Below are 52,341 nucleotides of genomic sequence, written 5' to 3' on the forward strand. Positions count from 1 at the left end.
GCTCCCTAATTAAATCTGGTTCATTGCACACCACCAAATCCAGAATTGCCTTTTTCATTGTGGTTTCCACCACAAGCTTCTCTGAAAAGCCTTCTGCAAATTTCTGCTCTTGGGATCTTGTTTTCCCCAGCTAACATGCATATTGAAGTCCCCCAGGACCACCATGTGCATCTCTCCTATGCCTTTACTATCTCCTGTAGTAATGTCGATGTCAAAGTCATCATGTTGGAGATGACCAAAGCAGAATATAAGGTGTTGTTTCTCTAATTTGTGTCTTGCCTCAAATTGGCAGTAGAGGAGGCCGTGGACAAACATGTCAGTATGGGAATGGGAACTGTAATTAATATGGCTGGCTAACATTGCAGCATCAACATCTATCTCCCTCACCAACCCCCACACATCCTTTTGTTTTCCTTTATCCTTCTGGCCCCTTCATCCTTTCTTTGCTCCTCCCTGCCTTCACACACATTCCTCCCTCTGTTTCCCCACCTCCTTCCCTTTATTCCAGGCTCTCATGTCCTCTCTCACCAGAGTCTGTCTTCTTCAGCCCTTTGCCTCTTCCACCTATCACCTTCCAGTTTTTAACATTATTCCCACTTTCAACCACACCTTCCCTCCCCATCTGGACTCACCTATTACTTGCCAGCTCACCCCCCCCCCCCAGATGCTCCATACCCCACCCTTTATTCTTGTCTCTGCTCTCATTCTTTCCAGTCCTGAAAAGAAACGTTTATTGTTTATTTCCCCTCCATAGATGCTGCCTGACCTGCTGAATTCCTCCAGCACTTTTGTGTATTGCTGTATGTTTGTTTTATTAGAATTTTGGATTTACTGTTAACCTCTTATACTTTTAAAATCAGTTTTACAAATAATATCTAAATACATCGTCGCAGATAAGTACGGGTGTGTGCCCATTTCTAAATTCATTATCTCAATTCATAGACTAGGAAAATCAAAATTATGACCAGAGCAGGTTTTGAAATTGAGATTTTCGCTCCGCTGAGGTTTGGCCTGAACCATTTGCCGTGGCCGTGGCTCGAACGCATGCGCATAATCGCGGCCGGAGATTCGGCCTCCTCGTTGAGAGGCTGGTGTGTATTTTTTTAAAGTAGCTATTTTTGTATAATTACGTTCTTTTACTTAATATTCGTTATTTTTTCTCGGAATTCTTGAAGATATGAATAACAAATTCCAAGCGTAAGTTATCGATATTTTGACAATCTGTTTCCTAAACAAAAAAACTTTCTAGAGGTGGTTGACAGCTCGAGCCGGGTGGAAGTCCCGCTCCGAGCAGCGTCCCTGATTAGGGACGGGACATGTCCTACCCAGAACCGTTTGATTGGTCAGGATGCGGGTCCTGGAACTACTTGATTGGCCATTGTTGGGGGTTGGGACCATTTGATTGGTTATCGATGCGGGAACCGGGTTACTTGATTGGTCGTTGGCGCGGAGTTTGAGACATTTTGATTCGCCATTGGTGCAGAAGCCGGGACCACCTGATTGGCTGCGGGTGCGCCGCGTAAAAAACGTTGCCTTTTGGCCCCATGCCATGCCAATAAAGCTACTTTACTTCCTGTCCTCTTTCAGTCTCTCACGTTGCCTCAAAAAGGCAGCATTCACTGTTAAGTCAGCGTCTCCACCCAAAAGTCGACTGTTTATTTTTTCCATAGATGCTGCCTGACACGGCGAATTCCTCCAACGCCTTTGTGTAGTGATCGTCGATCCCCACCATCCAGGCCATGCCAGTTTCTCGCAACTACTGTTGGGCAGGGGGTACAACAGGGGTTCCCAACCTGGGGTTCGTGGACCCCTCGGTTAATGGTCCGTGGCACTAAAAGAGGTTGTGAACCCTTGGGGTACAAGAAGGCTGAAATCCTACTTGAACAGGTTCAAGAATAGCTACTTAGACCATAAAACATAGGAGCAGAATTAGGCCATTTGGCCCATTGAGTCTGCTCCGCCATTCAATCGTGGCTGATCCTTTTTTTTCCCTCCTCCTCAACCCCAGTTCCCGGCCTTCACTCTGTAATCTTTGAGGCTATGTCCAATCAAGAACCTTTTATCAATCTGCCTTAAATACACCCAATGACCTGGCCTCCACAGCTGCATGTGGCAACAAATTCCACAAATTCACCACCCTTTGGCTAAAGAAATTTCACCGCATCTTTGTTTTGAAAGGGTGCCCCTCTATCCTGAGGCTGTGTTCTCTTGTCCTAGGCACTCCCACCATGGGAAACATCCTCCACATCTACTCTGTTTAGGCCTTTCAACATTTGAAAGGTTTCAATGTGATTTCCCCCCCCCACCCAATCCTTCTGAATTCCAGTGAGTACAGGCCCAGAGCCATCAAACATTCCTCGTATCATAACCATTTCATTCCTGGAATCACTTCCTTTTAATTATTTGGTTCTTGAACATACTGGCAAAGCCCTGATCATAAACTCAAGAGATTCTGTAAATACTGGAAATTCACACACACACAACTGAGGAACTCAGCAGGTCATGCAGCATCTATGGAAATGAATAAACAGTCATTGTTTTGGGCTGAGACCCTTCTTCAGGACCTTGATTATTATAGTTTAGTAACATTATGGTTACTTTATCCTAAAATGGTTCTAATTGTATTATTTACTTCTAAAAATTGTGTAATATTTATTAACTATCTTTTTTGTGAATGCAGCTTGTATGTTGATATGTATATGCCTGTGGTGCTACCGCAAGTAAGTTTTTGCTGCACCTGTGCATACTTGTACTTGTGCAGGTGACAGTAAACTCAACTTCGACTTTCTTATCAGTTCCTCTTTTTGTACGCAAAGAGGCAATTTACAGTATCAAATGAGCTTACTGGCACATTTTTACTGTCTGGGAGGAAACCTATGCGATCATAGGGAAACCATGTAAACTCCACATGGGCAACACCCCTACACTCCCCTTACCATTATCTAGGCCCTTAATCAACTCCTCCAGGTGAGGCAGTGTTCTACATGAATTCTCGTGTGTTCTTTATTTCACCTGGTGCTCCTGTTGCTGCCTCCTCTGTGATGGTGAGACTGGGCCCAGATTGAGTGACCACTCCGCTGAGCTCCATCTTGCCCCATCCCCCGGGCTAGCCAGGATCTCCCAGTGCTCAGGTGTTTTAATTCCATTTCCCTTTCTCACCCTGGCAGTGACATATCTGTCCACAGTCTCCTCCACTGCCAGGTCTAGGTGACGTACAAATATGAAGAACAGCACATCATAATCTGCCTGGGCATCCTCCAACCTAGCGGCATGAACATCAAATTCTTTAACTTCTGTTATCCACTGCCCTCTGTCCCTTTTCTCCTTGTTACTTCTTTCTCTCATCCTGATCCAATTGCCTCCCCTTCATCCTATTTCTTTCTTTTCCCCTACCCTCCCCATCTGCCCATCTGGATGCACTTATCACATGTCAGCTTTTGCTCTGCCCCTTTCCTCCATATTTTAATATTCAAAGTTCAAAATTTCAAAGTAAATTTATTATCAAAGTAGAACATATGTCACCATGTGTAGCCCTGAGACTCATTTTCCCCAGGGCATAATCAACAAATCCGTAATGGAATAGCAACCATGAAAGATCACACAAAGATGTTCAGCCAAGTGCAGAAGAGAACAAACTGTGCAAATGCAAAAAGAAGAAACAATGATAAGAAATAAATCAGCAATAACTATCAGGAACATGAAATGAAGAGTCCTTGAATGTGAGTCTATAGGTTGTGGGAGCAGTTCAGTGAAGAGGCAAGTGAAATTGAGTGAAGTTATCCCCTTTGGTTCAAGAGCCTGATGGTTGAGGGGTAGTAACTGTTCCTGAGCCTGGTTGTGTGAGTCCTGAGGCTCCTGTACCTTCTTTCCAGTGGCAGCAGCGAGAAGGGAGCATGTCATGTGCGGTAGGGGTCCCTGATGATGGATGCTGCTTTCCTGTAACAACGCCTCATGTCGATGTGCTCAGTGGTGGGGAAGTCTTTTCTGTGATGAACTGGGCCGTATCCACTACTTTTTGTAGGATTTTTTGTTCAAGTGCATTGGTGTTTCCCTACCAGGAAACACCAGTTAATATACTGTCCACCACATAGAAGTTTGTCAAAGTTTTAGCCTTTGCAAACTCCTAAGGAATTGGAGGCTCTGCTCTGCTTTGTAATTTTACTTGTGTGCTGGGCCCAGGACAGGTCCTCTAAGACAATAACACCGAGGAATTTAAAGCTGTTGACCTCAGATTTTCATTCACTCTTCCTATATGTCAAGCTGTAGTCAATAAAGAACATCCTAATATATTCATCTTTGAAGACTAGATGTTCCAGGGTTGAGTGATGAGTCAATGAGTTGGCATCTGTTGTAGACCTGTTGCGGCAGTCGGCAAATTGGAGTGGACCCAAGTTGCTTCTGAGACAGGAGTTGATATGTTTCACCGCCAACCTCTCAAAACCGTTCCACACAGGCTGTTTGACCTAACTCGTCACTGGCCTCTGTGTGGCGCAGTGAGCTGGTCCCATCTGGCCCATAGCTGTCTAAACCTCTCCTTAACTAGGTGCAAACAACAAACAACAGGAATTCTGCAGATGCTGGAAATTCAAGCAACACACATAAAAGTTGCTGGTGAACGCAGCAGGCCAGGCAGCATCTCTAGGAAGAGGTGCAGTCGACATTTCAGGCCGAGACCCTGACGAAGGGTCTCGGCCTGAAACGTCGACTGTACCTCTTCCTAGAGATGCTGCCTGGCCTGCTGCGTCCTTTTATGTGTGTTCCTTAACTAGATGGTTGCTTATCTGCCTGCCTCAAATATATTTTTTATGTAACACTGGCTTCGCCTAGCAGCTTAATACAGTGGACTGTATTAATACAGTGGACTGTGGATAACCCCCTGCCCGGCCAAACTTAAGACATCTCGTTTGGGTGGATACTGTCCCCTGTTACAAATCAGTACCCCGAAATAACAAACAGTACACAATATGCGATTAAATGATTAAGCTTTATAATTCTTACTTTGAATATATGGTTAGTAGAGAAACAAAATATAAAAGAAAAAGGGCCCAAATCTTATTAAACAGTGTGTGCACAAAGTTGGAGCTCACTCAGTAGTCCTTCCACCGTCAGTCTCCTCCGAGCTTCGCCGACCTTCGGACCCCCACTCCAAGTCCACCCCGTCCGGCAGTCTACCAGATCTCTCCATTTGTGTCTTCTCTCCTCACCTCTCCCTCTCCCTCTGGCAAAAGCCCACAAAATCAACTGCTTTCAGAATCACAAAACAGGGCAACAAACTCCTGATTGGCTAACATGCAACCATAGTCCTGTTATCTCCAGCCATAACCCAAACATTGCTGCTACAGAGAAACCGTTACTTCAGCAGTGAATTACAAAAAACTAAGACATTAGCAGTGAACCCTTCGAGCGTTACATTTATTTAAAGATGCAGCACAGTAACAGGCCCTTCTGGCCCAATGAGTCCATGCTGCCCAATGAACCCACTCACCGGTACATCTTTGGACTGTGGCAGAGACCCACAAGAAACCCATGCATTCATGGGGAGAGTGTACAAACTCCCTTACAGGCAGTGGTGGAATTGGACCCGGGTCATTTCATATTCTCAATATTTATTGCTTAATTATTTTTTATTATTATTTTGCTTCAGTTTTTGCTGTTTCTTTGTACACAAGAAAATGAATCAGGATTTTACATGGTGACGTATATGTACTTTGATAATAAATTTACTTTGAACTGTGAACCTAAGAGAAATACCTCACCGGCTTGTAATTACCTGTCTAATCCCCACTACTCTTAGCCAAGGTATCTTGGTTAAACTAAACTTGGAATATTATGTTCAGTTCTGGTCGCCTCATTTTAGGAAGGATGTGGAATCTTTAGAGGGAGTGCAGAGAAGGTTTTACCAGAATGCTGCCTGGACTAGAGAGCATGTCTTATGGAGATAAGTTGAGTGAGTTAATGTTTTCCTCTTTGGAGAGAAGGAGGATGAGAGGTGACTTGATAGAGGTGTACAAGATGATAAATATTGAGGGAATAGCCAGAAACTTTTCCCCCAGGGCAGAAATGGCTAATATAAGGGGGCAGAATTTTAAGATGTTTTTGAGGAAAGTATATTAAGTTATTTTACACAGATAGTGGTGGGTGTGTGGAACACCCTGCCAGGGAGGTCATGGAGGCAGATATATTAGGGGCATTTACGATGCTCTTAGCACATGAATGATAGAAAAATAGAGGGTTATGTAGAAGGGAAGGGTTAGATTGATCCTGGAGTAAGTTAGAAGGTCGGCACAGCACTGTGGACTGAAAGGCCTGTATACCATGCTGTAATAATATTGTGTGTGTGTGTGTGGGAGTGAGATTGTGTTTCTGTTTCCCCCTCTCACATTATGTCTTTACCTGCCCCCCCTTCCCTTTCTTCCATGCCTTTGGTCCTCTCCTATCAGATTCCCCCTTCTCCAGCCCTTTATCTCTTTCATCAATTAACTTCCCAGCTCTTTACTTCATCCCCTCTCTCTCCCAGTTTAACCTATCACCTACTACCTTGTACTTCTTCCTCTACTGCCCCCACCTTCTTGCTCTAACTTCTCATCTTTTCTCATCCAGTCCTGATGAGGGGTCTTGGCCTGAAATGTCGACTGTTTACCCTTTTCCATAGATGCTGCCTGGCCTGCTGAGTTCCTCCAGCATTCTGTGTGTGTTGCAAGAGATTTGTCTAGTGGTTGGCCTTATCCTTTCCTCATCTTAAAAATTTCCCCAGTCACAAACACAAAAATTGTGCACTAAAATGTTTCTCCTGGAGAAATAGTGTTTAGTTAATCATGTTTTAAAATTTAAAAAATATGATTTTTTGTAGCCTGAAAGATGATGACAGTGGGGACCATGAACACAATGAAGAGAATGAGTCACTGAAGGAGAAAGAAGCAGAATTATGTGAACAGGAAAAGACACAAAGCACTGCTAAGAGAAAGGTACTAATTAACATTTCCTTAAAGCCATGAGAAGAAGGGCATTAAGAGGGCCAGGAGGGGTCATGAAAAGTTCTTGGCAAGTAGGATTAAAGAGAATTCCAAGGCATCCAATGCATACGAGTTCATGGCGCTAGCCAGGTGTCAGAGAACATTTCGGGAGTGCAGTGTTATGTGTTATACTGGAACGGGGCTGCACGAGGACATACCCGATCAAACTTTTCCATGAACAGCTGCCAGACCATTTGGGCTGACCGGAAGTGCACTGAGAGCAGTAAGCGTAAGGGAGTTGGGTGCTTACTGTTCTGGTTAACAACGGATGGTGCAATCCGGGTCATATTACGATCGAGGAACATGTTGTAGACCGGATATTGAACTTTTTGCTGTTGGACTCCAGCCATATTCCACTGAGATACAACACTGGACGTCACGGGAGGTTGTTCCTGCTGGTGGCCATCGAACTTTGCAGTTCCTCCCATGGAGGGTCAGACACCCTGAGCCAATAGGCTGGTCCTGGACTTATTTCCATCTGGCATAGTTTGCATATTGTTGTTTGATTGTTTGTGGTTTTTGTATTGCTATATTTATGCTCTATTCTTGGTTGGTGCAGTTGTAATGAAACCTAATTTCCCTCAGGATCAATAATGTATATCTATCTATCTACATCAAGAGCCTATGGCAGAACCAAAACCATTGTTGATTGCAGAATGCTTTAGGTTTCATAAGTACACATAAAGGAAGGAGGGTTTTATCAGCATATGTGGCTGAACTGAAGGGGTTGTCTAAACGTTGTCAGTTTGGTAATGGGCTTAATAATGTACTGAGAAATTGGTTATTTTGTGGAATCTTACAAGAAGCATTCAAAAATGGCTCCTAATTGAAGCACAATTCACATTTCAAAGTACAGCTGAAGTAGCTGTATCAATGGAAACGGCAGACAGACACAATTGACTTGTAGTCAGGAATGAAAGTGAGTGTGACCAAAATGGCAGTGTCTAGACGGAGGTCTGTCTAGTCGAGCAATTGTGTTACTGCTGTAGCAAGGACTCACATACACCAGACCAATGCAGATTTAAAGGCAAAACAAAGAGCATGTTGGACAGACAAAAATAAATAGACTACACAGGGAAGAGAAAAAGATAAAAAAGATAGTCTTGCTGTTTCTGCAATACTGTCACAATATCAGCAAAGCTCATGTCAGCTGGTTTGGTTGGAACAGTCAAACTTCGAAGCAAACAGTATGTCTTTAAACCCAATGCACTTGGTACTCATTTCTCATTGGCTATTTTATTTGCTTCAAAATACTGTTCAATTTGCTCAGTATACATGAGCTAGTTACCCCTTGAGCTATTGACTGCGTCTATCTTTCCAATGTAGTCAGCCGTTTCTACTCTCTGTTTAATGATTATTATGAACCAGTATTCTCTTTTTATGAACCTGTGAATTCTTCCATTTACTGCCCTTTTTTTAAAAAAACTTGATTGTGTCTTCCCTTCTGAAGAACACGTGCTGCGCTGTATTTTTAACTTGAACGTCACACTACGCTTCCACAGGTAGGTAGTCGTCTTGGGTTTATTTTAAAAATACCTTGTCGCCACTGTTATGTTTTGTAACTCCAAAATTTAAAACTAATTAAAAGCAAGAACACAAAGCCAGAACGTAGGTCTAACTTTGTAAGTTTTGGGCCCCATATCTCAGAAAGGATGTGTTGTCATTGGAGAGAGTCCAGAGGAGGTTCACAATGATGATTCTGGGAATGAAGGGGTTAACATATGACGAGCATTTGGCAATGTAGTCATTGGAATTTAGAATACGTGGGGATCTCATTGAAACCTATTGAATGTTGAAAGGACTAGATAGGATGGATGTGGAGAGGATGTTTCCTATGGTGGGAGTATCCAGAACTAGAGGGCACAGCCTCAGAATTGAGGGGTGACCTTTTAGAACAGAGTTAAGGAGGAATTTTTTTAGCCAGAGAGTAGTAAATCTGTGGGATGCTGTGCCACAGACTGTGGTGGAGGCCAAGTCCGTGCATGTATTCAAGGGAGAAGTTGATCGTTTTCCTGATCGGTCAGGGCATCAAAGAATATGGAGAGAAGGCGGGTGTATGGGGTTGAGTGGGATCTGGAATCAGCCATGATAGAATGATGGAGCAGACTCGATGGACTGAATGGCCTAATTCTGCTCCCAAGTTTTATGGTCTTATGTATTTTACTTTAAGCGAAGTGAGCACATATCATGTAGTGGTGTCATGGCATATGCAATTTTGTACATATAACCATAATGAATTATATAAACAAAATAGAATGCCTAATCAAACAACATATTTACTGTATTACTCAAATATTACTGATACAGTGACTGTATATACTATCTGTGCTATTGCAGTGTGCTATGTATTGTTGGTAAACCTTGGGCCCGGAGCAAACTATATTCATGTATGGTTGAATGATAATTAAACTTAAACTTGTACAGAGAGTTGTACAGAAATTGTTACATTTCACGTGCCCTTGTCAGTTCTGATCTCGTGTGTTCAGAGCACAAATTAAAATATTATCTTTCAATATTAAAATCGATGGATGAAGGGACAACCTACTCACCACCACCTCCACTCAAACAACTGCTCTCATTTAATTTTGCAGCCAGTGGCAGATGACGAAAGCAGCACCTCAAGGATTTCCAGGGAGATTTCAGACCAGTGAAGTGCAATAACTCAAGTTAATGGAAGATTTTACTTGAGATCAATGTATGGTTGAAAACCCATTGTATTAACGCCAAACAGTTGGTTTTGGTTTACTAATGTCACATGTACCAAAACACAGTGAAAAGATTGCCTTGCATACTGTTCATTCAGGTCAAATCATTACATTGCACAGTACATTGAGTGCATTAAAACAATAACAATGCAGAGTAAAGTGTAAAAGCTACTGAAAGAGTGCAGTGAAGGTAAACGATAAAAATGCAAGATCATAATAAGGTAGATTGTGAGGCAAAGGGTCCATCTTATCATTCAAGAGGTCTGTTCAAGAGTCTGATAAGCTGTCATTGAGCCTGGTGGTATGTGCTTTAAGACTTTTGTATCTTCTGCTTGATAGGAGAGGGGGGGAAGAGAGAATGTCCGGGGGGGGGGGGTGTCTTTGATTATGCTGGCTGCTTTACTGAGATATTGAGAGGCGTAGACGGATTCCATGAGGGGATGCTTGTTCCTATGATGAGCTGGTCTATGTCCACACTTTGTGTTATTTCTTGCAGTAATGTGTAGAACAGTTGTCATACCAAGCTGTGTTGCATCCAGATAGGATGTTTTCTATGGTAATTGTGACGGGGTCCTGAATTACCCCTATGAACTGTGCTTTTGAAAAGAGAGAGAGAGAGTTATTTAACACCGACATGTTGTTTTGAAAGAGAGAGAGAGAGAGAGACGAAGACTAACTGTTGGACTGTCACTTTAAGGAACGAGAAAGAACTGAGTAACTTTTGGATTTCTGCTGAGTTGGAGTTGGAGGTGGCACTGAGCAGCTCGTAAGTTGCTATGGTGACCGATGGCATTATTTAATGGACACTCAAAGTTATGATTTCTGGCAGTGTGTTGCTACTTTCTTCAAGGACAGATCGCCTGCTTGCATTTCTTAAGCAGAGAGAGGAAGGAGGAGTTATTTGAGTGACAGTTGATGCTCAGCACGGGAAGATAAAATAGGAGGTCAGATGATACAGACCTCAGACACATGTTTGGACACTGAATGAGCATTGTTGTGCCCACAGAAAAAGTGGGTTTTGGAGGATCAATAAGGCGGACCGATCCATCGCTCTTGCAGTGGAAAGAAGGAAAAGGGGTTGACTGGTGGGGAGTTGTCCATGTGTCCACCCTCGCCTGGGGGATAGCTCCACCACAGAAAACCAGTCCCCTTTGTTAAAGTCACAGTCGGTGACTTTTAAAGGATTTCGAAGGACAATGAGAAAATCGACGGCGTCAGCTCACCTGAAGACTCAAATCTCTCCCTCTCCCTCTCTCCTTCACTACTCAACTCAATACCATGAACTGAACTGAACTGAACTTTACTCATCGTCGTAAGGCTGTATCTTTTTACCCCTAGACTTAAAGAAGCTTAGTTTTTCATACATATATTTCCACACTTACTGATTTACTTACTTATATATATAATCATTGCTAACCTGTTTGATTTATTTACATTTATGTTACTGTATTCTGTAGTTACTAATAAATATTATTAGTTAATAGCAATACTGGACTCCAAAGTGTTTTCCATCTCTGCTAGTTCTTTATTCCCATCACGGGGTACGTGACATAATCATAAAAATTGTTAAGAATCAGTGTGGACATGTCAATAAATAAATGAACAAATATAATGTTTTTGTATTATTTATTTAATTGGGTTCTCTTTATCTAGTTTTAGGACTTGCATGAAGATCTGATCACATTTTAGGTCATGTTTATGCAGAAATAGAGGAAATTCTACAGGGTTCACAAACTTTCTAGCACCACTGTAGCACAGCATGTCAATGTCAGTGAGCCTCTGCTGTTCCATTCATGCAATCTGATTGGGTGAGTGAGCTAAGCGCGAGATTTAAAACGCGAGCGGGGTCTTCTGGAAACTTTTGGCAAGCTTGAGATATCACAGTTTTCTAGGTACTTGGCCTACAAGAAAAACTGAAGCTTAACTGGAGCAACCATTGTTAGATTGGGACATTGTTAGAGCTTGAGGCTTTGGCTCAAGAGGCTTAGGAAAGACAAAGATGAAGGTATGTTTCTGGTAATTTTCTTTCCTTCTCTGATCCACTTTTAAGGTCTTTGATAAGTTCCAATTACAAAGAATAAAATCTGTGAATACTTGGTGCTGAAGATTTACGGAAATTACACTGTAAATAGTCCAATGAAGTCATGTAATGAACACCCAAAAAACCAAATATAAAGAAGGCCAGTTAAGGCAATGGAGAATGGAGTAGTTGATTGTTTTGATTATGTTTTTGTTTACACAGGCAGTGACACCTGGAGCTGGTGAGCACCCTCTACAATATAACTACACCTTCTGGTACTCCAGGCGTACACCAAGCAGACCAGCTAACACCCAGAGCTATGAACAGAATATTAAACAGATTGGAACAGTTGCCTCAGTAAGTTGGTCATAGCTTTTTATTTTTATGTAAATAAGATGCAGCATTGGCAGTGGATAACATTAACAATTACTGAACTTTGTCACAAAAGCTGGGCCTAATCAGGTTGTATTGGGTTAAATTGGGAAATATGATAGCACAATGGTTAAGTCGTTGGAGTAGCAATCAGAGTTCTGATCCTTGATCCCAGTAAATGGGTTCAAATTCCACCACAGCAACGGGAATTTATTTAAAGTATTTTAATATTTAAGAGCGTGCGCGGTCACTTCGGTGGTGATGTCATATCTGTCAAGTAGGGGACCGTGCACAATTCTGATTTGATGGAGACGGACGTGAGAGTACGGAGGAACATCTGGAAAACTTCTGAAATGCCTGCTTCGCTTCCGCTGCTACTATTGTAACTGGAATCTCCGGAGCAGAAGCCCCGAAATCCTCGGCTTTGCGTATTTCAGCAGCCGGGGTGAGGTCAAAGGCGCTCGGCAGAGGATGGCACTCGGGAGGCTGTATCGGAGAGGATGGTCGGAAGCTCGAAGTTTTTGGACAGATGGACTCAGTGTCGGCTGTGGTTGGCTGCTTCCAAGGCATTGGCAAGTTGACGGTGCCTGGAGGTTTATGGCAGGGAGTTTCTCCCTTTTGCCGCCTGCTATCGGGGACTCGGGAGTCGATCGACTCAGGAACTTTTGAGACTTTATTTACCGTGCCCATGGTTTGTTCTTCATCAAATTATGGTATTACTTTGCACTGCTGTAACTATATGTTATAATTATGTGGTTCTGTCAGTGTTAGTCTTTGATTTGTCCTGTTTTCTGTGATATCACTCCAGAGAAACATTGTATCATTTCTTAATGCATGTATGCATTTCTAAATGACAATAAAAGAGGACTGAGTGTTCTTATAATCTAAAAAAAATAAATGGGAAGTTATTACAGCGCCTGTGTCCCAGGTTCAATTCCCGCTGCTGTCTATAAGGAGTTTGTACGTTTTTGCCGTGACTGCTTAGGTTTCCACCTGGCACTTCAGTTTCCTCCCACATTTGAAAGATGTATGATTAGTAGATTACTTGGTCACATGGGTGTAATTGGACAGCATAGGGTCATTAGACAGGAAGGGTGAGATACCGTGCTGTATCACTAGATAGAAATGTAAGTTAGTGATGTTATTTTAATAAATATGATCATGTATGTCAAAGTTCAGAAAAGGGCACTACAGGGCTTAGTTGTACTTGGCCTGCTGAGTTCCTCCTGCATCTTGTGTGTGTTGCTTTGGATTTTCAGCATCAGCAGAATTTCTCGTGTTTTCTGTGGAGACGTACAGTTTGTGCACAAAGGATCCAGGCAGAAGAGAATAGGTGAGACAGGAGTAAGTAGCAGTAGAGGAGTCTGTGGACCAACAAGTTGGAATGGAAATGGGAAATGGTATTAAAATAGACGGCCACTGGGAAATCCCACCTTTTGCAGATAGAGCACTAACAGCATTCTTGATGAGAAAGCAGCTGATGAAAAGTATTATATCTGCTGATGTGCATGTTTCCATTCTGACTGCGCTATGTCCATAATGGCAAACATGTCTTCAGGTATCTAACCCCTAAACCGCAGAATTTTCTCCTCATCCTTTTAGTCTCCTTTTGCTCTTCTCTCTTCTCCCTCTCCCTCTCTCCTCTCTTCTCCCTCTCCCTCTCTCCTCTCTTCTCCCTCTCCCTCTCTTCTCCCTCTCCCTCTCTCCTCTTTTCTTCCTCTCCCTCTCTCCTCTCTTCTCCCTCTCCCTCTCTTCTCCCTCTCCCTCTCTCCTCTTTTCTTCCTCTCCCTCTCTCCTCTCTTCTCCCTCTCCCACTCTCTTTTCTTCCTCTCCCTCTCTCCTCCCTCTCCCTGTCCCTCTCCCTCTCTCTTCTCTCTCTCCCTCTCTCCTCTCCACCTTCTTCCTCTCTCTCTCTCCCTCTCTCTTCTCTTCTCCCTCTCTCCTCTCTTCTCCCTCTCCCTCTCTCCTCCCTTCTCTCTCTCTCCTCTCCCTCTCTCTCTCCTCTCTTCTCCCTCGCTCTCTCCTCTCTTCTCCCTCTCCCTCTCTCTCCCTCTCTCTTCTCTCTATCATTATTTGTGATATTCTTTGAAACCTAAATCTTTGCAAAAAATGAAATCACCTTCACAGGATTCAGTCTCAAATTTATTTGCTGGCACTTCACTGACATGCCTCAATGTTTTATCATCTTAAAGATGTTGTATTAATACATATTACTCTGTTGATCAAAATCAGCTGGAGGTGCTGGTGTGGTAACGCAATTCATATAATTATGTTGCTGTTGATTGCTGGCTTCCGTCTTCCTCCACCAGGTGGAGCAGTTCTGGAGGTTCTACAGCCATTTGGTGCGACCAGGTGACTTGACAGGTCATAGTGATTTCCACCTCTTCAAGGAGGGTATCAAACCTATGTGGGAGGTGAGTAGTGGGCTAAGCGTTTGTTTTGTCTTTGGGTACTGGTATATGTATTGGAATCAGAATCAGGTTTATTATCACTGAATTTTATGATGTGAAATTTGTTTTGTGGCAGCAGTACAGTTCAAAGTCATAAATTACTATAAATTACAAAATAAATAAAGTTTGCAATAAAAAAGAACAACGAGCTAGTGTTCTCGGGTTCATAGGCTGTTTAGAAATCTAATGAAGGGGAAGATGCTGTTCCTAAAATGTTGATTGTGGGTCTTCAGGTTCCTGTACCTCCTCACTGAAGTAGTAATGAGAAGAGGCATGTCCTGGATGGTGAGAGCCCTTAATGATGGAAACTGCCTTCTTGGGTTGCCACATTTTGAAGATGTCCTCAGTGGGAGGGAGGATTGTGTCCACGATGGAACTGGCTGAGTCTACAACCCCCTACAGCCTCTTGCGATCCTGTGCATTGGAGCCTCCATACCAGATGGTGATACACCGGTCAGACTGCTCTCCATCTTTGGTAACATATCAAATCTCAAACACCTAATGAAATATAGCCGCTGGTGTGTCTCTTTTGTGAAACCCCCTTTAACTGGGCATCTCTGGAAATGTTGCTCATTAGCCCCTCACTAACAGCCACTGGATTCTGCGACGAGAACCCACCTTTCTCAAGCTTGGTACATCTGGGGTGTATATGACTTTGGTCCCACCAAATCCGTGGGGTTGGGATGACTCACCCATCCCAACCCTGGTTTGTGTGAATGACGTGTGATTTACTGCCTTGCAGTAGCTCATTGGCATAAAATAATAGATCACACACTGCATACAATATTAAAGAAGTATATTTGTGAACGTTAACTTAATCAAAGAGTGAGTAAAGAAAAGAGAGAAATAAATAAGAAGGGCCCATTGTAATGAAACAGTCAAATATGCACAGATTGGAGCTCAAATTTTCCAAACGCCGTATTCGGCATGTCAACAAATACACTCAAAAACTTCTATAGTTGCACCGTGGAGAGCATTCTGACAGGCTGCATCACTGTCTGGTATGGAGGGGCTACTGCACAGGACTGAAAGAAGCTGTAGAAGGTTGTAAACCTAGTCAGCTCCATCTTGGGCACTAGCCTACAAAATACCCAGGACATCTTTAGGGAGCGGTGTCTCAGAAAGGCAGCTTCCATTATTAAGGATCTCCAGCACCCAGGTCATGCCCTTTTCTCACTGTTACCATCAGGTAGGAGGTACAGAAGCCTGAAGGCACACACTCAGTGATTCAGGAACAGCTTCTTCCCCTCTGCCATCTGAGTGCCAAATGGATATTGAAGCTTTGGACACTACCTCACTTTTTTTTAATATACAGTATTTCTGTTTTTGCACATTCTTTTAAATCTGTTCAATATACATAATTGACAAAGGGGGTGCTGTTGTAGTCTGGCGTACTGACCTCTACCTTGCCGAGGCACAGCGACAACTCGCGGATACCTCCTCTTATTTACCCCTCGATCGTGACCCCACTAAGGAGCACCAGGCCATTGTCTCCCACACCATCACCGACTTTATCCGCTCAGGGGATCTCCCATCCACTGCTACCAACCTTATTGTTCCCACACCCCGCACTTCCCGTTTCTACCTCCTACCCAAGATCCACAAACCTGCCTGTCCTGGCCGACCTATTGTCTCAGCTTGCTCCTGCCCCACCGAACTCATCTCTGCATACCTCGACACTGTTTTATCACCCCTGTTCAATCCCTTCCGACCTATGTTCGTGACACTTCTCATGCTCTTAAACTTTTCGATGATTTTAAGTTCCCTGGCCCTCACCGCTTTATTTTCACCATGGATGTCCAGTCCTTATATACTTCCATCCCCCATCAGGAAGGTCTTAAAGCTCTACGCTTCTTTTTGGATTCCAGACCTAATCAGTTCCCCTCTACCACCACTCCGCTCCGTCTAGCGGAATTAGTCCTTACTCTTAATAATTTCTCCTTTGGCTCCTCCCACTTCCTCCAAACTAAAGGTGTAGCTATGGGCACCTGTACGGGTCCTAGCTATGCCTGCCTTTTTGTTGGGTTTGTGGAACAATCTATGTTCCGTGCCTATTCTGGTATCTGTCCCCCACTTTTCCTTCGCTACATCGATGACTGCATTGGCGCTGCTTCCTGCACGCATGCAGAACTCGTTGACTTTATTAACTTTGCCTCCGACTTTCACCCTGCCCTCAAGTTTACCTGGTCCATTTCCGACACCTCCCTCCCCTTTCTAGATCTTTCTGTCTCTGTCTCTGTCTCTGGAGACAGCTTATCCACTGATGTCTACTATAAGCCTACTGACTCTCACAGCTATCTGGACTATTCCTCTTCTCACCCTGTCTCTTGCAAAAACGCCATCCCCTTCTCGCAATTCCTCTGTCTCCGCCGCATCTGCTCTCAGGATGAGGCTTTTCATTCTAGGATGAGGGAGATGTCTTCCTTTTTTAAAGAAAGGGGCTTCCCTTCCTCCACTATCAACTCTGCTCTTAAACGCATCTCCCCCATTTCATGTACATCTGCTCTCACTCCATCCTCTCGCCACCCCACTAGGAATAGGGTTCCCCTGGTCCTCACCTACCACCCCACCAGCCTCCGGGTCCAACATATTATTCTCCGTAACTTCCGCCACCTCCAACGGGATCCCACCACTAAGCACACCTTTCCCTCCCCCCCTCTCTCTGCATTCCGCAGGGATCGCTCCCTACACAACTCCCTTGTCCATTCGTCCTCCCCATCCCTCCCCACTGATCTCCCTCTTGGCACTTATCCGTGTAAGCGGAACAAGTGCTACACATGCCCTTACACTTCCTCCCTTACCACCATTCAGGGCCCCAAACAGTCCTTCCAGGTGAGGCAACACTTCACCTGTGAGTCGACTGGGGTGATATACTGCGTCCGGTGCTCCCGATGTGGCCTTTTATATATTGGCGAGACCCGACGCAGACTGGGAGACCGCTTTGCTGAACATCTACGCTCTGTCCGCCAGAGAAAGCAGGATCTCCCAGTGGCCACACATTTTAATTCCACATCCCATTCGCATTCTGACATGTCCATCCAAGGCCTCCTCTACTGTAAAGATGAAGCCACACTCAGGTTGGAGGAACAACACCTTATATTCCGTCTGGGTAGCCTCCATCCTGATGGCATGAACATCGACTTCTCTAACTTCCGCTAAGGCCCCACCTCCCCCTCGTATCCCATCTGTTACTCATTTTTATGCACACATTCTTTCTCTCACTCTCCTTTTTCTCCCTCTGTCCCTCTGAATATACCTCTTGCCCATCCTCTGGGTCCCCCCCCTTGTCTTTCTTTCCGGACCTCCTGTCCCATGATCCTCTTGTATCCCCTTTTGCCAATCACCTGTCCAGCTCTTGGCTCCATCCCTCCCCCTCCTGTCTTCTCCTATCATTTTGGATCTCCCCCTCCCCCTCCAACTTTCAAATCCCTTACTCACTCTTCCTTCAGTTAGTCCTGACGAAGGGTCTCGGCCTGAAACGTCGACTGCAACTCTTCCTCGAGATGCTGCCTGGCCTGCTGCGTTCACCAGCAACTTTGATGTGTGTTAATTGATTTACTTGTTTATTTTGTTGTTATGTTTTTTTGTTTTTTTTTCTGTCTTTCTGCTAGATTATGTATTGCATTGAACTGCTGCTGCTAAGTTAGCAAATTTCACGTCACATGCTGGTGATAATAAACCTGATTCTGATTCTCATTCACTGATCCTTGGTAGACCTCCTGCCGGGGCTCCAACGAATTGTGTTTACCCACTGGATCGAATCGTTGGACCATTTTTCTCTAGCGTCTTCTCTCTTCATTTCTTGCTGAACAAAGACCAAGACCTACTTTTATGTCCCTCAGAAAACCTCTCCCCTCAGCATTCTCTGGAAACGTTTCCTAGTTCCACCATCCCAAGTGGATGATACACATTCCAAAGCATCCCTTATTTTCAACAGTAACCCAAACAGGCTGAAAGCAGAACAGACTGCTCTTACAAAACTGCTAAATGAAATACCTACAGCATAACAGTAAAGATGAGAACCATGACATTACACTTGTTACGGCATCAATGTGGGACGGGAGATGTTGCCCCCAGGAACTTGAAGTTGCTCACTCTTTCCACTGCTGATCTGATCTCTCAATGAGATTGGTGCTTGTTCTCCTGACTTCCTCTTCTTGAAGTTCAGAATCAAATCCTTTTCTTGCTGATACCGAGTGCAAGTGCAACACCACTGATCTGTGTCTCCCTTGTACACCTCCTCATTGTCACCTAAGAATTTATCAACCACACTAGCGTCATCTGTGAATTTCTAGATGGAATTTGAGCTGTTTTTAGCCACTCAGTTATGAGTGTAGAGACAGTAGAGCGGTAATGGAAGCACTCATCCTTAAAGTGTGCTTGTCTTGATTGTCAATGAGGAGCAGCTTTTATCAGTGATCCTTATTGACTGTGAATGTCTGCTACGGAAGTCGAGAGTCCATTTAAAGAGTGAGGTACAGAGTCTCAGGCCCAGTATGATTGCTGCTGTTTAGAAGCCTGTGAGGAACTTGGGCCCTAGCAGTAAGAGATTGAACATATCCTTGAAGACTCCAGCCAGTTGGTCAGCTCAGTGTTTTTAGTACTGTCCAGGTACACTGTCAGGGCCCGACATCTTGTGAGGATTCACCCTCTTGAAGGATATTCTGACATTTGCCTGTGAGACAGAGATCACAGGGACACTTGATGGTGTGAGGATTTGACAGGTTCAAGTTCAAGTTTAATTGTCATTCAGCCACACATGAATACAGCCAAACGAGACAGCGTTACTCCGGGGCCAGGGTGCAGACAGTACCAATAGGAATACAACGCACATGTAAGATAGCAGTAAAATGAGACACACAAGATAAAATAGTCTAATTCCCCGACTCCTTGAATGTTGCAGAAGTCTGCAGTTGAACCCAATACAGCTTGTCTTCTGCTGAGTGTGCACTGGGGGCAGCACTGACTCCAGCACCACGTTGCTTCTGACACTCCGGTGGAGCACTCGACTCCGATGCCTCCCTCTGGGGACTGCAAACTTGGGTTTGAGGTCTAGTCCTCACTACGATCAAGGCCACGCAGCTAGCCCGCCATCTACCCCCGCTGTTTGCCAATAAACAAATGATTTGGACTTCCAGCATTCCACAACACCAGTATCCAATGGGGCCTTGCAATCGCAAGAAACACAACTAAGTCGATCTCTTGTTATTCAACTGCACATCTCTGCATATTGACACTTCTCTATCGCAGGCGGCATCACAGTCTGCACCGACCAGCTCCTTCAGTTCCTCTGCCAGTAAACAACTCACTCATGGGGCAGAGCTTCAGTTCTTAAATTCAGCAGGGTCTTGCGATCATAAAAAATGCTTAAAAAAGACAATAATACCTTTGGTTTATCCTGTAGAAGTCGCTGTGTCTGAATGTGTTGCCATTTTACTGGAAGATACAGGAAGGTATAGAGTTGTTCTCAAAGTGTGCATAAAAGGCGTTGAGCTCATCACTGTCATTTAAAGGAAGTAATGATATGCAAGCCCTGCCACGGCTGGTGGGCTTTCAGTTGAATCTCTAACTTCACATGAAATTACCTCTTTACTCTCATGATTGTGTTATGTAGGTCATACCTGGACTATTGTGTGATTCTGGATTGTCGGTCTTGAACACCAAAGAACAACACCCAGCAGAATGTGGATCTCCTGATTCATCCAGGGCTTCCGGTTTGGGAAAATTTGTGATGTTTTCGAAATCACAATTCGTACATGCAGCTCTTGATTAAATCAGTGAAAGCCTTAGTATATTAATTCAGATTCAAAGATGAATCTCTGGATATGGTCGAATCCACCAATTCAAAGCTCCCAGTCCTCCATTGACCATACCTTCATGGTCCTCACCACTGGTGCTGCAGTTTTTAGTCTCTGCCATATGTGCTACGTGTAGAATTTAGAGCTAGGTGATCAGACTTGCCAAAGTGTGGGCATGGGATGGCATGGTAATCTTTCTTGATAGTGGTGTAACAGATGACATATTGGTGGTCAGAAACTTCTTCAAGCTGGCCTAGTTGAAGTCCCTGCCATGATCAGGGGCATCAGAATGTGCATATGCGTGACTGTTGATCTCGGTGCTCAGCTCTTCCAGTGCCTGCTTGACATTTAACAGGAATGGCATGTATACTGCAACCAGAATGATGGTGGAGAACCTCCTTGGCACTTGACTGCCATCTTATACTTTAGCAAAAGTGGTTGTCGAAGGAAATACCAGACCAAGCCATCGAACCCATCGGATTCTCTGTGTTCTAAGCAGACATGTCTAAAGACCTCTCTGGGAAATGTAAAGGCCGGGGAGTATGTTTCATGGTGAACAATGGTTGATGAGACTCAGGTAGCTGCACACCCTCAAATCCTTTTGCTCCCTGGATATGGAATACCTTATGCTGCTATGTCGACCTTTCTGGCTGCCCAGAGAATTCACGTCAGTTATTATTACATCCCACCACGGGCCGATACCAACCTGGCTCTCATGAACTATGCAAGACTATCAAAATCCATGGCTGCTTTCATCATCGCTGGAGACTTTAACCAAGCGTGGCTGACCAGAGCTTACCTGAAGTTCTATCAATACATCGAGGTGACACACGGGGAGGAAACATACCCGACCACTGCTACTCTCCCTTCCACAACGCCTACAAAGCTCTTCTCCCCCTCTGTTTGGAGAGTCTGACCTTTCCTCCATCTTGCTTCTGCCCACCAGGCGGAAACCGAAACGGGAAGCAACTGTAGTGAAAACTATCCACTGCTGCTCCAACCAATCAGACTCAGTGTTACAAGACTGCTTTGATAGCATCGCCTGGGAGGTATTTCGAGCAGAGAACATCTCCAAATACACAGAGGTGGTCACAAGATTCATTTGGAAGTGCATTGAAGACATTTCGGTCCGGGTCAACCCAAACCAGACGTCTTGGATAAATAGTTCAGTGCATGTTGCTCTCAGTGCAGGGATAAAGCCTTTGCCTCTGGAGACCAACAGGAGCATAAGAGATGCCACTGTGGTTTTGTAGAGTCATCAAGATGGCAAAACGGCAACACAAGGACATAATCCAGTCACAGCTCTGTGACAATGACACATGCAGTGTGTGGCAAGGACTGCACACCATCGCGGACTTCAAGAGGAAACGCAGCAATACAGCCAACATTGCCACTTCGCTCCTGGATGAGCTAAGTGATTTTTACGCTCGATTTGAGGTTGAACCCCTGAGGAGATCTGCTCTTTGGTCATCTCCGAGGCTGAGGTACATAGAACATTCTGACGTGTCAACAGCTACAGGGCAGCGGGGCCGGGCGGCATCCCAGAGGGCATCCTCAGCGTGTGTGCTGAACAGCTGGCTAGTGTCTTTACATAGAAACATAGAAAACCTACAGCACATATTTATGAACATTTTTAACCTCTCCCTCTCCCAGTATGTAGTGCCCTCCTGTTTCAAATCATCCATCATCGTCCCTGTATCTAAGAAAACCAAGGTAGCATGCCTGAATGATTGGCGCCCTGTTACACTCACCTCAATAATAAGCAAATACTTTGAGAGGCTGGTTAAGGACTACATCTGCAGCATGCTACCACCCACACTGGACACATACAATTCACCTACCAATGGAACTGGTCCACCTATAACTGCCATAGCCACAGCACTACACACCGTCCTCACTCACCTGGAGAAGAGGGATGCATACGTTAGAATGCTGTACCTGGACTACAGTTCAGCATTCAACAGCATAATTCCCTCCAGACTTGACAGGAAGCTCAGAGACCTCGGCCTGCACCCTGCCTTGTGCAGATGGATCCTAGACTTCCTATCAGATCGCCGACAGGTGGTAAGTATGGGCTGTTCTTACCTCTGTCCCTCTGACCCTCAACACAGGAGCCCCCCCCCCCTCAGGTTGTGTCCTGAGTTCCCTCTACTCCCATGACTGTACTGCCATACACAGCTCCAATCTGCTGATCAAATTTGCAGATGACACAACATTGATTGGCCTTATTTCTAGTGGTGATGAGACAGCCTACAGAGGAGAGGTTAACACCCTGACACAATGGTGCCAGGATAACAACCTTTCCCATAATGTTCAAAAAAACAAAAGAGTTGATCGTGGATTACAGGAGGAACAGAGACAGGCTCGCCCTGATAACATCAATGGGACTGCAGCTCTTCGGTATACACATCACCGAAGATCTCACCTGGACTGTAAACACCGGCTATGTGGCAACAAAAAGCACAACTGTGTCTGTTCCACCTCAGGCGACTGAAGAAGTTCAGCATGAGTTCCCAAATCCTCAAGATCTTCTACAGGGGCACCATTGGGAGCATGCTGACTGGCTATATATTGTACATTTATAACAGCAGGTGCAGAAAGAAGGCCTGGAAGCTTATTGGGGACACAGGTCACCCCAACCATAACTGCTTCAGCTGCTTCCATCTGGCAAACAGTACCGCAGCATTAAAGCCAGGACCAACAGGCTACGGGACTGCTTCTTTATACAAGCCATTAGACATAAATTCTCATGTCTGTACATCACAACGGAATCATAACGCAAAAGTTTTTACTCCCTCACGTTATGGGATGGATGTAAGATTTAAATAAATTCAGATTGGGGGACCAGGAATGAGACAGAACCACAACATCCATGCACCATTATGAGTTAATCATGATGCAAATGCCATCACCTCTGCCTTACCTAATGCCACCATCTGGTCCATGGGGTGGATAGTGAAAGCCTTGGGGTGGAGTGCTTTGTCTGTTGTGCTGGGGGTGAGCCATGTCCCTGTGAAGCAGAGTACGCTGGAGACCCAGCGTTCCTCTGGTACTGCAGTCTTGCTCTGAGGTTCCAGAAACTGTGCATTCGCCCAACACCAAAGATGTTCAACAGAAACTAATTAGTTTATCTCATTGCAGGATGAAGCCAACAAGAATGGCGGCAAATGGATAATACGCTTGCGCAAAGGCCTGGCATCCAGATTTTGGGAAAACATCATCCTAGCCATGCTGGGAGAGCAGTTTATGGTTGGAGAGGAAATCTGTGGAGTTGTGGTATCAATCAGATTTCAAGTACGTAAATTGTTAAAGATAATACTGTACGGGTCTTTGCCCCACTGACCCCCTGTTGCCTAGGGTGAATAGCTGTCAACCTTACCAAACAGTGCAATTGCTTTGGTGTGGATAAGGTGTGAGTCGCCCAATGATCAGCCACGACACAAATATCAAACAATGTACAAAGTGCGAGTAAAGAATTATACTTCATAGCAAATTTTTGGTGCTGGGTTAGTAGAAATAACTACAAGGAAAGGTGCCACATAAGTAACTTATCAGTCTTTAGCACATAATATTTTAATACGTTGGAGCTCATGCCTCCGATCCCATCCACAACATCCTTCCGAGACTCCGGCCACCCTCCAAACCCCTGAGGTCCGGTGTCTGCCGCCCTGGAATCGCTGTCCATTCCTCACACGTCCGTCCTCTCTGCTTGCCTCACAAAAAAGCCCGCACTCCTCAACTCAGCACATATATACAAGATAACAGAACATGACTTCCATTGGCTAACAAATGAATACAATTTCCATTATCTCCCTGTGTAACCCAAACATTACAGTTACAGAGAACTCCTTGCTCAGCAGTTAACATTACGAGAAGCCATTTTAATATAACACTTCAGAGAAGCCATTTTGGTAATAAGCGATCAACAGTTAACAGTCCACCTAGTATACTGAGAGCCCTACCATAAAGATTGTTTTTTTGTCACGTATATCAAAACATACAGTGAAATACAGGTTTCCCCCGCCATCCGAAGGTAGAGCGTTCCTATGAAACGGTTCGTAAGCCGAAATGTCGTAAAGCGAAGAAGCAATTACCATTTATTCATATGGGAAAATTTTGTGAGCGTTTGCAGACCCAAAAATAACCTACCAAATCATGCCAAACAACACATAAAACCTAAAATAACAGTAACATACAGTAAAAGCAGGAATGATATGATAAATACACAGCCTATATAAAGTAGAAATACTTTTCCACAATCATTACTGCACTGCTCTTCGTAGCGAAAATCTCACGCAAGCGCCGTCGGCAGAAAATCTCACGCAAATGCCATCGGCAGAAACGCGCAAGCGCTCTCCAGTAACCTTTAAGCTATGAAGCTGCCAAATCATACTAAATAACACGTAAAATTACACAGCTGATATAAAGTAGAAATAATGTATGTACAGTGTAGTATCACTTACAGGAATCGGGAAGACAGCGCCGAGCACACTGATGATGGTGTGTTAGACTTGTCGGAGTTTGGCTGGTGCAGTGGCCCCCACCCTCCGGGCCGCTGAGCGATACATTGTCACGAAGAACGCAGGGGGTCCAGCAGTAGCCGGGAGGTACACAGCACATCTTTAAGAAAAAAGCTGAAACAAACATGCTAATTAATTAGGTGCCGCCCGTAATTGTCAGCCCAGATCAGTGCCGGTTTCCGATTGCGCCGTCACTGATCTGGGCCGACAATTACATGTCGGCGGCACCTAATTAATTAGCATTTTTATTTCGGCTTTTTTCTTAAAAATGTGCTGTGTGCCTCCCGGCTACCTTTGCATTCCCCACGAATCGGTATCTGTCCATGGCCTGGGGGTTGGGGTGGTGGGACACTGGGGTGTCATCTCGTCGCCTGTTTCCATTAGAGCAGGCAGCTCATCTTCTATCTCTGCCCGCCTCGATGTCGAAGGTCGAGGTTCGTCATCTGCTGTGGCTGATGTGGAAGGCTTGCTTGACTGCTGAGCCTCGCGCATTTTTCTATCACACAGTTCTTTAATAAGGACTCAAACCATCCTGCAAATATCCCCTAAACCGACGTACCCTTTCAAAATTAAAGTCGTACTTTATCATTACTCATTCGGTTTCCATTGTTATCCTGTTTTCTTCCAATTGCATCAGCTCTTCATCTGTCAGTTCTTGGTGATGGGATGCCAAAACTTCTTCAACATCATGTTCATCAGCTTCCACAAGCCAAACTCACCTTGTCCTTACTTCGTTCACCACGATCAAAACGCTTAATTACGTCTAGTTTTACCGTAAGTGAACACCCTTACGAGCTCTTTCAGGCTTTTCCGATACCATAGAACTCATCTTGCAAACGGCTGCTCACAGGCATGCTGCCGTTTATTGCACGCTGAATTTTTTTTTTCGTAACAGTGAAAACATCTTCTGAAAACGAAAACAGGGTACTCATGTTGGTGTTTCGTAACAGTGAGGTTTTGTAAAGCGAACGCTCGAAAAGCGGGGGACACCTGTATGTCATTTGCATCAACAAACTGCACATTCCAAGGATGTGCTATGTTGCCTGCAAGTGTTTCCACACTACTGGTGCCAAAATTGCGTGCCAACAACTTACTAACCCTAACCCGTATACAGGTGTCCCCCGCTTTTCGAACGTTCGCTTTACAAAACCTCACTGTTAAGAAAGACCTACATTAGTTACCTGTTTTCGCTAACAGAAGGTGTTTTCACTGTTATGAAAAAAAGCAGCTTCTCCTCCCTGGAACGGCATTCTAGCCAGCATTGCTTAAACACGTGCCTGTGAGCAGCTGTTAGCAAGACGAGTTCTACAGTATCGGAAAACCCTAAAAGAGCTCGTAAGGGTGTTATACTTAGTGTGAAACTAGACATAATTAAGCTTTTCAATCGTGGTGAATGAAGTAAGGACAAAGTGAGTTTGACTTGTGGAAGTTGACGAAGATGATGTTGAAGAGGTTTGGCATCCCATGACCAAGAACTGATAGACGAAGAGCAGATGCAATTGGAAGAGGAAAGGATAACAATCGAAACCAAATGCAGTAGTGAACGGACCGAAAGTGAAGTCGTCCAGGAACTGAACGTGAAGCAACTGCGTGAGATTTTCACTGCAGTGATAAAGTACGACTTTAATTTTGAAAGGGTACGTTGATTTAAGGCATATTTGCAAGATGGTTTGAGTCCTTACAAAGAACTGTATGATCTAAAAATCCGCGAGACTAAGCAGTTAAGCAAGCCTTCCACATCAGTCACAGCAAATGATGAACCTCGACCCTTGACATCGAGGCAGGCAGACATAGGAGAAGATGACCTGCCTGCCCTGATGGAAACAGACGACACCCCAGTGTCCCATCACCCCAACCCCCGGGCCGCGGACAGATACTGATTCGCGGAGAATGCAGCGGTAGCCAGGACGCACCCAGCACATCTTTAAGAAAAAAAGCTGAAATAAACAAGCTAATTAATTAGGCGCCACCCGGCGCGTAAATGTTGGTCCAGATCAGAGGCGATTGCCGATTGCATTGCCTCTGAACTGGGCCGACATTTACGTGCTGGGCGGCACCTAATTAATTAGCTTGTTTATTTTGGCTTTGTTCTTAAAGATGTGCTGGGTGAGTCCCGGCTACTGCTGTACCCCTGCATGCTTCGCGGATCGGTATCGGTTCGCTGCCCGGAGGGTGGGGGCCACTGCACCACCCCAACTTCCGACGACTCAGCCTAACACACCATCATCAGTGTGCTCGGCGCTGCCTTCCCGATTCCAGTAAGTAAGGGGTCCCCAACTTTTTTTGCACTGCGGACCGGTTTAATATTGACAATATTCTTGTGGACCGGCCGACCCGGGGGGGGGGCAGGGGGGTAGGGTTGCCAACGGACAAGAGTAGCAGTCAAATACGTTGTGTTTACCCCGAGAAAGACTACCATGACCATGAAGCCTTCCGCGAGCACCTGTGTACGCATGCATGTATGTGCCGACTTTTTTTCCTACAAATTGTTTTTGGCGATTCTGTTCAGAGTAGGTGTTAATCACGACCGGAATATGGGTGATAAGTGGCTAATACACTCAGTTTCATTTCTAAAAGGGTTTATCTAACAAATTTAATATTAAACACACAGTGCATACTTTCCTTGCATGAATATAGCGATAAGTCAATTATCAGGGGAGGACAGGGGAGCTTGAAGTAAGTGTTGAACAAACTTCCAGTAGAAGTGGTAGAGGCAGGTTCGATATTATCATTTAAAGAAAAATTGGATAGCTATATGGACAGGAAAGGAGTGGAGGGTTATGGGCTGAGTGCAGGTCGGTGGGACTGGGTGAGAGTAGCGTTCGGCACGAACTAGAAAGGCAGAGATGGCCTGTTTCCGTGCTGTAATTGTTATATGGTTATATAAGTCAATAGCATCATAACATTTTAAGTAACGTTTGGATATTAAACACACAGCACATATTTTCCTCATATGAACATATAAAATGATTGCAACACACCAATATCGCTGAATCAGTGGGAGCCCTGGCCTTGTTTCCCTGCAACGAGACGGTGATGGGAGACAGCGATGCTCGAAGGGGGTCCTTATGTCCAGGCTATTCTGCAATTTAGTTTCCGTTGCATTCATTGCAGAGATATGTTGGAAATGGAAGCAACGTTTTCAGTGCTTTCGTGGCTACCTCAGGATATTCAGCCTTGACTTTGATCCGGAATGCCGGCAGAGATGTTATGTCAAACATGCTTTTCAGCCCGCCGTCATTTGAAAGCTCGAGGAATTGAGCTCCTTCCCGCGCTGACACGGATAACGCGTGGGTAATGACCTCACGTGCGTTCAAGCTCAACAGTGGGCGTGACAGGGAATGAGGAAAGGTGCAGCTGACTCATATCGCCAAATCATATCGTTTCCTCGCGGCCCGGTAGCACATGCTTTGTGGCCCAGTGGTTGGGGACCGCTGCAGTAAGTGGTACTACACTATACATATATTATTTCTACTTTATATCGGCTGTGTATTTTTACGTGTTATTTGGTATGATTTGGCAGCTTCATAGCTTAAAGGTTACCAGAGAGAGTGTTTCTGCTGAGGGCACTTGCGCCGTGTTTCTGCCGAGAGCGCTTGCGTGAGATTTTCACTACGGAGAACAGTGCAGCAATGATTGTGGAAAAGTATTTCTACTTTATATAGGCTGCGTATTTATCATATCATTCCTGCTTTTACTATATGTTACTGTTATTTTAGGTTTTGTGTGAGATTTTCGCTCCAGAGGACAGTGCGGCAATGATTGTGGAGAAGTATTTCTACTTTATATAGGCTGTGTATTCATCATATCATTCCTGCTTTTACTATATGTTACTGTTATTTTAGGTTTTATGTGTTGTTTGGCATGATTTGGTAGGTTATTTTTTGGGTCTGTGAATGCTCACAAATTTTTGCCATATAAATAAATGGTAATTGCTTCTTCGCTTTACGACATTCCGGCTTACGAACCGTTTCATAGGAACGCTCTACCTTTGGATGGCGAGGAAGACCTGTATATTGTTTACATGTCATTCTGGGTTGAGAGTTGCTTAAAAAGTTTTCCTCTTTTAACATTCTCTTGCAGGAGGATATAATTTCGGTGTGGAACAAAACTGCTAGTGATCAAGCAACCACTGCTCGGATACGAGACACATTGCGCCGTGTGTTGAACTTACCACCCAGCACCATTATGGAGTACAAGACACATACAGACAGCATCAAGTAAGACTGATTCATCGTACTTTCTCACTGAGAATTGAAAGGTAGTATGGTGCTAGTGTCAAAGATGACTTGGTCTGGCTGCATTGCATACTGAAAAGGAAAGATGAACAGTCAGAAGTTGTGGTTCACATTAATAACAACGAAGTAGGTAAGACAGAGGATGAGATCCCGAGCCTAGGGAACTAGATAGCTGTTTAAAGAGTAAAACCTCAAAAGGATTGGTTCCAGTGCCCGTAACTAATGAGTGTAGGAAAAGGAAATGGGTTAGAGAATGTGTGGCTGAAGGGGGTTCTTGGATCATTGGAACTTATTTTGAAGGTGAAATCTATACAAGGGGAACAGTTTGCACCTACATCAGAGCGAAGCCCACATCCTGTCGGGGAGGTGCACCTTTTAATTATTTCGTATTTGATTAATTTCGCCTACTTAACGCTGCACAGTTGATGTTCCAAACTCATCAGCCACTCAGTACGCATTTTCAATTTAGTCTTCTTTGGTGCCAGCTTCACAATCTTTGTTAGGCAAATTTATCCAAGACCTTGCCAATCACTTGCCATTGACTCATTATTGTGTAAATTGATGATGTCTACCCATGTTGGTGTACTTTGATCAATCTCTGCCCATTTGTCTGCTCTCGCCATTGCTATCACTCCTGCCTTCAAAGTCAGTCATCACTCTGTTTTGTCTTTTAGCCAGCTTTTGAGTCTTGCTTTCATTTTTCATTTCAGGGACAATTCAAGCTTCCGCAACACAAAGATTGCAGTGTGAAGCCGAATTCCATGGAGCACGTTCCTCAGTAGAGCAAAGCCAGACTGTGGCCAGTGGAGGAGCCCCAGAACACAAGAAAAAATGGATTGGTGTTGCATACCCTCTCATGTTGTTGTTATTTATTTCCTATCCAAACAGAAGTCATCTTATTTCTATATTAAAAAAAAATCCTTTGTTGAACATAGAACCTTAAATGGGTTTCTGGTCAGCCACGTAGGACAGAAGGTACAGCCTGAGGGAACAACTTTTCCCAGCATCTGACTGCATTTGTCTTTGTTGCTGTATGCTCATTGGCAGACACTGGCCTTATGACTTGCCTCAAGGACTAAGTGGACTTAAGCCTTGTTTCAGGATGGAACGTTCATCCTACGTTGTACCACCTGTTTTAATTTCCTTCACTATGAAAGAGTAAACAGAGTTGCATACAGCTTTTGAAACAAATATTTTAAAGTGCACTAAACTGCACCAGGTGGATAATATTTGCAGGAAGACTTAATGTATTAAGTATCTTGATCTTAGCGACGTGCAAACATGTTTAAAAATACATTGATGTTAAATTTTAAATAGTGTACATAAGTTTGAACATTACTAAATCAGGCCTGTGGTTCCAACAAATAATCTCAATGTCAGTGTTCCCCACAAAATGTTCATGTAATTCTTGTCACAATAAACAACTGTAACATTTCTCCCAGAGGATGGTCTTTCGCTCAGATCTTCAGTGAGGTTTTCTTTTTTAAGTCTTGTCCAAAGCAACTCTGATCTTGCCTACAACACATGCCCCAGAGCACAGCGGCTTGGGACCAGATGCTGAATGTGGCATACCATGTAATGATAAGTAGAGGGAAGTGGGAAGAAAGGACTCCAGCAGGCCCAGGTCTCTTAATGTGCCTCTCTTGCTTACTCTGTGGATGGAGATTGCACACAGCATTTGTAGCTACTTTTAACCAGAGGATGAGAGAAAGAAAAAAGCATCAGCGAGAAAAGGAAGTAGAACAAGACAAATTCTTGACTTTGGTGATTTGTCAATGGAATTCCAAAGAAACAAGAGATCGTCAGCCTCTGACAACCATGTCTGGCAATAATGGCTCTTGAGCTTTGAAACATAGAAACATAGAAAATAGGTGCAGGAATAGGCCATTCGGCCCTTCGAGCCTGCACCACCATTTATTATGATCATGGCTGATCATCCAACTCAGAACCCTGCCCCAGCCTTCCCTCCATACCCCCTGATCCCCGTAGCCACAAGGGCCATATCTAACTCCCTCTTAAATATAGCCAATGAACTGGCCTCAACTGTTTCCTGTGGCAGAGAATTCCACAGATTCACCACTCTCTGTGTGAAGAAGTTTTTCCTAATCTCGGTCCTAAAAGTCTTCCCCTTTATCCTCAAACTGTGACCCCTCGTTCTGGACTTCCCCAACATCGGGAACAATCTTCCTGCATCTAGCCTGTCCAATCCCTTTAGGATTTTATACGTTTCAATCAGATCCCCCCTCAATCTTCTAAATTCCAACGAGTACAAGCCCAGTTCATCCAGTCTTTCTTCATATGAAAGTCCTGCCATCCCAGGAATCAATCTGGTGAACCTTCTTTGTACTCCCTCTATGGCAAGGATGTCTTTCCTCAGATTAGGGGACCAAAACTGCACACAATACTCCAGGTGCGGTCTCACACCTTTGAGGATCTTTAGTCCTGTGGCTATTGTTATCCCATCCAAGACTGAAGATTTGCACTCATTATTTGATACTTGGCAAGGGCTATTTTATATGTTTGCATATGTGATGCTGGCAAAGGTAGGTAAGAGTTCAAAGGAAATACATGAAAATGACTGCAGGATTGAAAAGCTTATTTTCATGGGCAGATGGAGAGAGAATTGAAAATGAGAGAGATGCAAAGGCTCTTGTGGGGGATATATGTGCAGGATACCCTAAAGGTTAACCTCCAGGTTGAGTTGGTGGTGAAGAAGGGAAATGTAATGTTGGTATTCATTTCTAGAGGTATAGAATATAAAAGCAGGGATGTGATGTTGAGGCTTATAAGGCACTCGTGAGACCACACTTGGAGTATTGTGTGCAGTTTTGGGCTCCTTATTTTAGAAAGGATGTACTGACATTGAGGAGGGTTCAGAGAAGATTCACGAGAATGATTCCAGGAATGAAAGGGTTACTGTATGAGGAACATCTGGCAGCTCTTGGGCTGTATTCCCTGGAGTTCAGGAGAATGAAGGGGTATCTCGTAGAGACATTCCAAATGTTAAAAGGCCTGAATAGATCAGATCTGGCAAACTTATTTCCCATGGTAGGAGAGTATAGAACAAGAGGGCACGACCTCAGGATTGAAGGATGTCCATTTAGAACAGAGATGCGGAGAAATTACTTTAGTCAGAGGATGGTAAATCTGTGGAATTTATTGCCATGAGTGGCTGTGAAGGCCAAGTCATTGGGTGCATTTAAGGCAGAGATGGATAAGGTATTGATTAACCAGGACATCAAAGGTTATGGGGAGAAGGCAGGGGAATTGGGATGACTGGAAGAATTGGATCAGCCATGATTGAATGGTGGAGCAGACTTGATGGGCCAAATGGCCTACTTTTGCTTCTATATCTTATGGTCTTATATAAGGAGCGTTTGATAGCTCTGGGCCTGTACTCACTGGAACTCAGAAGAATGAGGGGGATCTCATTGAAGTCTATCGAATGTTGAAAGGCCTCAGTAGAGTGTATGTTTCCTATGGTAGGGGAGTCTGAGACCAGAGGGCACAGCCTCAGAATAGAGGGTCATCCATTTAGAATGGAGATGTGGAGAAATTTCTCCATCAGGGTAGTGGTAAATCTGTGGAATTTGTAGCTGCAGGTGGCTGTGGAGGCTAAGTCATTGGGTATATTTACAGGGATTGATAGATTGTTAATTAGTCAAGACATGAAGAGTTACGGGAAGAAGCCAGGAGATTGGGGCTGAGAGGGAAATGGATCAGCTGTGACAAAATGGCAAAACAGACTCGATGGGCCAAATGGCCTAATTCTGCTCCTACATCTTATGGTCTAAATCAAAAACCAATCTCTTGCTTGACCGGATTCTATTACATTTGCAATGGGAGTGGGGCAGATCCATCAAAGTAAACTTGGAAAGTTACCTCCCTGGAACTTGGGTGAGAACGTGTCACAGCAGCCAGAGGTTGGGGAAGTGTATATTTAGTTTGGCCAGGATGTTGATGTTGTTGTTGTTGCAAACTGCAATGCCCCACGTGGTATCTATATTGTAATCAGATACTTCAAGGCAAGTGGTTTATGAACCATATCTGATATAAGGGTCAGGAGATTAATTGTAGCTGGAAAGAGCTGATTATCAAGCAAAGGAGGAAGAAGCTGGAGGTCCATGAGCCAGGCCTCATTAGATGAACAGATTTGGAGGAGGTCAGTACTTTTAAACTTTTTGTGTGAACATGTCAGAATATTTGCATGTTGGTGTCATAAAGAAGGCATAACAGTGCCTGTACTTAGAAGTTTGATAATAAATTTACTTTGAACTTTGAAATAACATCTTGGTATGGCAACTGGCCATGACCAGAGGAAACTGTAGGGAGATGTGGCACAACTCAGTACATCACAGAAACCAGCCTGTACTCCACGAATGTAATCAGAGATCTCAGACCTCCTTACAAGAAACACCTGATAGCATGTACCACCAGGATCAAGGACAGCTTCGCTTGCTGGTATAAGACTTTCGAACAGTCCTCTAGTATAATAAGCTGCACTCTTGACCTCACAGTTTACCTTGTATGGCCTTGCACATTACCTACCTGCACTGCACTGACTCTAACTGTAACTCTTTATTCTACATTCTGTTAATGATTTTACTTTGTACTACTCAATGCAATGTTGTATTGAATTGATCTGTATGGACAGTATGGAAGACAAGTTCTTCACTGTACCTTGGTACATGTTATTGTGGGATGAATGAAATCACTGGAGAAAGAGTTACTGGTAGATACAAAGCAGCTTCTTTATTCGACAAAACAAGGTTCAGCAGGCATCATACAGCCGGAGACACTTTCGGTGGAAAGGTGTGTTGCCCAACGTGGGGCTCGATATTTATTTGCTACACACAAAGGGCAATTCATATTTACAAAGTATAGACAATGCTTTCTTTTGAAGCTACATACAAAACTTAACACCCGATTACATTCACCTGACAGACGCCAGCAGGTCTGGGCTGGTATTCACAGTTTTTGGGAAATGCATTGTTACAAATTGACTCTGATTCTAATATTCACAGCTTCTAGGCAGGGGTGTAACTGCGGAAAATAGTGCGTATGGCAAGCACTGAAATTGCACCCCTGACACCAATCTGACACCCATCTTTTAGATAACTTTACCATAATATCAGAGCTCAAAAATACAAGTCAAGCTCATTAATCTTTTAATTAACAAATTATGGCACTACATGAAAATTATAACTGCACCTTCCTAGCTTTTCCTGATGCAAATTGGTCTATGATGTGATCAAAGTCAGTTTTTTCAGTTTCTTCTCTTTCTACACTCAGCAGAACAAGGTCACAGAGTCTGCCTTGACCCATGAAGGCTCTCAAATACGAAAGTATTAGTTTTAACTTGCTGAATGATCTCTCACAGCTGGAGATGGAAACTGCGATGGTTAGCAGTATCTGAATAACAATGTGAAGATTGGGGAAGACGCTCTCATCTCCACACTGAACAATAAATTCAAGAAGCTCTTCACGTCTTGATATTTTCATGTTGACCCGCCTTGATAGCAACATTCTGAAATCCAAAGTTTCTTCATGTAGCTGCTGCCCATCAACATCAGAGCAGTACAACTCGCCCAAATTTTCACACTTCTTTAGGTTGTTACTGTCGGCGCCATGACAGAGTTGCTCGACATCGAGAAGGAACCCAAACTTGGCATCAGTGTTGTGCAAACAAGTGAAACTTTCGTCCATTTCTCTGTGAAGACGGTCGAGTGTTCCCTTTATTACTCTTTCCATTTCCTCCTTAGCTGTTAACCCAGCGTCTTTCGAGTTCTCATCGGCCATTCCTTTCTTTCGTCTCTGACGTCTTTCAACTTCAATATTCCATTCTTGATGACCGACCCCTCCTTCAAGTGACTCACTGACCAACACTTCTCTTTTATCATAAAAATTATCTCGGAGGGCTTTCAAATCCAGGGCAGCATCATGGAAGTTCATGGTAGGATCCTGCAGCCTCTTTTGAATGTGGTAAATGCGAATGAGTACTTTGTTCCAAAATCCTAGCAAGATCAGAAAATCGCAACTCAACATACAGTTGTACAGCTGCCTTGCGTCACTTCTTGTTTCACTGGTCTCGTTTTCATTGTCTATCATGTCCTGGAGAGCTTGAAGTATCACCTCAGGATACTTGTTGACGGGCTTCACTGCTTCTGTCCTTGCACTCCACCTGGTTTCGGACTCTGACTTAACAACCACAGGCACGGTGTTTTTGAGTTTTTCCCAGTGCTGTGTTGAACGAGAGAAAAACACGTAGAGAGCTTTGATGGTTCTAAAAAAAGTGACCATCATTGGCTGCATGTCCACCCACCAAGTTGAGTGAGTGATTGTTGCAATTCACAAACACTGCCAGGTTGTTTTTCTCACTTATTCTTTGATGAACACCACTTCTGTGTCCAGCCATCACAGCAGCGTTGTCATAGCACTGTGACCGACAATCTTGTAACTCCATTTCGTCCTTCTCTAGCTGTTTCAAGATGTCTTCAACCAAGCTCTCAGCATCCTTCTGGCTTATCTGGATTAAACCAAGGAAGGACTCTCTAATACGGACTGTTTTCCTCTCAAAATCAACTTCCACATACCTCACTACTTCTGACAGATGCTCACGGTGCCTGATCAGGAGTCAAGTTGAACATGAGACCATAGTACTTGGCTTTACGAATGCTTCTCAGTAAACTCTGGTGAACAGTGGATGCCATCATGTGGATAAATTTGTTCTGGACAGATAAGACGTGGATCCAGGATAACTTCCCAAATGAGTGAGGTGTTCTTTTATGACAGGGTCAAAGATGGCCAGTAGTTTCAGTAAGCCAGGAAATTTCCTACATTGAAGTCATCGTCTAGCTGAAGTGACTCCCTGTGTCCTCGCAAAGCCAGGTTCTAAATCACAAGGAATTTTATGCAGTGAAGGATTCTCCTCAAGATATCACGCTACTTCTGCTTTTCCTTCTCAATCTGTGACTGAAATACCGTGTCAATAACTCCTCTGTTTCCAGCTAAATTTCTTTCCACTGTGTGAAGCATTCCTGATGATTCTTGGCATTTTCATGAACACTAATCTAACTAACACTTTGTAAGAGTAAGAGTTCGGCATGGACTAGAAGGGCCAAGATGGCCTGTTTCCGTGCTGTAATTATTATATGGTTATATGGTTGATCCTTCCAGGTGCTTTCCACTGGCTGAATCCACTTTCCTGCTCCAATGAGGATTGATGGTCCGACCAGGAATAGAGAAAACAACAGATACAAAATAACACTTTCAGTACGCTGGATGAACTCAGCAGGTCGGGCAGCATCAGTCAGAAATGATGAGTTGACGTTTCGGGCTGGAACCCTTCGTCAGGACTGAAGAATGAAAGATGGGGAAGGATTTGAAGAATGCTTGTAGCGTCAGTTGAAAGACCAGTAATTTGAAAGACAAAGGGGTGGGGGAGGGGAAGCATTGACGTCATAGCCCTGAAAACAATGGGTAGTAGAAGAAGGAGGCGGAACCATGAGGGAGCTGGGGGAGGGGGTAGAGTGAAATAGGGATAGAGGAAGGGACGGGGAGGGAATTATTGGAAGTTGGATAATTCTATGTTCATACCAAGGGGCTGGAGACTACCTAGATGGTATATGAGGTGTTGCTCCTCCAACCTGAGTTTAACCTCATCATGGCAGTAGAGGAGGCCATGTATGGACACATCTGAATGGGAATGGGAAGCAGAGTTGAAGTGGGTGGCTACTGGGAGATCCTGTCTGTTGTGGTGGACGGAGTGCAGGCGCTCAACGAAGCGGTCCCCCAATCTGCGTCGGGTTTCACTGATGCAGAGGAGGCCGCACCAAGAGCACCGGATGCAATAGATGACCCCAACAGACTCACAAGTGAAGCGTTGTCTCACCTGGAAGGACTGTTTGGGGCCCTGAATGGTGGCAAGAGAGGAGGTGTAGGGACAGGTGTAGCACTTACGCTTACAGGGATGAGTGCCGAATGGGAGATCAGTGGGAATGGACGTGTGGATAAGGGAGTCACGGAGGGACCGATCCCTGCGGAAAGTGGAGAGGGGTGGAGAGGGAAAGATGGGCTTAGTGGTGGGGTCCTGTTGAAGGTGGCGGAAGTTGCGGAGGATAATGTGCTGGATCCGGAGGCTGGTGGGGTGGTAGGTGAGGACAAGGAGAACTCTGTCCTTGTTGTGGTTGCAGGAGGATGGGGTGAGGGCTGAAGTGCGGGAAATGGAGGAGATGCGGGTGAGGGCATCATTGATGACGGTAGAAGGGAAACCACGATCCTTAAAGAAAGACGACATTTGAGATGCCCTGGAACGGAAAGCCTCATCCTCGGAGCAGATGCGGCAGAGATGGAGGAACTGGGAATATGGAATGGCATTTTTGCATGTGGCCGGGTGGGAAGAGGTATGGTCGAGGTAGTTATGAGAGTCAGTGGGCTTCTAGAAGATGTCAGTGGACAGTCTGTCTCCAGAGATGGAGACCGAGACATTGAGAAAGGGGAGAGAAGTGTCCGAGATAGAGTAAGTGAATTTGAGGGCTGGGTGGAAGTTTGAAGTAAAGTCGATGAAATTGACGAGCTCAGCATAGGTGCAGGAAGCAGCACCACTGTAGTCGTCAATGTATCGAAGGAAAAGTTGGGGAGCAGTACCAGAATAGGTTCGGAGCACAGGCTGTTCCACATAACCAACGAAGTGGCAGGCATAGCTGGGTCCCATGCGAGTTCCCATAGCTACACCCTTAGTCTGAAGAAAGTGGGAAGAGCCAAAAGAGAAGTTATTAAGTGTGAGAACCAGTTCTGCCAACTGGGGGAGGGTAGTGGTGGTGAGGTCTATTATCCAGGAAGTAGTGGAGGACTTTGAGGCCTTCTTGATGGGGAACGGAGGTGTACAGGGATTGGACATCCATAGTAAAAATGTAGTGGTTGGGAATGGGGAATTGGAAGTTATTGAAGAGGTGGAGGGCATGGGATGTATCCTGGATGTAGGTGGGGAGGGACTGAACTATGGGTGACAAAATGGAGTCCAGGTAGGCAGATACAAGTTTGGTGGGACAGGAGCAGGCAGAAACTATGGGTCTACTGGGACAGTCAGGCTTGTGTATCTTTGGGAGGAGGTAAAACCGAGCGGTACAGGGTGTGGGAATAATGAGTTTAGCGGCTGAGGATGGAAGGTCTCCTGAGTTGATAAGGGTGGTGATGGTGCAGGAGACAATGGATTGATGTTTTTTGGTGGGGTCCTGTTCCAGTGGTAAGTAAGAGGAGGTGTCAGAGAGCTGCCGTTTTGCCTCGGTGAGGTAGAGGTCTGTCCGCCAGACGACTATGGCACCACCTTTGTCGGCAGGTTCGATGGTGAGGTTGGGATTAGTGCGGAGAGAGTGGAAGGCACTGCGTTCAGAGGGACTGAGGTTGGAACAAGAGAGAGGAGTGGTGAAGTTGAGACGGTTGATGTCTCGGTGACAGTTGGAGATGAAGAGATCGAGTGCAGGTAGAAGGCCCGGGCGGAGTGTCCAGGAGGAGGATGAGGGTTGAAGACAGGAGAAGGGGGGAATCCTTGCCAAAGAAGTAGGCTCAGAGACGTAGGCGATGGAAGAAGAGTTCAGCGTCATGGTGGGCACGGAACTCACTGAGGTGTGGACGGAGGGGGACAAAAGTGAGGCCCTTGCTAAGGACAGAACGTTCTGCCTCAGAGAGGGGAAGGTCAGAGGGGATGGTGAAGACATGGCAAGGGTTGGGGCTGGACTTGGAGGAAGGTGAAGAGTGGGAGGTATCAGGAGGGAGAGGGGGGTTGGGATGTTCAGTGAGAGCGGGGTTAGGGGAGGATGAGGAATCAGAGAAATGAAGGGGCGATGAGGGGTAGAGGGAAGTTTGGGAGTCGCCGGGTGGAAAGAGGGTAGTAGGGGAATAAGGTGGGCGGTAGGACTCAGCGGCAGTAGGAGCGGTTCTGGTTTGGAGAGTGTTGGGATCTCGGTCCGAGCTGGATTCGGAGCTGGGGGTGACGGAGCCTGAAGCCTGCAGGGCCCCAGAACTGAGGTCAGAGTCAGAGGCGAGTGAGTCCATGGCTCGCCGGGGGCTGTTTCCCCTTTTCTGGAGGTGGTGGTTCGAGTTGGGGTCAGAGTCAGAGGCGGATGGGTCTCCGGCCTGCTGAAGGCCTGAGAAGTCGAGGTCCGAGAGGTCGCGGTCCAGGCTGGAGCTGGTCGTCATCGTGGGCTGCAGGCGGGTGAGTTTGTTGTCTTTCTTGGATGTGAGGAAGGAGAAGAAACGTTGGTTTGAGGGGTGAATCCAGCGGAGAATGAAATGTAGGAGAGGTTCATGGCAAACGGTGGACAGCGAGGCTCGGAGTGGTGGCAGAGAGAGGGACAGGGCCCGTAGGTATCTCCGCATGGCAGTGAGCGTGGCGCGGAGAATCCAGCGGGAGCAGCGGAGGGAGCAGCGGTCAATGAAGCGGAGGTACCTGGGATCCTTGCTGGGCCCGAACTGGGAGGCCTGGAACCGTAGCTGGAATCCCTGCGATAACAAATGGTGGCGGAGACAAGTTCCCAGGAAGGAGGCGTGGCTGTGGTAGCAGGTCTGAGTCAGGATGTGGTCGAAGAGTCGGAGAGAGGGGGAGATCACAGAGGGGGAGCAGTGAGAGAGGGTCTCACTGAACTCCTGTCGAAGAGAGGATTTAAATTTCTTCAGGGTAGGCATGCCTCGAAGAGACTTCGCAGTGGAGTAATGAATTGTAAACACAAAATAATCTGCAGATGCTGTAAAAGATCAAAGCAACACTTTCAGTACGCTGGATGAACTCAGCAGGTCGGGCAGCATCAGTCAGAAACGATGAGTCGACGTTTCGGGCTGGAACCCTTCGTCAGGACTGAAGAATGAAAGATGGGGAAGGATTTGAAGAATGTTTGTAGCCTCAGTTGAAAGACAAAGGGGTGGGGCAGGGGAAGCATTGACGTCAAAGCCCTTAAAACAATGGGTAGCAGAAGAAGGAGGCGGAACCATGAGGGAGCTGGGGGAGAGGGCAGAGTGAAATAGGGATAGAGGAAGGGAGGGGGAGGGAATTACCGGAAGTTGGAGAATTCTATGTTCATACCAAGGGGCTGGAGACTACCCAGACGGTATATGAGGTGTTGCTCCTCCAACCTGAAACAAAACAACAGATACAAAATGCAGACTTTTTAGAAGGGGAATAGATCAGCCATGAGCGAGTCACTTCCTCACCACGACCATTTCCCAATTTCGTTGTACCAACTTTTGTTCATTGAGTGCTTATTTGTTGGTAGGAAAGGCCTCTCACTGTTCTGGAAATACTTCAAACCCAGCTTTATTATTTCTGTTCTCAACGCGTCAAGCAGAATTGCTTTTCCAGTATCCTTGTCGAACTTCAGAAGTCCAATGTCATGCTGTTCAATCACTTCTTGTATGACTGTTCGAGGCTCTTTGACACCATCCAGTTCACTAGCTTCAGTGTCGTCAGGTTCAATCTCGTCAGGTAAAATCTCGTCAATAAACTCATCACCACCACCACCATCGTCTTCCCCGCCTGTCATGTCCATGTTCTCTGTGGCAGCCTCACTCTTAATCTCGTCATACTCGGATTTATCTGACTTGACCTCCTCCTCGGCTTGTGACGCATTTGTACTTGATCCACCTTCGGATTCTAACCAACTTGTAGCAGGTGCAGGCGACTCCATGGAACGTTGTCGAACTACTTGTTCCGGGCTTTTCAAAGAAGGGCATGAAGAACTTGCTCAAACTTCTTGGCTCCCTCCACCTCTATCTTTCATCTCTTCTATCCTTCAGCTCCACTTTCCTTCTTCTTCGTGAAGAAACATTTCATGGTCTTCCTACACAATGCTCTGAAATAAGGCCATCTTAGTGTTTCTCACCCATGATAATCAAAGATAGATCATACATCTGAAGAAAATTCTATTTTCACTGTTCGAGGATGGCTTGTCTGACTTTAATAGAAACTGTTCAGTGGCGCCCAGGGCACGTGCCACACCTTAGATACACCACTGCTTTTAGGAAATGCATTGTTACAGAAGACTGGTGGCCAAAGCCATTTGCTAAGTGTGAATGACCTAAACCCAAAAATTACTCTAACACATGTGACAATAATAGTAATAACCCCAGTACAGGGCCCCTGTGGGTGGTAAGCAAGACAAGTTTTTTACTGCACATTGGAAGGATTTCAAAGTGCAGAAATCTGATTGCTGGTGAGGTTCACTTCATAGGAGGGAGAGCAAGACTGAGAAGGTCTTTAAGGACCAAGTCTCGATGATTAGCTAATTGGCTAATTTGGCAGCAGCTACCAATGAGAAGAAGGTAAGCTCAAGTGGAACGGCCAGTGTAGGAATGGCTCAGTTAAGAGTGGGTTCTTGAGGCTTTGGAGAGAAGGCGGCAGAGGAAATGAGAGGAAGGTGAAGCTCTGGTAATTATAGCTCTAATTTCACAGTTAGTACAGTGGATTTGCAGTCATTCCTCCAGCAGGATGTGGGAAGTCAGAGAGTCCACCAATGGCCCTGACGACTAGACCTATGAGGAGTACATCTGACTGTAGTTGCTTAGAGACCGCATTAGGGAACTGGAGCTGGAACTGAATGACCTAGGAGACTGAGGGGTCGATAGATAGGTGAGAACACCTAAGTTGCAGGATGGAAGTAGACCATAAGACATGGGAACAGAATATAGCCCATTCAGTCCATTGAGACTGCTCCATCATTCCATCATGGTTGATTTATTATACTAGAGTCCATTACCCTGCCTTCTTCTCTGTTTATGAACCTCTGATGGAAGTTGTATGTGTGAAGATCTGAAGAGAGATGCTAAATAGTGAATTGAACTGTGGATGCTCGCACATTCGTCCTAGAGAAATCTGAAGAACTATGACTCCCTAAACTGCACCAATTGAAGTTGGTGACTTTAAGGTGGAGTGGAGAGAGGAAAAATTAGAAAATTAAATTTGAATAAAGCTCTCTTTAGGCACAGATGAAAGAAAAATGGAGATCTATGTGGGAGGGAAGGGTTAGATTGATCTTGGTGTAGGTTAAAAGGTCTGAACAACATCGTGGACTGAAGGGCCTGTACTGTGCTGTAATGCTCGAAGTTCTATTTTTTAAATTAATTTTTTAGCATTTCAGACAGTTACTGATATCATGCTCTGCAATGCCCTTTCTGTGCCAATGGTGAGTATTCACATACTGAAGAACACTGTATTTGATTAGAGAGGTTGTTGACATGTTCTTAAATCACAAGACACAGGAGAAGATTTAGGCCATTCAGCCAATCAAGTCTGCTGTGTCTTTCCAACATAGCTGATATACTTTTCCCTCTCAACCCATGTATTGTAGGTAAGGCAGATGAACTTAGAGCATTGATCAGCAGGTGGGTTATGATGTTGTAGTCACCAATGAGATTTGGTTGCAGGAGGGACAGGGTTCCAGGTTTCCGCAGTTTTAGATGTGATAGTGTGGGGAGTTTTAAAGAGGAAGGGTAGTACTTCTAGTCAAAGAAAATGTTATGACAGTGCTCAGGATACAATGGAGGGCTCAACTACTGAGGCAATAAAGGTGGAATTGAGGAATAAAAAAGTGATGACCATAATAATCAGACTATTTTATAGAGTTCCTAATAGTCAGTGGGATTTGGAGGAAGACATTTTTAGAATAAGCATACTGTTGCAAGAAATATAAGGTTGTGATAGCAGGTGATTTTAATTTTCCACGTAATGACAGTGTTCCATAATTTAAAGGGATTGGAAAATGTGTTCAGGAAGGTTTTCTTAATCACTACGTAGAGGTCCCAACTAGAGAAAGTATGATACTGGATTTCCTCTTAAAGAATGAAACATGGCAAGTGACAAAGTTTATGCGTAGGAGAACGCTTTGGATCTATTGATCGTCATTGCAGTAGTTCCAAGGTAATTACAGGGAAAACTGGAAATGGTTCTTGGATCAAGATTCAAATTTGGAGTAAGGCCAGTTTTGATGGAATCAGAAGGGATCTAATAGGTGTGGATTGGGATAGGTTGTTTTCTGGCAAAGAGATGTTTGGCAAGTGGGAGGCCTTCAAAAGTGAAACAGTACAGAGTTTGTATGTTTCCACCGGAGTGAAAGGCAAGACTAACAGGTTTATGGAACCTTGGTAATTGAGGGATATTAAGGCCCTGGTAGAGAAAAAGAAAAGGAAACATATACAGTATCAGGTATAGGCAGTTGGATCAAATGAAGCACTTGATGAGTATAAGAAATGCAGGAAAACGCTTACATGAGAAATCAGAGGGACTAAAAGAGGACATGAGGTTGTTCTGGTAGTCAAAGTGAAGGAAAACCCTCAAGGGTTTTCATAGCTGTACAAAGAGAAAAACAGAGCAAAGAACAAAATTAATTCTCTTGAACGCAAACATTAGGAATTCTGCAGATGCTTGAAATTCAAGCAACACCCATCAATCTCTCTCTTTCCTTTTTCTCCCTCTGTCCCTCTCATTATACCCCTTGCCCATCCTCTGGGTCTCCCCCACCCCTTTTCTTTCTCCCTGGGCCTCCTGACCCATGATCCTCTCATATACTTTTTGCCAATCAACTGTCCAGCTCTTGGCTCCATCCCTCCCCCTCCTGTCTTCTCCTATCATCTTGGATCTCCCCCTCCCCCTCCCACTTTCAAATCTTTTACTAGCTCTTCTTTCAGTTAGTCCTGACGAAGGGTCTGGGCCCGAAACATCGACTGTACCTCTTCCTAGAGATGCTGCCTGGCTTGCTGCGTACACCAGCAAGTTTGATGTGTGTTGCTTGGTTCTCTTGAAGAACAGTGTGGTCAGCTATGCATGAAGCTGGGGGAGACCTTAAATTAATTCTTTGAATTCATGAGACATAGGAGCAGAATTAGGTCATCTAGCCTATTGAGTCTTCTCTGCCATTCAGTCATGGCTGATTTAATTTCTCTCTTGACCCTATTCTCCTGCCTTCTTCCCCTAACCTTTGATGCCCTTATTAATCAATAATCTATCAACCTCTGCATGATACAGCCTACACAGCCATCTGTGGAAATGAATTCCACAGATTCATACAGACAGGAGTTTAATACAGACAAGTGTGAGGTATTGCATGTTGGAAGGACAAACCAAGGTAGAACATACAGGGTTAATGGTAAGGCACTGAGGAGTGCATTGGAACAGAGGGATCTGGGAATACAGATACAAAATTCCCTAAAAGTGGCATCACAAGTAGACAGGGTCGTAAAGAGAGCTTTTGGTACATTGGCCTTTATTAATCAAAGTATTGAGTATAAGAGCTGGAATGTTATGATGAGGTTGTATAAGGCATTGGTGAGGCCGAATCTGGAGTATTGTGTTCAGTTTTGGTCACCAAATTACAGGAAGGATATAAATAAGGTTGAAAGAGTGCAGAGAAGGTTTACAAGGATGTTGCCGGGACTTGAGAAACTCAGTTACAGAGAAAGGTTGAATAGGTTAGGACTTTATTCCCTGGAGCGTAGAAGAATGAGGGGAGATTTGATAGAGGTATATAAAATTATGATGGGTATAGATAGAGTGAATGCAAGCAGGCTTTTTCCACTGAGGCAAGGGGAGAAAAAACCAGAGGACATGGGTTAAGGGTGAAAAGTTTAAAGGGAACATTAGGGGGGGCTTCTTCACACAGAGGGTGGTGGGAGTATGGAATGAGCTGCCATATGAGGTGGTAAATGCGGGTTCTTTTTTGACATTTAAGAATAAATTGGACAGATACATGGATGGGAGGTGTATGGAGGGATATGGTCCGTGCGCAGGTCAGTGGGACTAGGCAGAAAATGGTTCAGCACAGCCAAGAAGGGCCAAAAGGCCTGTTTCTGTGCTGTAGTTTCTATGGTTCTATAGCTCTATTCACTATCCTCTGGTAAGGAAATTCCTCCTCATCTCTGTTCTAAACCTTCTATTCTGAGCTGTGCTGTCTGGTCCAAGATTCTCCCACTATTAGAAACATCCTCTCCACATCCAATGTATCTAGGCCCTTCAACATTCAGTAGTTTTCAATGAGATCCCTCATTCTTCCAAACTCAAGCAAGTACAGGCCCAGAACCACTAAACACTCCTCATAGGTTAATCCTTTCATTCCCAAGATAATTCTTTTAAACCTCCTCTGGTCCTCTTTTGCTGAGGAAGGAGGGATCTGATAGAACAGCTCAATGGATCATAGGAAGGAGGAGGAGCACCAGAGGGAAGTAACGGGCTGGTAAGGAGAGGAGAAAAAGTAAAAGGGGAACCAAAGTAGGAAATGGAAAAAGAAAAGGTTGGGGGTGGGGGAGTGTGGAGAAGTTCCCCTTCTCCTTCCCTTTCTTCCATGGTCCACTCCTATTGGAATCCTTCTTCAGCCCTTTACCTATTCCATCCACCTGCTCCCAGCTTCCTACTTCATCTCTTCCCCCACATTTGCTCCCACCTATCACCTGTCAGCTTGAACTCCTCACCCTCCCTTCACCTTCTTATTCCAACTTCTTCCCACTACCTTTCCAGTTCTGATGAAGTGTCTTAGCCCAAAACGTCACCTATATATTCTGCTCCATTAGAATCTGCCTGACCTGCTGACTTCCTCCAGCACTTTGTGTGTGTCGTTCAAGATTCCTCACATCTATAGTCTCTTGTATTTATGATTGAAATCTTTTATGTTTGACTCAGGGCATGTTATATGATACGTTCGTGCTCCGGAATTCGATATACCTGCACGTTTTGGTGAAGAAGTGAGGTGGATTATTTTGTACATTTTTCACAAACATTTACCTTTTAAGAGATTATTATTGATCCTCTGTATCTTCCTGTTTCCTTCATTACAAAAGGTCATCATTGATGCTTTGCAAAGTTGCAGAAGGCACCACAGAAATGAGCTGAGGAGGAGGGATCAGGAGAAAATGCAAGGGGGGTCAAAATGAATAAATACTGAAGACTGCAAATGCTGCAACTTACTCACCAAATGCTCCTCATATAATAAGCCTATCATTCCTGAAATCATTTTCATGTACCTCTTTTGAACCCTCACCAATATCAGCACATCATTTCTTAGATAAGGGGCCCATAACTGCTCACAATACTCCAAGTGAGGCCTCACCAGTGCCTTATAAAGCCTCAACATTACATCCTTGCTTTTATATTCTACTCCTCTTGAAATGAATGCTAACATTGCATTTGCTTTCCTCACCACAGACTCAACCTGAAAATTCACCTGTCGCTTCTATAGATGCTGCTTGACCAACTAAGTTCATCCAGCAGACTTTTTTTTATTTTTAAATCTCCTATTCCTTATGGTGTCTTCTGGGGATAATGCAAATTTTGGAAGCTTCTGTGGCAACCGGAGATTCTGTCCCAGGTGTGGCGAAGATCCTACTAGTGAAAATTTCTTTCAGATCCTCAAATCATGTATCTGAAGTAAACATTTTAGTATAGAAATGGAAGATATTGGAACCTCCCAGCTGAAGCAGTACCAGTTAGGACAGAAATAGATGTCAGTTCAAGGACCTTTCATCTTGTTTGGAAAATGCTGGGACTGGGACATCCTTGACCCAAAGCTTCTGTTATGTTTTTTCTTTCTCCTCACTGATGCAAGCATTTACTGTGTGCTGCCGCTTGACCCCAGAGTGTTTGGGTGACCTTTGTTTCAGAGTGGAACTGAAAGATGCCAGAGTTAATGAGGAGCTCTAAAGCACACCATATTTGGAACCTGCAAAAAGGCACTTGCCTTCTCTACTAAGAAACACCACTACTGGTTTGAAGTAAATGATAAGGGACAGAGAAACTAATTTTAGCGTGAGGTGCTCCTGGATTGGAAACTTCATTATTGCTCTTGACCATGCCAATATCCTTTAGTCTCCTAAAGAAGTAGGGCATTGGGGAGCTTTCTTGGCCATGGAGTCAAGCTGGTAGGACCAGGATGGGTTCTTGGTGATGTTCACGCTTGAGAACTTGAAGTTCTTAACCCTCCCAACCTCAACGCTGTTGATGTAGGCAGGAGAATGTGCACCCCCCCTCCCCACTCCCGGCTTACTGAAATTAATGATCACCCCTTCTGTTTTGCTGACATTTCATGACAACATGTTGCTAAGGTTTCCATCTCCTTCTTGTACTTCCTGTACATTGTTAACTGAGGTACAGCCCACTACTTTGGCATCATCAATAGAATTAGAGCAGAATTTGGCAGTGCGGTCATGAGTGTACAGATAGTAGGGCTGGCAGTTCAGGACACAACCTTGTGAAGCACCAGTGTTTAGAATAATTGTGTCAGTGGTGAGACAGTCAGTACATTCTTGTGTCACCTAATTATCTGTTGCGTAGAGTAATACTGAATTTCTGAACCAGTCATTGGATAAAAATAATCTCCTACATTTTAAATAGTCCTTGCTGCCATCACTTTATGTTTTAAATAAGTACTTTTGAAGTACCATTCTGCTTTTCAGGTGATTTCTTGGTATCACAGAGGACCTGCCTTCATTCAGAGTCCTTGGATGGCTAATGATGTCAGTGCAGGAAATGTAGACTCTTTCGTAGATGGGGTGTACGTAATTTGTGATTTGTTGCTCTCCTTCTATGACGTAGGGCTTCCATGTGATCCTGATTCAGGGATTTGAGGTTCTCAATACCATCCTGAAAAACAGAAAATGCTTGCCCACAGGATGTACCTATAAGCTTCTGAAAAACTGAGTCAGATAGCAGCCAGGTTTTGGTTGGTCTGTTGTCTGATGAGCTCTGAGGAAAAGGTGGTCAAAATCTGTCTTGGTAAATGGTTCACAGTGCTGGTCTGAAGGAATGATAATCAGTGAACCAGTCATTTTGTGAGACTGTCCTTGCACCCGCCATTTTGTGAACTGTTTGATGAATTTAATCAGTGCAATTGAATGTGGACACAAGGGGTTTCTGCTATTGACTTGCTAAACCTGATACCATTCTCAGATAAGTAGCTATTGATTATGTAAAGTGGCATATGGGATTGTATTCCCTTTTTTGTCTTTTCCCAGGTTGCTGGACTGAATTTTTTTCTTTTATGTAATTACAAAATAGACAAAGTTCCTCTCCGTTTATCTCAGTTCCATAAACAGATGCTTTTATCTTGTTCTTTGATTTACAAACACAGTTTTTCTCTTCATAGTTATTTTATCTGGAAAAACCACAACATAACATAAGAATAGATATTTGTTTTATAAAGGTTGGTTTGATAATATTTTGTTAGTTCAATAGTTATTTAATTCAAGCAGCACTTTATTGTGTTATACTGAGTTTTTATCCTCCTTTGAACTTCCTGTGACTCCAAAAGAATTTGCTGTTGTCATGGATGCAATTCCCTCTGGTGTAATTATGTTGTTTAGAAATACATCATATTCGGTAGTTGAATTACCCAGCTTGGATCCATCCAGTAGAGCTGTAGGAAAGATTTGTTTTCCTCCATTTAAAAAAAATAATAGAGGTATTAGAAGTTTGTTTCAAAAAGACATCACTTCTATTCCTACGACTGTTAGTTTTTGGAATAATGGTGGAGGAGTATTTGGGGCTTATTTAATAAATTTTTATTGAGGAATAAAATTAAAGGAATTTCTTTTAAAATTATACATGGATATTATCCAACCAATGTTTATTTGACAAGGTTTAATTCTGATATTGAAACTAACTGTTCTTTTTGTGGTTTGTATCCAGAGAATTTACTTACCTGTTTTGGAATTGTGAATATATTAAAACTTATTGGGTCAATGGTTGTCAATTTATAGATCAATATATTAATGTGGATTTTACTTTTTGTTTTGAAAATATTTTATTTGGGTTTACTAATAATACCAAATTTCATGGGATCATTTTGTTATCATAAATCTTTTGTTAATTTACAGTAAATGTTATATCCATAAATGTAAATACATCAAGAAGAAACCTTCATTTATATCTTTTTACATTAGACTTCAAACTATACAATAATACTCTGAAAACTTCCCATAACCAGAAAGCTGTAAAGACTGTATAAATTTGTCAACGTTTCGGGTTATTTCTATAAATGTTTTTGTTTTGTGACTCCCTTTAGGTATAGCTCCTTCTGTGGAGTAGTATATGAAGTGGATTTTCTTTTTTGTTTGTATATTTAAAGTTAATAGTTATAGGAAAGGGGGAACTTCTTTACTCAGAGAGAGGTAGCTGTGTGGAACGAGATCCAGCAAAAGTGGTTGAGGCAGGTTCGATGTTGTTGTTTAAAGTTAAATTGGATAGATATATGGACAGGAAAGGAATGGAAGGTTATGGGCTGAGTGCAGGCCGGTAGGACTAGAAACATAGAAAATAGGTGCAGGAGTAGGCCATTCGGCCCTTCGAGCCTGCGCCGCCATTTATTATGATCGTGGCTGATCATCCAACTCAGAACCCCGCCCCAGCCTTCCCTCCATACCCCCTGATCCCCGTAGCCACAAGGGCCATATCTAACTCCCTCTTAAATATAGCCAATGAACTGGCCTCAACTGTTTCCTGTGGCAGAGAATTCCACAGATTCACCACTCTCTGTGTGAAGAAGTTTTTCCTAATCTTGGTCCTAAAAGGCTTCTCCTTTATCCTCAAACTGTGGCCCCTTGTTCTGGACTTCCCCAACATCGGGAACAATCTTCCTGCATCTAGCCTGTCCAATCCCTTTAGAATTTTATACGTTTCAATTAGATTCCCCCTCAATCTTCTAAATTCCAACGAGTACAAGCCCAGTTCATCCAGTCTTTCTTCATATGAAAGTCCTGCCATCCCAGGAATCAATCTGGTGAACCTTCTTTATACTCCCTCTATGGCAAGGATGTCTTTCCTCAGATTAGGGGACCAAAACTGCACACAATACTCCAGGTGTGGTCTCACCAAGGCCTTGTACAACTGCAGTAGTACCTCCCTGCTCCTGTACTCAAATCCTCTCGCTATAAATGCCAGCATACCATTCGCCTTTTTCACCGCCTGCTGTACCTGCATGCCCACTTTCAATGACTGGTGTATAATGACACCCGGGTCTCGTTGCACCTCCCCTTTTCCTAATCGGCCACCATTCAGATAATAATCTATTTTCCTATTTTTGCCACCAAAGTGGATAACTTCACATTTATCCACATTAAATTGCATCTGCCATGAATTTGCCCACTCACCCAAACTATCCAAGTCACTCTGCATCCTCTCAGCATCCTCTTCACAGCTAACACTGCCACCCAGCTTCGTGTCATCCGCAAACTTGGAGATGCTGCATTTAATTCCCTCATCCAAGTCATTAATATATATTGTAAACAACTGGGGTCCCAGCACTGAGCCTTGCGGTACTCCACTAGTCACCGCCTGCCATTCTGAAAAGGTTCCGTTTATTCCCACTCTTTGCTTCCTGTCTGCTAACCAATTCTTCATCCACATCAATACCTTACCCCCAATACCGTGTGCTTTAAGTTTGCACACTAATCTCCTGTGTGGGACCTTGTCAAAAGCCTTTTGAAAATCCAAATATACCACATCCACTGGTTCTCCCCTATCCACTCTACTAGTTACATCCTCAAAAAATTCTATGAGATTCGTCAGACATGATTTTCCTTTCACAAATCCATGCTGACTTTGTCCGATGATTTCACCGCTTTCCAAATGTGCTGTTGTCACACCTTTGATAACTGACTCCAGCAGTTTCCCCACCACCGACGTTAGGCTAACCGGTCTATAATTCCCCGGTTTCTCTCTCCCTCCTTTTTTAAAAAGTGGGGTTACATTAGCCAGCCTCCAACCCTCAGGAACTAGTCCAGAATCTAATGAGTTTTGAAAAATTATCACTAATGCATCCACTATTTCTTGGGCTACTTCCTTAAGCACTCTAGGATGCAGACCATCTGGCCCTGGGGATTTATCTGCCTTCAATCCCTTCAATTTACCTAACACCACTTCCCTACTAACATGTATTTCGCTCAGTTCCTCCATCTCACTGGACCCTCTGTCCCCTACTATTTCTGGAAGATTATTTATGTCCTCCTTAGTGAAGACAGAACCAAAGTAATTATTCAATTGGTCTGCCATGTCCTTGCTCCCCATAATCAATTCACCTGTTTCTGTCTGTAGGGGACCTACATTTGTCTTTACCAGTCTTTTCCTTTTTACATATCTATAAAAGCTTTTACAGTCAGTTTTTATGTTCCCTGCCAGTTTTCTCTCATAATCTTTTTTCCCCTTCCAAATTAAGCCCTTTGTCCTCCTCTGCTGAACTCTGAATTTCTCCCAGTCCTCAGGTGAGCCACTTTCTCTGGCTAATTTGTATGCTTCTTCTTTGGAATTGATACTATCCCTAATTTCTCTTGTCAGCCACGGGTGCACTACCTTCCTTGATTTATTCTTTTGCCAAACTGGGATGAACAATTGTTGTAGTTCATCCATGCAACCTTTAAGTGCTTGCCATTGCATATCCACTGTCACCTTTAAGTGTCATTTGCCAGTCTATCTTAGCTAATTCACATCTCATACCTTCAAAGTTACCCCTCTTTAAGTTCAGAACCTTTGTTTCTGAATTAACTATGTCACTCTCCATCTTAACGAAGAATTCCACCATATTATGGTCACTCTTACCCAAGGGGCCTCTCACGACAAGATTGCTAATTAACCCTGCCTCATTGCTCAAAACCCAGTCCAGAATAGCCTGCTCTCTAGTTGGTTCCTCGACATGTTGGTTCAAAAAACCATCCCGCATACATTCCAAGAAATCCTCTTCCTCAGCACCTTTACCAATTTGGTTCACCCAATCTACATATAGATTGAAGTCACCCATTATAACTGCTGTTCCTTTATTGCACACATTTCTAATTTCCTGTTTAGTACCATCTCCGACCTCACTACTACTGTTAGGTGGCCTGTACACAACTCCCACCAGTGTCTTCTGCCCCTTAGTGTTACGCAGCTCTACCCATATCGATTCCACATCTTCCCGGCTTATGTCCTTCCTTTCTATTGCGTTAATCTCTTCTTTAACCAGCAACGCCACCCCACCTCCCCTTCCTTCATGTCTATCCCTCCTGAATATTGAATATCCCTGAACGTTGAGCTCCCATCCTTGGTCACCCTGGAGCCATGTCTCTGTGATCCCAACTATATCATAATCATTAATAACAATCTGCACTTTCAATTCATCCACCTTATTATGAATGCTCCTTGCATTGACACACAAAGCCTTCAGGCGCTCTTTTACAACTCTCTTAGCCCTTATACAATTATGTTGAAAAGTGGCCCTTTTTAA

At 44.2% G+C, this 52,341-nt stretch overlaps 1 protein-coding gene across 1 annotated transcript; it reads left to right on the top strand.

Annotated features, from left to right (window-relative positions):
- The first annotated feature begins 1,057 nt into the window (after positions 1-1,057).
- On the top strand, positions 1,058-30,553 carry LOC140197889 (eukaryotic translation initiation factor 4E type 2-like). Its single transcript, XM_072258453.1, has 7 exons — positions 1,058-1,197; positions 6,851-6,965; positions 11,961-12,095; positions 14,420-14,524; positions 23,500-23,652; positions 28,962-29,098; positions 29,827-30,553. The coding sequence occupies exons 1-7, from the start codon at positions 1,178-1,180 to the stop codon at positions 29,864-29,866; spliced, it is 705 nt and encodes a 234-aa protein (XP_072114554.1). The 5' UTR covers positions 1,058-1,177; the 3' UTR covers positions 29,867-30,553.
- The last annotated feature ends 21,788 nt before the right edge of the window (positions 30,554-52,341 follow it).

Source organism: Mobula birostris, chromosome 5 (assembly GCF_030028105.1).
Source record: "Mobula birostris isolate sMobBir1 chromosome 5, sMobBir1.hap1, whole genome shotgun sequence".
Lineage (NCBI taxonomy): Eukaryota > Metazoa > Chordata > Chondrichthyes > Myliobatiformes > Myliobatidae > Mobula > Mobula birostris.

Excerpts from the sequence above, each read along its gene's own strand:
- LOC140197889 (XM_072258453.1), top strand. The coding sequence starts at position 1,178 with ATGAATAACAAATTCCAAGC. Across the intron at positions 23,653-28,961 it reads TGGTATCAATCAGATTTCAA|GAGGATATAATTTCGGTGTG; the intron begins GTACGTAAATTG and ends ATTCTCTTGCAG. Across the intron at positions 29,099-29,826 it reads ACACATACAGACAGCATCAA|GGACAATTCAAGCTTCCGCA; the intron begins GTAAGACTGATT and ends TTTTCATTTCAG.